This window comes from Lolium perenne, chromosome 7 (assembly GCF_019359855.2).
Source record: "Lolium perenne isolate Kyuss_39 chromosome 7, Kyuss_2.0, whole genome shotgun sequence".
Lineage (NCBI taxonomy): Eukaryota > Viridiplantae > Streptophyta > Magnoliopsida > Poales > Poaceae > Lolium > Lolium perenne.
In genome coordinates, this window is record NC_067250.2 from 171,653,389 (window position 1) to 171,725,477 (window position 72,089).

Consider the following 72,089-nt stretch of genomic DNA (forward strand, 5'->3'; position numbering starts at 1 on the left):
AAGTGAAAACAGAAACGAATGCTAAAAAAGCCAAAGAAAAATAATATGAACTCTTCACTAATTCTAGAAAATCAATTCATAAATCTTAAACTATCAAGACAGAAATATTAACAAAACATAATCTTCTTATTTCTATTTTTCATATCAAGAAAGTAGTAAAAATTATTTTGTATTAAAATTTCGTATAATACAACAATTGTTTCTTTATGGTTATATTTAATCATAGGAAAACCCTAATTAGTCCTTACTTCTACTATTAATTAAAAAACACTAAAACCCTAACTTCATAATTTTGTGTGAAACTCTAAAACCCTGGGAATTGTGAAATGTGATCATATGAACTTGACATTCACTCATAGATCTATAATTAGCAACTAAATAAATATTCCTGTTCTCAGAAAATAGTAGAAGCAATATTACTAATAAATTGGTATTTCACCTATTCATAATATTAAAACCTAGATGATCTAGTAGAACCACCTAAATACAAACCCTAGTTCCTATCCTTCAAGTCATCATCCTTGACCATCCCTATTTAGTATCAAACCATTGTGATGAACTCTAATAGCAACCATGTCCAACATTGTGCATCATATGCTCATCCCCACTAAGCCCTACTAGAATTAGATGTTTATGTGTTGGGGGGATGACCCCCGGTATGCCAAGGGCATGCCAAACCGGATGGTTTAGGCCATCAAAGTACCGGTTTAAAGTTTGTTCCGGATAGCACAAGTTGGTTCAGAGAATCATACCGGTATCCCAAGGAGGGGGTACCGGAACTTGCTGAGAGCGTACCGGAATAACCGGAACAGGCTACACTATAGCACGTCGGCAGAGACCAGTCAAAGATGCTCTCCAGAGCTAGAAGACAAAGATGAGCGAAGCCCTTCAGCTTTAATCGAAGCCATGACGCCAGAGGCAGAGGATGATGTAAGAGGTGCCGAAGGATGTCACGGCTTCTGATTAAAGGCAAACCGGCATCACCGGTAGCCAAAGTAGCTTTGTAAAGTAGTTTGTCTAGTCAAAGATCCCATTAGGGTTTCTGGGGTTTCCTTCCCTTGTAAGCCACCCTCTCCCCTATATAAGGAGAGGGGGCACAGCCCTTCGTGGGCACGACCAGAGACATTAGCAATCTTGTACTGAGAAACTTGTAAGCACTTGCGAAGAAGAAATAGAGAGATCTAGTGCTGTTCTTGTTCTTGTGTTCATCATCTTCTTCCTTCGGCCAAGGTCAAGTTCTTGAGGAATCCATCCGGAAACCTCTCCATCCATAACACAAACCCTCCCCCGAACCCTCTAGCGTCCATTCGGCCCCAAGTTAAGCCATCCCATGGCATCTGTCCGTTCACCACGACGACAGTTGGCGCCCACCGTGGGGCCAGCAGTGGCGCTTGCTGGAGTTCATATTCGGGCGGGCCTCCTCACCGTCGACGGCGAGCGCGTCATCACCGCACTCGTCAACCGCATCCGCGACATGCGCTTCATCAACGACAACACGGGCTGCTTCTCCAATGGAGGTAAGTTCCCCAAGAACGGCCGCGTCATCGAGTTCGGGAGCATCCCCGTCTACTACGGCACCGTCCCCGAGCGCCAGTGCCTCTCGCTGGTGCTGGTGGCTCCGGACCCGCCAAGATCTGCGCTTCGCAGCGACCGCGCCTCTGGCAGCGTCGAGGTGCTGGTCGTTGGCGCGGGCGATGCTGACAAGGGAGTTGCGGTGGAAGGCGTTGGTCGGACGAAGTCCACGCGCACGGCGAAACCGCCAACCGAGCGCGACCAGGAAGTTGCGGGAGCTTCCGCACCACCACCGGAGACTCGACTCCAAGCGGCCATGAGCGTCCTCGCTACGCCCATCGCGCAGAACATCGACCCAGCGGCGGCTCAGGCGGAGCTGGAGGCGCAGCGCCAGACGCTGCTCGCGAACGGAGCCAACATCGTCCGGGCGCAGCGCGAGCTGAACCTAACCCTACGTGAGTATAATGCTGCACATGGCTTTGCTTCTGTTAGCGCTCAGGCTGCAAGGATACCGGAAAACCGGCTTAGAGCTCGCAACCTAGATCAGGATTTGCGTAAGGAGATTCTTACCGGAAAGAGCATTTCTGCATCGTTGAGTATGGTAGAGAAACCTAAATATAGCAGTCCAGATAAAACTATAAAAGCTGCTAAGGCTGCAGTAGAGCTGTGTGAATCGCTTTCCGGGGATGCTTTGGCAAAACAGCAAGAGCGTGTCAGGGAGCTGCTTGATACCATCGAGCAGCAAAATGTTGAGCAGCTAGCCAAGTTGAACAAGGCTGCGGCTTCAAGATCTGTGCATTCAACAAAGAATGCCGCAAGCAAGTCCCATGGGCAGGCATCGTCCCCCCATCTGGACAAGAGAAAAGAAAAAGAGGTGAACGCGCAACAGATGACTGTGTATGATCCGGTTCTTGCCGGAAAACAACAAGCCGGGCGACATGAGGCCGGTAGAAAAAGCCAAGGGGCAGATCGTGGCTACGCCAGATACGGCAACGCCAGAGATGAGTGTACATGGCCGCCACAAAGCTCAAGCACTACTTTGAAGAGAATCCCATGAAAGTAGTGAGCGAGGCACCAATTTTTGATATCATGGGAAACAAAGATGCTAGCGGCAGGATTGCCAAGTGGGCAATTCAGGTATCACCATATGTACCGGACTACGAAAGAAGGGACGCCATAAAGTCACAAGCTTTAGATGATTTCTTGGTTGATTGGGCGGAAATGCAATACAAACCGCCAGAACACAAGGTAGAGTACTGGAAGATGTACTTTGATGGATCCAAGCTCAAGGAGGGTCTGGGCGCTGGTGTGGTGCTCACTTCACCTAAGGGAGATCACCTCCGGTATCTTTTACAAGTGCACTTTCGAGCATCGAACAATGTTGCTGAGTACGAAGCTTTAATCCATGGGCTCAAGGTCGCAAAAGAAATCGGTGCGCACCGGATCATTTGCTATGGTGATTCAGATCTTGTGGTGCAGCAGTGTTCCGGAGATTGGGACGCAAAAGATGCCAACATGGCCTCATACCGGTTTCACGTGCAAAAGATTGCCGGATTCTTCGAAGGTTGTGAGTTTCACCATGTGCCGCGCGCAGAAAATGAAGCTGCGGATACTCTCTCGAAGCTAGGCTCCTCCCGGCAGGAAATTCCTCCCGGGGTAGCTTTGGCTCACCTAAGGATTCCATCAATCAAACCAAGTCCAGAGTCAGAGTCCATTTTTGTACCGGAGTCACATGTTGTGCCAATGGATATTGACGAAGGAAACCCGGGGACTGTCCCGGTAAATTCGGGGACTGTTCCGGTAGACCCGGGGACTGCGATGTCTAAGCCAGAAGAAGCTATGCTGGTGGACAATATGGAGATAGACGTACCGGTTTTCCTAGTCCGGGAAACGCCAGCTTGGGTTGAACCTATTAAGGAATTCCTGATCAACGGCACCTTTCCGGTTGACGAAAATGAGTCGAGAAGGATCCAGAGAAGGTCCAAGGCATACACTATCATCAACGGTGAGGTGTACAAAAGGAGTGTTACTGGTGTCCTCCAGAGATGTGTGGAACCGGAAGAGGGAAAAGAAATGTTGGTGGAGATTCACCAAGGAGAATGTGGGCATCATGCCTCTTCAAGGGCCTTAGTGGCAAAAGTGTTCCGGCATGGGTTCTATTGGCCCACCGCTTTGGAAAACGTTGAGGACTTGGTACGAAAATGCAACGGCTGCCAGCGGTACGCCAAGCAAAATCATACCCCAGCGTCTGGCCTCAAAACTATACCATTGACATGGCCATTTGCTGTGTGGTGCCTTGACATGGTAGGTCCATTTAAAACCGCAAGGGGCAACATGACACATGTGCTGATAATGGTGGATAAGTTCACCAAATGGTTGGAAGTGAAACCTATCGCAAAGTGTGATGGGCATACGGCTGTGAAATTCTTAAAAGATGTGATCTTGCGGTATGGATACCCGCATAGCATCATCACTGACAATGGCACAAACTTTGCTCAAGGTGAGTTCAAAAGGTTTTGTGAGGATAACAATATCCGGTTGGACTTGTGCTCCGTCGCACATCCGCAGGGCAATGGCCAGGTTGAAAGGACAAACGCTCTGGTGCTTTCCGGTATCAAGCCAAGGCTGATTGAACCGCTTGAAAAGTCACCAGGATGTTGGCTAGATGAGCTACCATCTGCGCTGTGGAGCATCCGGACGCCACCGAATCGGTCTACCGGATACACTCCATTTTTCATGATTTATGGGGCAGAAGCTGTAATCCCAACCGATATCATTCATGATTCACCAAGGGTTCAACTCTATACCGAAGAAGAGGTAAAAGAGGCCCAAGAAAATGATGTGAACTTGCTAGAGGAAGCAAGAGAGCTGGCTTTGGCAAGAACAACCATATACCAGCAAAACCTCAGACGCTATCATAGCCGGAAGGTTAACCCGAGGGTGTTCCGGGAGGGAGATCTGGTGTTACGCCTAGTGCAGCGCACTGAGGGACCCCACAAGCTCTCACCCCCATGGGAAGGACCTTTCATTGTGAGCAAGGCTCTGCACAATGACGCCTACTACTTAATCGACGCATAGGAATCGAAGAAAGGCAAGGCGGTCAGGTCTGGAGAAGAAACCAAGCGCCCATGGAACATAGCACTACTGCGTCCTTTCTATTCCTGAAGTTGTGATGTAAGAAGTTCCTTTTTGTACCTTAATGCTCTGAATAAAGATGCTGGCACCTCGAATGAATCTCGGGGACTGCCTCTACCGAAAATTGCATGTAATGTGTTTATTTTTTCAGTTTACCGGTTGCTTGGTGAACATTTTTTCTTTCCGGTTTAGTAACGTGCTAAACCTACCGGAGTCTTCGACTATCTTTGTTGTCCATGAGGCCAGGCTTCATGGCAAGCAAGATAAACCGGTAAGAACTAAGCACGTGAAACACGAAGAGGATGAATGGGAACAATCAATCCGGAAAAGTTTAACTAACCCCGGTTATACCGGTTTTTTGTGAAAAATTTCAATTTTTTTCTAAGTTCAAGAAAATGCTTGCTTGGCAAAAGAACTTTGTGACTCATACGCCAAAAAACCCAGAGAGGTAGGCAGAGGCAAAGCAAAAGAACCAAGTGTGCATCAGATTGGATGCCGAAACAATTCCGGAATCTTCACAGTGCAAGATCAAAGCAAACGATATGCAAAATGCTAAGTTAGCACATGAAACTTAATTTAAATACTTACTGGTAAACAGATACCGGCATAAGCATAATTGTTGTAGCACAAGCAAAAGAAAATGCTGAGTTTTATCTTACATCATGAACCCCGGCATACCAGGGTAGAATTTAACAAGTTTGAAACTTTAAGGCAACAGGGCAAAGGACACCAGATAACAAGTTCAGGCAACAGGGAGCTGACCACCAGCCTCAGGAGCTTCCGGGGGAGCAGCGCCCTCTCCGGCTCCTTCTTCTTCCTCCTCCTCGATCTCTTCCTCGTCGTCAGAGAGCGCATCTTTGACTTCGGGAGGGGGAGGGATGAAGGTGCGAAAGGGGGCGAACTCCGCAATCCGGTAGGCACGATCCTGGCGCTTGGCGGTCAAGACCGGATCCATGTCTGTGGGTGCTTCGTCACAAACGGCATGAAAGGCATCCAGATCCAGGTCTTCATACCAGGAGCAGGCGACGCGCAGGGCCGCATCTGCTCCGGCACGAGCCGCATAGCATCTCCATTCCCGGATCCTCCGGCAGGCGTCCTTTAGACGGTTAGAGATAAGCGTTACGCTCTCCAGCACAGCCTCCTCAGGCCATAGCACCTTGCAAATCTCCTTGGCATGATCTGGCGGATCCACCAAGTGCCGGTCCACGGCGCGCATGTGCTGAACCCGGGAGGAGAGCGCGACCAGGTGGTCATATGCATCCCAGGGAAGCTCCCGGTCGTGGAAAGACAGCTCCATCCTACGCTCCTCTACCTTCCGGACGGCGTACTCCTGGGAGTCCGGAAAGATCCCTACAAGAAAATAAAAAGGATAAGGACACACTACCGGATGACATAAGCTTATAAGCAGTAAAGGGAAAGAAGAAAGGCTTACTGAGGAGCAGCGTGTCGGTTTGTACGACCAACCGGTCGTAGTCTTTCTGCTCCGTCATGAGGGCGGCAACCTGGTTTTCAGCCAGCTCCCGTGCCTTGCTCTGATCCTCCCGAGCCTTAGTTTGCTCCTCCAGCTCAGCCCGCAGCACCGCGGTGGAGTTCGTGTATTCCTCCAAGGATTCATGCAGCTTGGCCTCCGCTGCCGCCCGGACCTTCTCGAGCTCCCGGGAATACCAGGATTCGACCGCCCTGAGTTGTGCCTTCAGCTCAGAGAAGTTGTTCCTCTGAACATCCAGAGCTCGCTGATGCTCCTTGGCGAGCCGCTCCTTTTCAGCTACAGGCCGGAAGGGAAAAGCGTTAACAGAAAAATAACTCCGGTAAAATGGAAAGATGCAGGGCAACCGGAAAAGAAATGATACCTTGGAGCGCTGCGACCTGGGAAGACAGGGCCTCGATGGTGGCTTCCGGGACAGCTGGAGTGTAGAAATTTTTATAAGTATCTAAAGGAAGAAGCAACCGGTAAAACGAAGCCGGAGGACAAAAAGCTAACCTTGGCATTGGCTGTGGGCTTCCGAAAGCTCCCGCTGCTCCCATAGCAGCTCCTCAAAGAGCTGTTTCCGGGTAGTCGCCGTGCTCTACACAAGTTGAAAAGATTTTCGGTAAGAAATATGCCGGCAAGGAGAAAAGTTTTGCGCTAAGTGCTGCGCTCTCAACCCAAAACTCGGGGACTGGCTATGCTGGTTTTTCATGTTTTTAGCAAAGTTTTGCGCTGAGAGCTGCGCTCTCAACCCGAAACTCGAGGACTGGGAAGATATATAATCCGGAAAAAGTAAAAAACCGGCAAGGATGTAAAAGAAATTGAGTTTGTGAAGCTTACCACCACATTGTTGTTGGCGTCGTGCCACGCGGTGTCAAATTCTTTGACAGCGCGCCGCAACCGGCCCAAGTGCTGGACGATGCTCCGGGGGCCGGCAGCGTCCGCAACCGGCAGCTTATCCTTCCCCAGGCCGCACGTCGCAGGGGACAGATCCGCCTGATTCCACTTATGGGGGTAATCAGCGAGATGCCCCAGTTCGACCCCTCCGCGGGTTAGCTCGGTGATCCGGCCCAGCTGAGCTGAGACCGATTCTCCGGCCACGACGGAGGTGCGGCTGGTGTGCAGCACCAGCGAAGAGGGTGCGGGAGCAGGCCCACCGGTAGAAGCGGCTGGTGGAGGCGTTGGAGTCTTGGACGGCGCAGAAGCCCCAGGAGCTTCCTTTGCCGGAGATGAGCTGGCCGGCCCAGAAGAGTCCGGCACGGCCTTTGAGGGAGAGGAAGCAGTATTCTTCTTCTTTTTTGGGATAGGAGGAACGAGAGGTTCCCCCTGCCCGGCGTCTTCAGCGTCGGCGCTGATGTTGCTGGCGCCGGTATCTTGGGTCCTAGGAGGAGAAACAGGTTTCTCCTCCGCGCGGTGCTGTGGAGGTTTAGGGGCCGCATGCCCCGTACTTATGCTGCCCCCCAGGGGGGAGGCAGAAGGTTTGCCGGCACCAGATGGTACCGGACTTGGTTGAGGAGGAGGTGAGGCCATGGGCGAATCCTCAGAGCTCTCCGGCTTCATGCGAGAGGCGCTCTTAGTTATCTTGAGGGCAGGCCTGAAAAGATAAAAGAGAAAATGATGTTGAGGAAGAGCAACCGGAAAAAGAACCGCGAAGCGAAAGAGATGGAAACTTACCCAGAGGCAACTGGCATCTTCCGGTGATGCTTGGCGGTAACCTTCCTCCCACCGACAACTTCCTGCCGGGAGCGCTTGGCAGGAGGAGCATGGCTTGAGCTGGCCTCGGTAGCAGGCGCCTTGTTCTTCCGGCCCTCGGAGCCTGATGAGGGAAGGTCTACAGAAAGAAAAAATGGCAGATGAGAAAGCGAAGGAGCAAAATGCCTCAAGTATAACAACCTCGTCATTCGAACCGGAGTCCTTACCGGGATGAGGAGTGTGGGTGCGACCCATCTGCTGCCTTCCCCTCACGTAGGGATCAACGTCGAAGTCGTCCTGAAAAATTCGATCCGGCGTGTAGGAAGCCGGATGCTCCTGGCCGATCCGGCGAAAGTTCTGAAACAAAAACAACACATTAGAACGGAATACACGCGGTGCTATCCGGAGAAGCTTTCAGAAGATCTCAAGGCCTTACTCGCCGCGGAGGAGAGTTGCGGCGGCTATAGGGGGCCAGCCCATATCTCCTGCTAGAACTTAGCGGGTTCTGGCAGATCTGCTTGGCCTTAAGGACCAAGTCGGTAGGGCTAAGCCGATGGGTAGTGATCCTTGTCGGGTCCATTGGCCCCGACATCTCACTGATCTTGTGGGCGCGCCGCTGAAGGGGCAGCACCCGGCGCGCGAGGAAGACGCGGACCAGATCCTCCGCGCAGAGGTTGGTCTCTTCCCGGTTGATATCGATGAAGCCGGCGATCCGGATGGACTCTTTGTCATCCCTCGGATTGTGGAGCCAGTTCTTCATGGAGGGCGGCCCAGGAACATATGCCGGAAGGTTAATGAAGTCTTCCGGACCGCCGTTCCGGACGTAGAAAAAAGTCCTCTGCAGGTCCGGACAGAGTCCAGACCGGAGAGTTTGTAGAAGTTGGTTCCGGAGCGGGGAGACAAGATGCAGCCCCAACACCGAACAAAGGGTTTAGGCGGAGGAAGTTCCCTATCTTGGATAGAGTTCTTCCGAAGATAGTAAAAGAAAGAGAAGTTATCTACCGAAGGAGTGATACCGCAGTATCCCTCCATGAAGGCGGTGAAAGAAGACAGGTAGAAGGTGGCATTGCCAGGAAGATGGTGGGGCTGTAGTTCGTAAAAATCTAGAAAGCGCCGGAAGAAGTCCGACGCTGGAAGGCCTAAGCCGTGTTCAAAATGAGCGGCGAAGACCACGATTTCACCCGGCTCAGGCTCTGGCTGGCGCTCCTCACCAGGGATCCGGCACCAAACCTCTTCCGGAATCCTCCGGGAGCGGTAGAGCCAATCAATATCCACCTGGGTCACATCGGAGCCCATCCAGGCTCCCCTCGTGTAGGAGTCCAGATCTACTCCGGCGCCTTGGCTGGAGCTGTCGGCTTTCCCTTGGTTACCAGTAGCAGGAACAGAGCTACCGGTACCAGCCTCGCTCTGGGCGAGATCTACCGTAAGCCCATCGGATGCTTCGTCGTGGAGGCTGCTGCCGGTAGACTCGGAAAGATAAAGATCGGTTGACATTTCGTTAAAGGTGTCGGATGCTACTCACAAACAACTTTCCCAAGTCCTAGCCTCGTACGAAGATCTACGAAAAGGGGAAAAAGCAAGAAAAAGCGGAGATAAATATCCTAGCGCCCCAAGAACTGAAATGCCAAGACAAGTAAGAAGATATTGGGATCTAGAGACTAACCAGAGGCAGAGGAGATGTTGGCGAAAAGGATTGGCGGAGCAGCGACGGGCTTGAGGTCGTCAGAGAAGGCCGGTGGCGTAGGCGTGCGGAGGAAGCCTGCGGGAACCCAAGGCTACGGCAGGCGAAGATCTTCGAGGATCCTCACTACGGCGGAGGGTCCCCTATGCAGCAAGAGCAGCGACTGGACTTCGTCGGAGTAGTGCTTCGGCGGAGAACGGCGACGGCGGAAGCACATGGGGCAAGAAGCTAAGAGCGCAAGAAGAAAGGGGGCGAATGCGAGAAGAAGAAGAAGGAGGAACCGCTCCCCCCTTAAATAGGGAGAGCGCGTAGTGGGCCGAAAACCGCTGGGCCGCGGCGGTTCGGTTCTTGGGCTGCCACGTGGCGCGCGGATACACGCGCGAAAAATGGAAAACACAGGGAGGGCCACACGGATCCGGAACGGCCGCGCGGATCCGGTGCGGCGCCATAAATGCTGGCAGAGAAGATGAACCGAAGTGACCACTGACACTGTCGCGCGCCAGGTATAGTGCGCATGTCACTGACAGGCACGGTACTCGAGATATTCTCGACTTCGTCGAGGAGAGGATTAATGACAAGAGATGCCGGAGAAAACCGGTATAGATGCACAAGTTCGGCAAGGACGCCGAAGAGTTTGATCCGGATTCCGGAAGAGTTAAACCGGTACCTTGAGAAAGGAAAACCTGGCATGGTCCGTTGGATAGGATCCACCGGACTATACCAACTTCGGGGACTAATGTTGTGGGGATGACCCCCGGTGTGCCAAGGGCATGCCAAACCGGATGGTTTAGGCCATCAAAGTACCGGTTTAAAGTTTGTTCCGGATAGCACAAGTTGGTTCGGAGAATCATACCGGTATCCCAAGGAGGGGGTACCGGAACTTGCTGAGAGCGTACCGGAATAACCGGAACAGGCTACACTGTAGCACGTCGGCAGAGACCAGTCAAAGATGCTCTCCAGAGCTAGAATACAAAGATGAGCGAAGCCCTTCAGCTTTAATCGAAGCCATGACGCCAGAGGCAGAGGATGACGTAAAAGGTGCCGGAGGATGTCACGGCTTCTGATTCAAGGCAAACCGGCATCACCGGTAGCCAAAGTAGCTTTGTAAAGTAGTTTTTCTAGTCAAAGATCCCATTAGGGTTTCTGGGGTTTCCTTCCCTTGTAAGCCACCCTCTCCCCTATATAAGTAGAGGGGGCACAGCCCTTCGCGGGCATGACCAGAGACATTAGGAATCTTGTACTGAGAAACTTGTAAGCACTTGTGAAGAAGAAATAGAGAGATCTAGTGCTGTTCTTGTTCTTGTATTCATCATCTTCTTCCTTCGGCCAAGGCCAAGTTCTTGAGGAATCCATCCGGAAACCTCTCCATCCATAACACAAACCCTCCCCCAAATCCTCTAGCGTCCATTCGGCCCCAAGTTAAGCCATCCCATGGCATCTGTCCGTTCACCACGACGACATTATGAACCATCCTATTTATGATCTAACTATTCCTTACTTAATGGATCCAATAGCAAACCCTAGACAACCTCAACCCTAATTGAAATACTTCTTATTACTTAAGAAGTATGTTCTTCAAAAGTTATTCTTTTGAAGAAAATAAGGAATCATCATCAATCCTGCCTTATAGGACCTATAAAACCTACCTAGCTATCACCAGCAAGATAAACCCACCATGATAGCAACCATGTATAATTAATTGCTTAAGTTGCTTATGCTTAAGTAAAACCATTCAAGCCTAGTTGCTGATGAATCCAACCCTGTTGGGATCCATCTAATACTTACTCCAGAAACTATCTTGGAATCATAGTAAACCATAGAAACCCACAAACCCAATTATCATACTTGTTCTTTATCTAAGAACATGCTCTTCAAAAGTTATTCTTTTGAAGTATATGAACAATAATCATTAACCATGCCATAGTGCATTAAAACCAACAATTGTTCATTACATGTTAAGATTATACCAAATGCTATTATTTTGTGCTAAGTAGTTATTGTTGTGATGTAATGTACTACTTGTTTATGATACCAAGCAATCAACCTTAATAAGAACCTTGTTTGTGAATCACTCTAAAAGTACAACACACCCTGAACTAATCATTACCATTCACTAATCCTAAATCATCGGGGTTAGGTCACGTTTAGAGCGATTGCATCTCATACTTATGCATTATTGCATCCTTGCCAATCTTTTAAACATCGTCCTTACCGGATGATGATGCTATTTCAGAATTTGGAGTTATTGCGTATCGAAGACCTTGTCTGCATAATCTTGCAGCCAAGAAAGGCAAGTTCATCGCTTGCTCATGTCATTTGAGTATTTTTACCAAATTACTTGCAAAGTACTATACTTATCACTCTTGCATAAAAAGCAAAAGTACTATTTTCATAACTATGAATATGACTATGTGGTGGGCAATGGAACCATGGTATGTGTTGATATGGTGGAGGTTCCATTGCAAGAGTTTATATCCATCTAGGATTAACAACAAATGTCGTCCAGTGATTCTTGTGCCGTAATACCCGTGTTAACCATAAGATCTGGAGTGGGACGGAATAGTCAATTGTATTTCCACCTCTTGTACATCAACGGATGCGCATTACCGTAGACACTTGTATTCCAAGGGGGCAAGCGGTGGGCTGGGGAAGCCTTAAGTCCCCACGGTAGAGACCGTAGACACTTGTCGCCCGAGGAGCAAGCGGTGGGATGGGGAAGCCTTAAGTCCCCACGGTTATTGCGGTCTATGATGGGTTGCATCTCCCGGCGAAGGAGTTCATGGTAGAGACCTGAACTGTTGTCGTGGTCGGGGGCCGTCCTTAATTGGTATAAGAGCACCGGCGAGGACCTAGGGTCGGAGTTTGCTTCAAAGGGTGGGTGTATGAGGTAGCGGAGGAATATGATTGGCTATAACCTTATACCGGGCCTCACACCAAAGGAAGTGTGGACGGGAAAGTACGCCCGGTTGGCACCAAGGTTAAGATCTCTTATGGGTAAAGCAACACACCTCTGCAGAGTGTAATGAATCGTGACCTGTCACTCCCTGTTCCGGGATATGGAACTGCGAACGCTGCCGGAAAGGAGCTCCATGAAGTTCTAGTAAACCGGTGAAGGCTGACGGACATAGTTCTTCTGAATAAAAGCAACCTTTTGAAGAAATGGTTATGAAAACCTGCATTGGTATTAGACTTTCTGGTCTAATGCTGTAGCTAGTGCATTAAACACCTCTTTCCTATAATGAACTTGTTGAATACGCTCGTACTCATCCCACTCTTAAATCCCCTGCTTAGATATGGAGGCCACGATGGATGATCTACAGTGCAACTCGAAGACCGAGGAGTCAACAACTACTTCAAGGGACAGGAACCCGTCAGAAGAGTCAAACACCACATCCAACAAGTATAAAACTTAGCTTAGCAATAGAAAGGAACTAGTTTCCTAAACCTAGCTCCTATTTAGCTAGAATCTATTCATAGCCTCTATAGCTAGTTAAATACTCTACAAATAGAGTCCGTGATAAGACTAGACCACGAGTCGTTCTTCTGGAGTTTATTTGCAGTTTTACCTCATTGTAAAGTAGGAAGATGTGATGATCTTATGTAACATAGTCAATATTGTAATTCTATAGACATGCCTTGGACCCGCATATGTTTCTGTTGTACCACTCTGAGCGATATAATACTAGTGGAACGGTGTTTCATTGGTGTTATTTCAGACTTGCATACTACAACATGAAGTGGTATGCCGGGTCACCACATTTCGCTTCATATAGTTGATTAATCTTCATCGTTTTGATAAGTGTTGTGTGGGTGAACCTATGCTAATGCACCGCCCTTCCTAGGACTAATACATACTTGTGATTATACCCCTTGCAAGCATCCGCAAATACAAGAAAGTAATTAAGATAAATCTAACCACAGCCTTAAACTCTGAGATCCTGCTATCCCTCCTGCATCGATATACCAACGGGGGTTCAGGTTGCTGTCACTCCGGCAACCCCACAATTAGCAAACGAATACAAGATGTATTCCCCTAGGCCCATAAAGGTGAAGTATCATGTAGTCGACGTTCACATGACACCACTAGAAGAATAACACCACAACTTAAATATCAAACCATTAAATATTACTCAACATAGTTCACTACTAACATTTAGACTTCACCCATGTCCTCAAGAACTAAACGAACTACTCACAAGACATCATATGGAACATGATCAGAGGTGATATGATGATGAATAACAATCTGAACATAAACCTTGGTTCAATGGTTTCACTCAATAGCATCAATAACAAGGAGTAATCAACACCGGGAGAGTTTCCCCTATGAAATAATCAAGATTCAACCCTAGATGTTACAGTGGAGACGAGGTGCAGCGGTGGAGATGACGGTGACGGTGGTGGAGATGATGGTGATGATGATCCCAATGAAGTCCAGCTCGATGACGGTGACGATGGCAACGATTTCCCCCTCCAGGAGGGAATTTCCCCGGCGGATTTCAGCCTGCCGGAGAGCTCTTTTCTCTTTGGTGTTTTCCGCCCCGCAGAGGCGGCTGTGTCTATTCGCGATGCCTCCCAGCACCTTAGGTTTTCGGGTAGATGAAGTACGCGAATGAGAGACAGCTGAGGGGGGCTGTGGGCCCCCTCCCCACAAGGCGGCGTGGCCAGGGTGGAGCCCGTGCCGGCCTATGGGGGGCCCATGGCGGCCCTCCTCGGCCCCTCCTTTTGGCTGGCTCCCTCTTCTGGAGAAATAAGACTTTCGGTGTATTTTCCGTCAATTGTTGATCTTCAGAAATATTGCATCCTGACGGTGCTTTTTCCAGCAGAATCCTGACTCCGGTGAGTAATTCTCCAATAATCATGAAACATGCAAAATAGGTGAAATAACATAAGTATCATCTCTAAATATGAAATATGTCAATGAATAACAGTAAATTATGATATAAAATAGTGATGCAAAATGGATGTATCACGAAGGCGCGGTTCCATCTCCGTCTCCAAGTCCTCCTGCGACATGGACGCCGTCTTCTCCTTCGGCGCGACGGTGCGCGTCTTCGGCGGCGTTCGTCGGCGGCTTCGCTACCTTTCTCTTCGGTGGCATGGCGCGGCGGCGAGGGTTTTTCGGGTTGGAGGCTGGATGGGAGATTGGGCGGCTGGCGGGAGAAATGAGCGGCGGATGGGACGGGGTTTGGGGGAGAAGATATATATTTTGTTGTTGTGTGGCTGACAGGCGGCTCCCACGCTCAAAATTTTCAGCCTCGCGAGGTGTCGACGCGCCCGATTCACGCCCTTGGTGAAGGGGCCGGCACGGAGTTGCTGGCGCTACTATTGGGCTCCAAAAATCGCCGGCGCCATATGAGCGCGCCGGTGCGAGCCCATTTTCGCTCCCGGTCCCAAAAAGATATCGAAAATGCTATCGGGGCGCCGGTGGAGATGTAATTCACGCAAGACGCAAAAAGTGAAGTTCAAAAATAATAATATAATCCGGTAAAGAAGGAAAGCAACGGGCCTCAGGCAGCTGCTTCCAGAACCGCGCATTTATGTCCTATCACCGACAGGTGGGTCCCAGTACCCACTCACTCCCACTGGTATCCTCCGAGGCTCCGACACCCAGCTCAGTGAGAAGTGCTGCCTCCGGAGCCTCAGCCCCAGCAGCCGCCGCCGGACTGGTCGAGGTCGAGACCGATGGCTGGATTCGCGACCTCGCGCCCGGCCTCCCTCGCGCTCGCCGCGTTCTTAACCTTCCTCAACATCTTCGCCTTTCTCCTCGCCGTCGGCGCCGAGCGCCGACGCAGCACCGTACGCCCTCTATCACGCCACAACTCCTTCTTGGATCTCCTCCACCTTTGTATGCCACGCTGAGGTTTTCTTGCAGGGGAAAGTGGTGCCGGACGAGTACGATGACCGCTCCTACTGCCTGTACGACACCGACGCCTCCACCGTGTACGGCGTCGCCGCCTTTTTCGTGCTCCTCCTGTCGCAGGTGCTTGTCACCGGCGTCACGCGCTGCCTCTGTCTCGGCCCTGCGCTCTCCTCCCGCGGATGCGCCGTCGCCGCCTTCGTCCTCTCGTGGTTTGTGTGCTGAACCCTAGCTCCTAAACCTCCCCCATTCCCTTCGTTTCTCCGATGCGGATGTGTATAATGAGCTCATTATGGGGAAGATTGCCGATTAGTATGTTAGATTTGGTTCAATTTGCGTTCTGTTCGTTCTGGCTTTGGGTGTACGGAAATCTGGTCTATTTGTTTAGGTGTGGTGATGACATGAGACTATGAGACACACTACTAGGATCCTAATTTTTTCCTAGGGTGTAGACTCACTGTGGCTACTTTTCATAAACTTGCCACTGTCAACTTCAGTAATGTTACTTACAAGCTGAAATTTTAGAATGCGGATGTCATTTGATAATTGTTCTGAAGTGTATAAGTGTACTAGTCTTTTTCATTAGTTCGGACTTTTGGTTGCGTTGGCTAATGAAGCTTGGCAATTTTTTTTGAGAAACACAGTACAAACGCAGACGCTCACATACACGTGCATACACTCACCCCTATGAACGCACACACGCACACCCCTACCCCTATGAGCACCTCCGGAAGACTGAGCCGGCGGATTGGATCTTGAAATTGACGAAGTCACCACAGGCGCCTCGCTGTCGACGGGAACGTCGCCTCCCACTGAAAGAATATTCTGCCTTTATGAGACACACAGATGTCAAACCTGGGGTTTGAACTCTGGTGGGCTGGGGGTACAACCACCCTCCTAACCACCCAACCTCAGGTTGGTTCTCAAGCTTGGCAATTATTAGCTTGCTGGAGTAACTAGCTTCCTAGAGTGTTGCTTGCTAACTATACCCACCATCGCTCTTGATAATTGTTGTGAAGTGTATTAGTGTACTAGCCCTTTTCACCAGTTTGGACTTTTGGTTGCGTTGGCTAATGAAGCTTGGCAATAATTAGCTTTCTGGAGTAACTAGCTTCCTAGAGTGTGAATTGCTAACTATACCCACCATCACTCTTGCCCCAAAACCAAGTATTGAAGAATGAAAACCAGTATGTAATTTGTGGGTATCTACGGAAAGATTTGTACTACAGTGGCATACTGTTATTTCAATCCACATTATAGACAAACCACGCTCTTCGGTTGGATTATCTGCCGGCAAAACCTTTGGCTTTGACGAAGTAATTCAGGCTGCTCTGTTATAGCAAAAATGTTCTTCAATTTGCACTCCTGCACAATCTGGCGCTGCACCCTGCAGATTCTTCAAGTTGTACGATCTGCCCTCTAATAAAAAGGATTACTCTAACCCAATCCTCCCCATTCATAGTGAGATGGAAATAGAACTAACAGTTGTTTAGGATGTCTGTACTCAGTTTCTTTGGTGCAGCATGCTACATGCTATCGGTAGTGTGATTGCATAACTGTGGTTTCTGGTTGTGCATAACCCTTGTCGTCGTGGTGAACGAGCAGATGCCATAGGATGGCTTAGATTGGGGCCGAATGGACGCAAGAGGATTCGGGGGAGGGTTTGCGATCAGGTGGGAAGAGATTCCGGATGGTTTCCTCAAGAACTTGGCCAAGGCCAGAAGTTGAAGAAGAAAGACACAAGGAAGAACTCCCTCTAGATCACCATGTTCATAGGTTCACACAAGTTCTGTGCTCGCCTTCCTACATACACGCGTACATACTTGCCCGTGAAGATGGGCTGCCCCCTCTCCTTATATAGGGGAGAGGGTGGCTTACACCGCAAGAAACCCTAATGGCATCTTTGATCGGACAAACTACTTTACTGAGTTCTTGTACAAAGCTACTTTAATCGCTCTTGTACAAAGCTACTTTAATCATAGATGACACCGGGGCCTTCTTTTATCATAGAAGGCCGACGTCCCCGGCTTCTTTCTCCGTCACCTCTCTCTTTGGCGCCGGGGCTCGAATAAAGTTACTTGGCGTAGCTCATCCTTGTCTTCTTGCTCAAGAGAATCTTTGACCGATCTGCCGACAGCTCTTCTTTCCGGTATCTTTTATACCGGTCCCGTGATACCCCTTTGGGGATACCTGCTTAGCCTTGCTCTCCCGGATTCCTTCTAGGCTTCCGGCAAGAACATTAAACCGGTATCTCGATGGCTCAAACCATCCGGTTTGGCATGCCTTTGGCATACCGGGTTATCCCCCAACATTAGTCCCGGTCTGGTATAGCACGGAGGATTTTATCCTACGAGACCATGCCAGGTTTTCATCTTTCTAAGATACCGGTTTAGTCACTCATCTCTTGAGCTTAGTTCGGCACCTTTACCCTTGTTCCTTTTCTTCTCTTTGCAAGGCTCGTTCGGCATCTCTTTTCCGGCACCACGCGTCTCTGTTCCTTCCTCGGCGAAGTCGAGAATATATCGGGCCCTCGCGCCTGCCGTGACATGCGCATCAGTAATCGACGCGCCAAAGGTTCGCCGTCACATCGTTTCGACTCCCGCGCACGCATTTAATGCACCGCGGCGGATCCCACTACCTCTTCGGGATCCCGCGTGCGCCTCCGTGTGGCCTCCGTTTTCGCGCGTGTATCCGTTCGCCACGTGGCGGCCCAAGGTGCGAACCGTCGCGGGCCGCGAGGCGAACCGCCGCGACCCGGCGGTTCGCGCCCACTTTCTCTCTCTTATATAAGCACAACCGCCCGTTCCCCTTCATCTTCTTCGCATTCTCCTCCTTCGCGCCTGAGCTCCACGCCTCTGCGCCTCCGCCGCTCTCTCCGTCCGCCGTCGCCCGTTCAAGCTCAGGCGCCGGCGAACTTACGCCGCCCTCCGCCGAACTTCGCCGTGCGGAGTTCTTTGGCAAGACCTTCCTCGCGTCCGCCGCATTTGTGCTTCTTCGCGAGCTTTTCCGCTTCGCCATCGACGGAGCTCGCCGGCGACCGCAGAGCCGCTTCTCCACCGCCAAAGAAACACTCCCCTCGGCGTCCGCGCCGCTCAAGGTTGGTATCAATTTTGCTTTACTCGCCGTTCGCTTGCTTTCCGGATCTTGAGCCTTTGGTGTTCTTATTTGCTCCTTTTCTTTGGTTTTCTTCTTACTCGTAGATCTTCACACGGGGTTGAAGTTTGGGATTCCTGTTTCTCCGCCCATCCTTGCGATGTCCGACGAGGGATCTTCCTCTCGCATCCTCTTCTTCTCTTTCTCTCAAGCGCCGTAGACCTTCTCCCGTGAATCTACGGCCTCGGATCCAATGGAAACCGATTCCGCAACCGGCGAGAATCCGGTGACCCCAAGAGTCCGCGGCCACCTAGAATCCGGTAGCTTTAGCCAAGCTTCCGGTAGCCAAGAGGCCGGTGGCTCTGGTCAAGCCTCTAGCGACTCCGGCCAATCTTCCGCGAGGAGCCTTCCCCAACCACCCGCGGAGCCCTGGATGGGCTCCTACGTTCTTGAGTTTGAGATCGATTGGTCAGACCGGTCTCGGAGGATTCCGGAAGGAGTTGCTGCCGGATTCCGGATAACGAGATCGAACCTGATCCGGAAGACGACGAGCATGTTGTTTTTCTCGCTCACTTTGAGCGCGGCTTCGGCCTTCCGCCTCTACTTTTTCCGGGATTTCCCGGATTTCTACGATCTCCAACCTCACCACCTTCCCGGCAACGCCCTTTTCTATCTTTCTTGTTATGCCACCTTCATGGAGGCTTACATCGGCATTCGTCCCACTCGTGAGACGTTTGCCCGTTTCTTCAACCTGCGGATCAACTCCGTTCAGGGCAAGGAGATCCCCAAGCCCAAGCCGCCGTGCGGTGCGGCTCCTGCATCGTCGGCTCCCGCCAAGGGAGCACTTTTCTTAAGCTTTCCGGCCTCGAGTCTTGCCGCACACCGGCAAGGAACTTTCTTCTACGTGAAGAACACCGGCCGCGCCGATCGCATCAACCTTCCTCCATACCAAGAGGGGCCCCCCAGTAGAACCAACTGGAGCTACAACCCAAGGACGGAACACGCCGAAACCAACCGGGTAGTGCGTTTCTTGGCCTCTTCGAAGAAGGAGACCAACATCCGTTTCGACGATATCATCCGGACTTTCATATCGCGCCGGTGCTTCCTGCCAAGCGCCGCGCACATAGGATGAGCGAGATGTATGGCCCAGCGATCCTACCAAGATCACGGCCGCGCTCTCGGCAAGAAGAAAGACGTTGTTCTCAAGGCCAAGCGTATTTGTCAAAGCTGCTATGCCTTTTGCGTGGGAATGGGGCCTCCTTCCCCTCGGTTTCTCTAACCGTCCGACCCAAGAAGTAAGAGATTGCGCAATTTGGGGTTGTCTTTGCCTGTAAGTTTTCGCTTTTGCTAACCATCTTTTTACCTTGTTTCGGGCCAGGACCGCTTCCCCTCTATCCGTGCAGAGCCGCGAGGACCTCTCCTAAGCGTGCCTTTGACTCCTTCGACCCGGATCCCTACATCTTTTGGAAGGATGCGAAGATGGGAAGACTCACGCGCGCCTTGGCGGGACCCGGAGCCCACCGGAAATCCGGAGGAGCCGGTTGTGCTCGAGGTATTTTCTTTTCCGGCTTCTTATACTTTGCCATTATCGCTTTCTTGCGAATTGCTTCTTAGCCATATCCAACTCACAGATCCACGAGCGCGTGCCGCCTGCGCGCCGAGGCCGGACCGAGTTTGTGGACAAACTCATGGCCCAGGGCCGAAAGAACAAGCGGCGGCATCTATCGCCGGCCTAGCCCATGCTCCTCCCTCCAAGCGCTTCCGGACGGAGCCCGTGGGGGAGAAAGAAGTGGGCGTGCGCCGCTACGGCGCAAAGCGATGCCAACCGCTTCCGGTAATTTCATTTTCCGCTTGCCTCCTTTTTGCTAAGTTCTTTTTCCGGTTGCTTCTTCTCAACCACTTGTCTTTTTCTTTTTCTCACCCGCTCTCAAGCTTGGCCCAAGGCCATCGGGCTCGAGGGATCCGCAAGGACCTCAACCCCTCCTCCTCGTTCAAGCCCGGCACCATCCGGTGCCGCAACACCTCTGCCTCCCTTTCGGGGGCACAACAAATTCGGGCGTGCGGCCCTTCACCGTCGATCACCGCACGGAGGGATCTTTCCTTCCTCCCGGAACACCAAGACACGGCGCCGGCAACACCGGCGCCGGAGAAGAAGAAGCTGCCGGCGGCGAGCCTTTGCTCCTCCCGTCCTCGAAAAGACAACCTCCGCGCCGAATCTTCCGCGCCGGAAGGCTCCAAGACGGGTGACGCTCCTAGCGCTCCCCTTCTCCACGCACCATCCTCATGCCTCCGCCTCGAGGCTCCTCGCGCCCAGCCCTCCAAGGCCGCTCCTGCGCGCCGCCGGCTAAGACTTCCGGGCCTCTTCTACCGCGCCGCCGCCCAAGCCCTCCAAGCTCATCAAGGGGAAGGCGACGGCCTCCGCCGCCCCTTCGGCGGCCGGCGGCCCTTGGTGCTGCACGTCTCCAAGGCTGCCAAAAGCGCCAAGATGAAGGCCACCGGCCTCCTCGGCCGCATTACGGAGTTCCAGCCGCCAAGGCGGGACACAGGGCACCTCCGCCGTATGCCCAAAAGTGGAACGCCGCGGACATCACTCCGGCGACCCGCGGCATGGGCAAGGATCGGGCTGCCGCACTCGATCCCTGTCGGGGATCGGTGTTCGAGGAGCACTTCATGCGGCTCGGGCTGCCGTAAAGAGCTTGACAACGCGTGGTACGATTCCACGAACAATCCGACGGTATGTTCTATTAACTTTCAACCTTTGCCGGTTTCTTCGTTTCCGGTTACGCTTTATCTTTTCCTTAGTTTCATGCCGGTTTCTCTCTTGTCTATCTTCCCGAGTCCCGAGTTTTGTGGTGAGAGCGCGGCTCTTAACGCAAAACTTAACTTAAGTTTTTAGCGCAAAACCAGATCGCTATCCCCGAGTTTCGGGTTAAACATCTTCTTCTTAACACATAATTTACCTTAGAAATGCGCAAAACCGACCGCCAAATTCCCGAGTTTCGGGTTAAGAACTTGGTTCTTAGCACAAAATTTTACCTTATTTCTTCTTTTTCTTGAATGTGTCACCGCCGACACTCGGAAGGCCCTCTTCGAGGAGCTTTTATGGGAGCACCGGAGCTCGCCGAGGCACATGACAAGTGCCAAGGTAAGTTTTTCGTTTCACCGGCATCTTTGCTACCGGAAACCTCTTTTCCTTGTGATATTTACAATTTCTGTTCCAACGGTGATCCGGAAGCTTCCATCGATGCTCTCAAGGAGCAGCTCGCCACGGCCCAACGTACTATTTTTTCCTTTCTCCTTTGAACTTGGTTTCTTTTCGCTTTACTAGTGTAGCCTTGCTAACACTCATTTTTCCTAAGATTACGGGGAGAAGGATGAGCTCACTCACAAAGACCGGGGAGGAGCTAAACGCCCTCAAGACCGCCTACCAGAGCTCAAGTCTCGGTTGATTCAGTGGGGCTTGACCACGCCAAGGCCCTCAAGGCCGAAGTGACCGGCAGCGGCCAAGTTGGACGAGGCTCGGAGAATGCCCGCAATGCCACCGTGGTGTTGCGGGCGTAGCCGGAGGAGATGACCAAGGCCGGAAGGGTGCCGAGGAGAAGGCCGCATGGCCGGGAGGAGGGGCACAAGGAGTGCGATCACCGATCCTGCAGACCGACACACTTGCCCTCCGTAAGTTGTTTTCTTTTACACTTTGACTACCGCATACGAGCCTTTTTTCCTTCGACCCCATTTTTGTTTCCGCTATCTTTCCGTCCGGTCTCTCTTCTTCCTGATTCTTTTCTCTCCGGTCTCTTTTTCTTCCTGCCTCTTTTTCTTCCTGACTCTTTTCCTTAGGTCTCTTTTTCTTCCTGACTCTTTTCCTTAAGCTTTTTCTTTCTTTGCACGGGCCTCTTTCCGACTCGCAGAGGTATGCCGTCAAGAAGGTCGACGCGCAGCGCAAGGACAAAGGCCAAGCGGATCTTACCGTGCCATGGACGCCCAAGGACCATCCGGTCGCGCTTAACGCGCGGGTGTCCCATATGCGCTGCATAGACCGCAATCTTTCTGGACATCCCCGATGTAGCTACCCGGCTATACAGACTTTATGGCTCGGCGAGGAGGTGCCGGACACCTTCTCCTCATCAACGACCGCACGAAAGGTGCCGCGGGAGGATCCGCGAGTGGCAAGGCTCTGCGCCCGCGCCGGAGCGGACTCCGCCCTCCGCGTCGCCCCGCTCCCGGTACCCGGAGCTCAATCCGGACGCCCTTACGGCGTGCGCGAAGGCGCGAACGGATCCGGACCCGATCCTCTCCGCCAAGCGGCGAGGATCGCGCGTACCGCATCGCGGAGTATGCCGACATGCGCACCTTCATCCCTCCCTCCCCGGCGTCACGGATTATCTCGACGAGGAGGAGGGTGAAGCCGAAGAAGAGGTCCCGGGCGATGCTTTGGTGCCGGCGATGCTCCTCCGAAGCCTCGCCGCATGATGATTTCCTTTGAAGTGTTTGCTCATTATATCCGTTGGTCCCGTTGCTTTAAGACAATATCTGTTAAATTACGCCTTAATGCCGGCTTATGATGTAAAACTTAAGTTTGCCGTGGTTGTGCTACAACATTTCCTGTAGGTAAATTATACCGGTAGCTAAGTACTTATGAGTTTGCCTTACCATATTTTGCTTTTGGTTCCGCTTTTATCCCGCACCGCAAAGATTTCTCAATTGCTTCCGCATCCAATTTGATGCATACTTGGTTCTTTTGCCTTGGCTCGCCTCGCCTTCTCTCGGGCGTTCTTTGGCGTATGAGCACAAGGTTCTTTCACCAAACAAGCATCTTCTTGAACTTAGAAATAACTTTGAAATTTTGCAAAAAACCGGTTTAACCGGGGTTAATTAAATTTTTCGTATTGTTCTTTCTGCTCTCCCTTTTGAGTTCATGTGCTTATCCCCTACCGGTTTATCTTGCTTGCCATGAAGCCGGTTTGCGGACAAGCAGTAGTCGAAGACTCGGTAGGATTTAGCACACTACTAAACCTAAAGAAAAAACATTCAATAAGCAACCTAGAACCGAAAAAATAGACAAGTTACATGCAACTTAAGTTGGGGTAGCCCCGAGATTCACTCAAGGTTAGGCATCTTTTATTCATAGCATATAAGGTACAAAAAGGAACTTCTTACACCACCACTTCAAGAGTAGAAAGGACGCAACAGAGCTACGTTCCATGGACGCTTGCTCTCCTCGCCGGACCGTCCGCCTTTCCTTTCTTCCATTCCCGTGCATCTATCAAGTAGTATGCATCATTGTGAAGCACCTTGCTTACAATGAAGGGACCTTCCCACGGTGGCAAAAGCTTATGCCGGCCTTCAGCTGCGCCGCACCGTGCGAAGTACAAGATCTCCTTCCTAAAACTCTTGGGTTAACCTTCCTAGGTTATGATAGCGTCTTAGGTTTTCTTTGGTAAATGGCTGTTCTTGCCAAAGCCGCCTCTCTTGCTTCTTCTAGCAAGTCCACATCGTTTTCTCTGGCCTCTTTGACCTCTTGCTCAAGATAGAGTCAGTACCCTTGGTGAATCATGGATGATATCGGTTGGTATCACCGCTTCGCTCCATAAACCATGAAGAAGGGAGTGTATCCGTAGACCGGTTTGGAGTTGTTCTTATACTCCACAAGATCGATGGTAGCTCATCGAGCCAACATCCCTGACTTTTCCACCGCATCAATGAGTCTAGGCTTGATACCGAAAGCACCAAGGCATTCATTCTTTCTACTTGGCCATTGCCCGTGGATGTGCCATCGAGCACAAATCCAACCGGATGTTCTTTTCTTCACGTAACCTTTTGAACTCACCTTGAGCAAAGTTGGTTCCGTTATCGGTGATGATCTTTGTGCGGGTATCCATACCGCAAAATGACATCTTTCAAGAATTTCACTGTATGCCCATCACACTTTGCGATAGGTTTTACTTCCGACCACTTGGTGAACTTATCCACCATGACCAAGATGTGAGTCATGTCGCTTCTTGCGCTTTGAATGGTCCAACCATGTCAAGGCACCAAACAGCCGAATGGCCATGTTAGCGGTATTGTCTTTAAACCGGATCTTTGGGGTATGGTTTTGCTTGGCGTACCTGCGGCGGCCGTTGCATTTTCTTACCAAATCCTCGGCGTCCTCCAAAGCAATGGGCCAATAGAACCCATGCCGAATACTTTTGCTACCAAAGCCCTTGATGAAGCATGATGCCCACATTCTCCTTGGTGAATTTCCTCAAGCATTTCTTTTCCTTCCTCCTGTTCCACACATCTTTGAAGGACACCGGTAACGCTTCTCTTGTACACCTCACCATTGATGAATGTGTAAGCTTTGGACCTTCTTTGTATCCTCCTTGATTCATTTTCGTCGGTAGGCAAGGTGCCGCCGATCAGAATTCCTTAATAGGTTTAACCCATGATGGTATTTCTCGAACCAAAAACACCTGCATCTATCTCCATGCTATCTACCGGATCGTTTCTTCCGGTATGGGTACAGCGGTCCCGAGCCTACGGAGCAGTCCCCGAGCTTGCCGGAGTAGCCCCGAGTTCCCTTCATCGATATCCATGGGTACTACGTGTGACTCGGTACAAAAATTGATTCCGATTCCGGGCTCGGCTTGATCGATGGCACTCTTAGGTGAGCCAAAGCTATTCCGGAGGAATTTCTTGCCTAGATGAGCCCAACTTGGACAAAGCATCCGCGGCTTCATTTTCTCGCTCGCGGCACATGGTGAAACTCACATCCTTCGAAGAATCCGACAATCTTTTGTACGTGAAACCAGTACGAGGCCATGTTGGCGTCTTTTGCATCCCAATCTCCCGAGCACTGCCGTACCACAAGGTACGAATCGCCATAGCAAATGATCCGGTGTGCACCGATTTCTTTTGCGACCTTAAGCCCATGGATCAAAGCTTCATATTCGGCGACATTGTTCGATGCCCCGAAATGTACTTGCAAAACATACCGAGGTGGTCTCCTTTTGGTGAAGTAAGCACCACACCCGCACCTAGACCTTCCTTGAGCTTAGATCCATCAAAGTGCATCTTCCAAGTATTCTATCCTCCGATCCGGCGGTTTGTATTGCATCTCCGCCCAATCAACAAGGAAATCAGCCAAAGCCTCGTGATTTTATGGCGTCTCTTCTTTCATATACCTAAGACGTACGGTGATATCTCGGATCGCCCATTTTGCAATCCGCCGCCGGCATCTTTGTTGCACATGATGCTCGGAAATTGGTGCTTCACTCACCACCTTCATGGGGTGTTCCTCAAAGTAGTGCTTGAGTTTTGTGGCGGCCATGTACACGCCATAAGTCATTTTCTGAAGTGAGGGTAGTTTTGTTTTGAGAGGGAGAGCACCTCGCTCAAGTAGTATACCGGCCTCTGGACGGTTTTCTTCCTCTTCTCTTTCAACCACAACCACTACACTCACAACCCGGTTTGTTGTTGCTATGTATAACAAAGATAGGCTCCCTTTCTAGAGGTGAAGCCAAGACGGGTCTTGTGGCTAGCATCGTTTTTAGCTCCTTAAACGTCTGCGTCTGCTGAGGGGTCCAGACGAACGTGTCGATTTCTTCATGAGAGCATAGAGTGGCAGTAGCTTTTTCTCCCAACTCGCTTACAAACCGCTCGGCGATGCCAAGCTTCCGTAAACTTTTGCACATCTTTTAACTCTCGAGGGATAGCCATTCTTTCTATCGCCCGGATCTTTACCGGATTAACCTCTATGCCCCGGCTTGAAACCAGAAACCGAGCAAACTTGCGGCGGGGACACCAAAGGTACATTTTGCCGGATTGAGTTTCATCCTGAACCGCCTTAGGTTATCGAATGTTTGCCGGATGTCATCGATTAAAGTGTTTTTTACCTTAGTTTTTATCACGATGTCATCCACATAGACTTGCACATTTTTTCCAATTTGATCAAACAAGCATTTTTGCATACAATAGTACGTTGCACCGGCGTTGCGCAACCCAAAAGGCATAGTGACATAGCAATAAGCCCCGTGCGGGGTAATGAACGCAGCTTTTATTTGATCTTCCTTTTTAAGGGAATTTGGTGGAAACCGGAATAGGCATCCGGGAAGGACAACAACTCACACCCGGCAGTTGAATCAATCACTTGATCGATTCGTGGCAAAGGAAAAGGATCTCTTGGGCAAGCCTTGTTCGGGTTGGTGTAGTCGATGCACATGCGCCACACCTTCGGAGCTTTTGCCTCCGTGTTCTCATCTTTCTTCTTTTCAACCATTACCGGATTGGCTACCACTCGTGTGCGTGACCTCCACAATGAATCCTAACAACAAGCGGCTTGGTTACTTCTTCTCCTATGATCTTTCTTCTGGCTTCAACCGACGCAGATGGTTGCCGCACCGGCTTGGCATCTTTCCGGACGTTTAGAGAGTGCTCACCACTCCTCGGAACACCTACCAAATCATCGGTTGACCGAGGCAAAGATATTCCGATTCTCACGGAGGAAGGCGACGAGCGCGCTTTCCTATGCTTGATCAAGGCCGGCGCCGATACGAACGGTGCGCTGGGTAAGCCGGATCCAAGACAATGTTCTTTGTTTCATTGGTTGGCTTGAATGCCGGTGTGCCCATGTTTTCACTCATTCTTTGCCAAACTCATTTGTGAGGATTGAGCCGTAACACTGTACTGCATTCTTTTCTTTTCCTCCGCGATCACCAAGTGATTACGCTAGGTTTGATCCGGCGGATGCGGTTTCCGGTGAGATCTTATAGTTTCCCACCACAGTCAATGGCCCACGAGGTGCCGGCATCTTCATCTTGAGGTAAGCCGTATGAGTGGTGGCCATGAAAGCGACCAACGCCGGTCTCCCCAAAGAATGCATGGTAGGGACTGTCCGGATCCACCACCTCAAACTCCATTTTCCACCCGGCAATTGTCACGTCCTCCAAATGCCACGTCCACCCGAACTTTTCCTATCGGGGCACGGGACAAGCCGGGGACGATCCCATGGAACGTTGTGCGCGTTGGTGAAGCATGTTTTCGTTATGCCCGCCGTTTGCATGGTGTGCTTGTACATGATGTTGATGCTATCGCCATTGTCTATCGGACCTTCTTGAACTTCACTCGAGTTTGCGGCCCTTTCATGATCGGGTCCACAACAAGAGCATATCCACCCGGATTCGGCATGATCTTTGGGTGATCCTTGGATGACCAGGTAATTTCGATTGGACCACATCATGTACTTGGGAACTACCGGCATCACAAAGCATTGACCTCCATGGAGCGCCGGTGTACACTTTGCCTGCCTCTGTTGGCTCGGTGACAAAGACAACACAAGACGAGATGCGGATCTTCGTAAACATTCCGGCCTAAAGGTGCTGGTGGAGGTGGTCGGTTATCATTTTGCTCCACCCGGTTAACTTGTCGGTATCGCCGGTTTGGCTTTGCACCGGTAAGGCGTTTGCCCCGGTAAGTGGTGGTGGTGGCGGTAGGCTGTTGTTGCTGCCGCGGCATGTCTTGCGGTGGCCGCGCATCTTTCACTGTTCCTTTTTGCATCAAGTACTTGGTCCAGGTACAATCCTTCGTCGAGATGGTTTGACGGATGTGCCGGATTCGGCGTGTGCCACCGGCAAGGTTGATCCATGGCAGCTTCCATGGTGTATTTCGCGGGTTCTTGCCGCTTCTTCTTCGGACCCGTGGTTTCTTTTCCACCCATTGTTTCTTAGGACCCGCCCATGGCTGCGATCCGGTTTTTTGCCTCTCGGGCTGTCGGCAGCCTCAAAGTTTTCCTCAGACAAAGAAGAATTTGTCATGGACTGCATCTTCGATCCGGAAAATCTTCCCTTCTTTTGTTATTCCGGTTGTCCGGTGTTGTTCGTGGCGCGGGCTACATTCGGCTCCGGTTGCCTTTGCCGGTTGCGTTGGGTCTCCCAACGCATAGCTATCCGCCACACGTATCATCTCGCCAACGTTGTCGGCATGTTGCGCTCGCAACTTTTGCCACAACGGTGAACCTCTTCGCATCCTTTGCTAAACCAAGCAATGGCTTGTGCCTCGATCACCCCCTCACAGAGTTCCTTGTGGTGTTCCACCGGGCTAGATAATCCCGGTCTGTTTCGTTCGGCGCCGCACGCACAGAGCAAGTTGCCGCGGCTGTTTGGCCTCCGATAGGTGCTTCTGAAATTGCTCACAAAGGCCTCCTCAAAATCCAGCCAGCCATTTATGCTTCCTGCCGGCAAGTTGTTTAGCCGCATTCTTGCCGGTCCAACCAAAAACGATGGTATGATCCTCACGGCCCAACGCCGGTTTCCTCCTCTGCTACGGTTCCTCCACCGCCCGCAACGTATACCGCGGTCACGTAATCCGCGAGCCAATCTTCCGCTTCGTGGTGCCGTCATACGTCTTTGTGTCACGGGGCAACATAAAGTTGCGAACCGGTGGTTTTTCTTTCATGATCCTTGGGCCAAAACACTTTGGACCCGGAGGACCTTCCTCCTCGATCATTTCGACAAGTATACTCTATCCAGACGGTGCCTCGCATCCTGCTCCGGTAAGTATCTCTCTCCCGAGCGTTCTCCCAATGGGTTCCGTATGTTGCCGGTTTCGTGGAATCGGCTTCATCGTGACATTCCGGCATCGCGGCCCTTGCCTGCCGATACCTTGGGGGATCTATTTCCTCCTCCTCGTACGCTGCCCTTGCGGCTCGATAGTTTTGCCCGGTCTCATATCTACCGGCATGATTGTTTCCGCATAGCCTCGGCATAGCCTCGCTACGCCTTGGCTTTTTCTACCGGCATCGTGTTGCCGGCTTGTTGCTTTCCGGCAAGAACCGGATCGTACACGATCATCTGCTGCGCATTCACTTCTTTTTCTCTCCTTCTATCCGGATGGGGGACGAAGCCTTGCCCATGGGATTTGCTACCGCATTCTTTGTTGAACGCGCGGATTTTGAGGCCGCGCCTTGTTCAGCTTAGCTACTCGGCAAGATTTTGTCGCTCAATGGTTTCAAGCTCTCTAACACGCTCTTCTTGCTTTACCAAAGCCTCTCCGAAAGCGACTCGCACGACTCTACAGCGGCCTTAGCAGCTTTTATAGTTTTATCCGGCTGCTATACTTAGGCTTTTCCACGATGCTAACGGATGCAGAGGCGCTCTTGCCGGTAAGAATCTCTTTGCGCAAATCTTGATCTAGGTTGCGAGCTTTTAGCCGGTTTTCGGCATCCTAGCGAGATGCGCGCTAACGAAGCAAAGCCATGGGCAGCGTTATACTCACGTACGGTTAGGTTCAGCTCGCGCGCGCCCGACGATGTCCTTGCCGCTCTCTAGCATCTTCGGCGCTGCGCCTCCAGCTCCGCCCGAGCCGCTGCCGGATCGATGTTGCGCGATGGGGGTGGCGAGGACGTTCATCGCCGCCTGGAGCGGTGTCTCCGGTGGCGCGGATGATGCTCCCGCGCTGCGCCGCGCTCAGCCTCCGGTGGCTTAGCCGCACGGGTCGAAACCGCGCGACCGGCACCTTCGGCCGCAACCTCCTTTCTGCGCACCAGCCACACCGGTCATCATTACCTCGACGCTGCCGGCGGCGCGGCCAGCACGAGCCATCTTGGCGGGTCCGGTGCCACCAAGACCGGCGAGAGGCGCCGGCGCACGGGGACGGTGCCGAAGTAGACGCGATGGTCGCCGAACTCGATGATGCGGCCGTTCTTGGGAAGACGCCGCCGTTGGCGAAGCAGCCCGCGTTGTCGTTGATGAAGTCCATGGCGTAGATGCTCTGCACCAACGCGGACACCGTACGTTCACGGAGATCTCGAGAACGCCGCCGCCGAATGTGAACTCCATCAAGCGCCACTTCGGGCCCCACGGTGGGCGCCAACTGTCGTCGTGGTGAACGAGCGGATGCCATAGGATGGCTTAGATTGGGGCCGAATGGACGCAAGAGGATTCGGGGAGGGTTTGCGATCGGGTGGGAAGAGATTCCGATGGTTTCCTCAAGAACTTGGCCAAGGCCGTGAAGTTGAAGAAGAAAGACACAAGGAAGAACTCCCTCTAGATCACCATGTTCATAGGTTCACACAAGTTCTGTGCTCGCCTTCCTACATACACGCGTACATACTTGCCTCGTGAAGATGGGCTGCCCCCTCTCCTTATATAGGGGAGAGGGTGGCTTACACCGCAAGAAACCCTAATGGCATCTTTGATCGGACAAACTACTTTACAGAGTTCTTGTACAAAGCTACTTTAATCGGCTCTTGTACAAAGCTACTTTAATCATAGATGACACCGGGGCCTTCTTTTATCATAGAAGCTGACGTCCCCCGGCTTCTTTCTCCGTCACCTCTCTCTTTGGCGCCAGGGCTCTGAATAAAGTTACTTGGCGTAGCTCATCCTTGTCTTCTTGCTCTGAAGAGAATCTTTGACCAGTCCTGCCGACAGGCTCTTCTTTCCGGTATCTTTTATACCGGGTCCCGGCATACCCCTTTGGGGATACCGGCTTAGCCTTGCTCTCCCGGATTCCTTCTAGGCTTCCGGCAAGAACATTAAACCGGTATCTCGATGGCTCAAACCATCCGGTTTGGCATGCCTTTGGCATACCGGGGGTTATCCCCCCAACAACCCTTCTAATATCAAGTTCCTTTGTTAAAATGGTAATCTTGTTCTATACCAAATTATGTTGGATCATATATTTTTCCTGGAACTAGTTCGCTATTGAAAGACATCTCGTATGTTAATCCATATTCTAAAAGTTCATCCATGACGGCATGAATTTGCTGCCAGGAACTTCCCTTGTCATCATAGAGTTAGCCGGTAGTTATGTGTTTGCTTTCATCATAGTTTTGGCCATTAAGTCTTGTTTGTCTATCAGGAAACATAAGAATTAGCCAGAACATAAACTGAGTGTTTAGAAGTGAAGTCTGGTATAACAAACCACAAGCAGGTTAAGCTGTTAACTAGTTGTCATCACTCACATTATTAATAACAACTTTGTACCACATGGGATTTGTGATTAAGCTGCAGAATCATTTTGACAGTGCTTGTTCCGTGGATATGGTTACTATCCTAAGCAAAAATTAATAGATGAGAGATGGGGCACAAACAGAAAGGGTGTTCTGATTCTTGAAAGCAACGCTTTTGCTTCGGTACGCACCCTCCACAAAGTCACCAAATCGTGAAAACACATGGACGGTCAGGATGCATCGATACCGCTTCGGGTCTGGGGCAGGATCGTCATCTTCTGGGTAGTGCGGGTTTGACTGGGTTCGTATCAGCCCACGTACAAGCCCTTATGACCCATAACTTTCTGTATTATACGCCTACGTGTCCACGCGCGGCCACAACCGAACCGCCGTCGTATATATTTCTTTCTCCCCAGTCCTCTTCAGCACATCCATCCAAAGCAATCCCCAAATCGGGAAAAAACCCTAGCTAGGTCACGAACAGCAGAGCACGCTTTCGCTCTCGCTCTTGCTCGTGCTCGTCCATGGAGAGGGGGAAGGGGAAGGAGGGGAAGGGCAAGGAGGCGGCGGTTGAGGACACCAAGTGGGCCGCACCATCGGCGGCCGGAGCTGCCCCAGATCTGAGCTCCGTTTGGGGCCAGACGATGCGATTCGGCTCCACAGTGGCTGCCCAGGCAAAGAAGAAACGTCTGTACGAGACCGATGCGCAGATCCGGCGGCGCAAGAAGAAGAATCAGAAGAACCGGGAGAGGCAGGAGAGGAAGGCGGCGGGGCTCAAGATCAACAGCCCCGACGACGTGCCAACCTTCGACGTATCCGACTCCGACGACAGGTCCGAGGTATATTTCTCAACCTCTCAACCATTTTTTGCTTTAGATATCAAATGTCCTGTCATGGGGAGGGTTTTTTAAGATCCACAGGGGTGCCCAAATACGGTTCCATTTCGTCGTTGGTTGGTTCATCTTAGGGTTTTTTTTTTTTTGCTCTTGTGCGTTTTCCTCTATACTAAAACGCACAAGAGCAAAAAAAAAACCCTAAGATGAACCAACCAACGACGAAATGGAACCGTATTTGGGCACCCCTGTGGATCTAAAAAACCCTCCACATGACAGGACATTTGATTTCTAAAGCAAAAAAATGGTTGAGAGGTTGAGAAATATACCTCGGACCTGTCGTCGGAGTCGGATTCGTCCAAGGTTCGCACGTCGTTGGGGCTGTTGATCTTGAGCCCCGCCGCCTTCCTCTCCTGCCTCTCCCGGTTCTTTTTGCGCCGCCGGATCTGCGCCTCGGTCTCGTACGAACGTTTCTTCTTCGCCGGGGCAGCCACCGTGGAGCCGAATCGCGTCGTCTGGCCCCAAGCGGAGCTCAGATCTGGGGCAGCTCCGGCCGCCGATGGTGCGGCCCACTTGGTGTCCTCAACCGCCGCCTCCTTGCCCTTCCCCTCCTTCCTCTTTCCCCTCTCCATGGACGAGCGCGAGCGAAAGCGTGCTCTGCTGTTCGTGACCTAGGGTTTTTCCCGATTTGGGGATTGCTTTGGATGTGCTGAAGAGGACAGGGGAGAAAGAAATATATACGACGACGGTTCGATCGTGGCCGCACGTAGGCGTATAATACAGAGCGTTATGGGTCATACGAGCTTGTACGTGGGCTGATACGAACCCAGCCAAACCTGCAGTACCCAGAAGATGACGATCCTGCCCCCCGACCCGAAGCGGAATCGATGCATCCTGACCGTCCATGTGTTTTCACGATTTGGCGACTTTGTGGAGGGTGCGTACCGAAGCAAAAGCGTTCCTATATTCTACTATCTTGTACTCTTTTCTGTCCCATGTCATGTAATCTCTTAGAAAGCCGCCAGCTACCCTGGTTGTAGATAGCCCAAGCAACAGTCTCCAGACGGCTGAATCTAGAAACCATATGCGCCCATTGTGCCTCTGCCCTCCGCCCTTCGGGAGAACATAGGACCAGTAGTGGGATTACCTGTAAAAAATTAGCATTTGTAGTCTTGTTAAAAACAATATCGTCTCGATAGTTCCATATGGCCAAGTTAAAGCACAAATGTCACTTACTTCTGTTTGATACCATGTGTGTTTATGCTGTGTTTCATAATATCAGAGCCAATCTGCGGCTCCTGCGCGTAAGCGGATATCAGATGGGTTAAAACATGTAAAATTGCTAGTACCAGAATTAGCTGATCAAGGTTCTTATTGCTATAGTTGTGCTTGGTTAAATATGATCTTACAAATGATATGCTTATTATCACGCTCATAATTTCATTTTATACTTGGGTTCTCAGGTTGACATTTCTCACAGCGGAAGCTTGCCTTGTTGGAGGATCCGCGAGAAATGCATACCACACCAAGTATCTTGGATACTACATGAAACATGACTTGGTCAGTTGTGCCACGCTCCGCAAAGGAGTGTTTGCAGCAGCCGCTGCCATGATGCTCATCAACCTCGTGGCTTCCCTAGTGTACTACTGGAGTTACTCAAAGGCCGCGAATGGCGGGTTCGTCAAGCACCAAAATGAAGTTAGCATGGGCATGACTGATTACGGACTTGACAAGGGTGGCTCTGGGCCATGAGCGGCTTTATGTTGCTTTGCTTGTTCCCCTCGGCTGGGAAGTTACTATAAGTCACTACACGTTACGTGTGACCGTGTTGCTTGCCTGAAGCTTCGTGCTTGACGATCTGATCATCTGAGTGACATGAAGACGGTACTGTAACTGTTATTGTCCATCTAGTGATGAACTGATGATACTTTTAAGGTGTTGATCTTGTGTGCTCTGATAGTATGGGCTATCAGGGGTTCATGTATTTGAGATGCTACTGTTGATCCGAGAGGACATTAATGTAAAGTGTCTGTTTTAAGATCAAACGTGCAGCTCACTGCATCACCGTGATAGAACATTAACGTTAAGTGTCAAATCTGACACTGTCACAGCTCCAGACATCAGAGTACTAATTTGTTTCTCTTCAGTTAGCCACCAAACATAGATGGAAGGACGAACGACGATAGATCATTATTGACCGCTGAAAGGTACTTTTGTGGCTAACTATTCGGTCAGTACAATAGTAGACTGAGATAGTAACCGAAGCACTGAGCAACATCGATTTGCTGTTTTGCACAATAGCAAACTGAAATACCCAGCAACAACGAGATTTGCTGTTTTACATAATAGAAAACTGAAACGCTGAGCAACACGATTTGTTGTTTCACGCGGAGAACATAGGACTTCACATTGTCAGGTTAGTTACTCATAGTTTCCATTGTCAATTTTTTGATGCAACAAGTTCAGATGGAACAACCAGCATTTCAGCAAACACGCTCTCAAGTTTTTTTGTTGTTGAGAATAACACGCTCTCAAGTTAGGGAGCAACATTCAGGCCTAAGCTGTGTTGTCATCCTCTCTATGCCTCATATTCATTTCTCAGACTTCCAAAACTTCATTATGGCCAAGAAAAGATGTGATGGGATGCTCGCAACTTGCTTAGATACGATTACGAAAAATGACAAAAAATAGTATTTTTTCTACTGAAAATCTAATTCAAAATAAACCGGTTTCGAAAATATGTCACGGTTTGACCCTTTTACACAGCGCCAAGGCTTAACAGCGCTCGCCCCCTCGGCGCCATAGTTATAATGCACGACACCTTGACCCTCAGCGCTGTGCTTATTTTCCTACGTGACGAGGAGGGCCATGACATGTAAGTATGGCCCCTTATGCCATCAAATCATGGCACCGCCAGCCATGGCGTCATGGTTCTACCATGTTTAAGTGGTTGGGCCACACGTGGGACGTCCCATATTCGCGACCTCACCCACCCTTTTACCCCTCCTCCATCCCCGAGCACTTCTCTCTCTCTCTCTCTCACACACACACACACACACACACATACAGGCACGCACGTACGCATGCACACGCACGCGCACACACACATTCACACACGTACGCGCACACGCACACCACACGCACACACATATTTAGTTATCTATCGTGTTCTTAATTCCACCACACCTTTATGAGAGAGTAGACAAGTGAATCCATGAACCCGGTCCATTTTTATCATAAGAAACAACTTTTACTTGCCTTTACATTTTTATCATTAATTAATTTTGAAAATACAAAAATATATTTAGTTCTTGCAACTACAACCATAAATCAAAAAAACATCTTTATTTACTTGTTTTAGTTTACTTTCTAGTTTTCATTTTCTTTATAGTATTTTATTCATTCATCTTTTACTTTACTAATACCGAAACTTTGTGCTTGACAACCACACGGTGGAGTAGTGGGCACAAGAGAAAGACTTTGCTTTGCAGGTTGGTAGACGAGGTTGGAAGAAGCTTCGCCTTTCTTTCCTGAGAGTTCGATATAAACCCCAAGTCACCTTTGTGGGGAAAATTTCTCTTGCTGCATCACTCTGCACTTGAAGTCCCAACGAATTGACACACTTGATGTAGTGTCATCACCATGGAAGCATAGGACACCTTTGACAAGTTAAGACATACTCCGTCCATTCACTATTATAATATGTTTAAGGTTTTTTTAAAATGCATGCCTTTCGGTGAGTTGGTTCATTCATTTTGGTTTGTATATATTCCACATTGAAATATCTAAAATGTCTTATTAATAGTGATTCAGTGAACAAAGGGAGTACTTGTCAAGCCCTCCAATAATCACAAGCCCGATGTTCAGGGAGCTCCCCTCCTCGGTTAGGAGGAACCCTCTTTGTTCACATTGTCGATTGAAGAACTAAGTAGGTTAATGTCATCACCACCTCTTCTTCTAGGGGATTAATTTCCTTGGGGATATGCATCCCACTAGGGTGTGCTATGTCAATCCATGTGGGGGAAAATAGCGTACTTTAGATCTTGTAATGTTTTGTATAACGAGTGTGTGTGTGTGTGTGTGTGTGGGGTGGGGGGGGGGGGGATATAGTTGAATTTAGTTAATCTCACAATGTTGTGTTTGGTTGCAAGGCTATATATAATTTTGAGCCAATATGGAAAATGTAACAGATGTAACCAAGGGACTCACTACTTAAAGTGATTAATATTTTAATTGTGAAAGATATTAATTTTTTTTTCTTTCCTTCAGGTGACACCCCTCTTGCTAAATGATATTGAGTAAAATACATGGGAGGTCATCAAACTTGACCTCCTAGTTCGCTATGGTCACTGTACTGTGAAATACTCAAATTACGGTCACTAAATACGCACAGTGTTTCATCGGAGGTCACCGAAGCATGTACAATTTTGTATTTGCTGGTGTGGCACGGAGTTAGACCCCGCCTGTCAGCCCCCTATCATCTGCAGGGACTATTGTCCAATAAAAAAAAGGTTAAATAGCAAAGTTGAGGAATCGGATAAGGATCTAAAAAAAAAACGAAAAGGCCCATGGCCGAACAGCAATACCTCCGGCCTTCCTTATCGTCATCACGCCTCTGGCCTTCCGCCGCCACTAGGAGGGGACGCCGCTATCCGACCTTGACGTCGGGGACGGCCACGTTCAGCGCCAGGCCGGGGCGGGCCACCGCCGGCCGGGCAGGTGCAGGGGAGGGGGGCTGCGTCGTACGGGACATGGCTCTTCCCCATTTTTGCCATGGCCAGCCTCGAGCCCTTCCAGGCGGCGGCGCGGAGTGCCATGGCGGTTGAGGCCGGCGCGGGGGTGGTGCGCGGGGGGCCTCCCGGCGGTGGCGCGCGGAGTTCCATGGTGGCTGAGGCCGGCTTGCCATCCAGTCCTTGCTCGTTGCCGTTCTATCTCGCTGCGCTCGACCTTGTGCGCGCCGGTCACAGCTCAGCACCTATCATCGCAGCTGCCTGTTCCTCCATCTCATCTCCCCCATCCCTCCATGGACACGCTAAAGATGCAGATGCGCCGCTCGCTGGCTGGATGGACGCCGCTCCCTCGCCCGCTACATCGTCCCCTCTCCTCCATATGTGGCGCGAGCTCGAGCACCACCGTGACGAAGGGCACACAGGGGATCCGCGCCGGCAGGACAGGCATACTCGCCAGCAAGGACGGGCGTGCCGCCCACCGAAGCTCTCCTGGTGATGGCCTTTTTTTAATTTGACCCTTGTCAAAGTTTCAATTTAGCCTTTTTACCTTTAATTATTGCAAAACAGGCAATATTAACACCAGCTGGGCCTGGCATGTGGGGTTGACCAGTGCCACATCAACAAATACGAAGCTGTACAGGCTCGGGTGACCTCCGATGAATCACTGAACGTATTCAGTCACCGTAATTTGCGTATTCCATAGTATAGTGACCGTAGTGAATTAGGGACTCAAGTTCAGTGACCTCCTATGTATTTTACTCAATGATATTACACATAGGTAGCGCGACAACCTTCAATCAGCGGCACCCAACAACTTGCCCCTGCTACGTGAGTGGGCCAAGAAAGATCCATCCTCAATCTCTCCCCCTTCTCCATGATGATCCTCGCCCTTCTTCCTTTGAAAGGACCATCCTTATGCCCCATATTTGTTGATGTGGATATGTGATGAAGCTCTAGTCTGCCTCACTAAGCTTCGGGAGACACCAAGACTGCGAAGAATTGGTATAGGGCAGCTGAATCCAACTTTGACGAGACTCCGTCAAGCAAGAGATTCATCGTCGGCGAGCCCAATCTGACAAAGATGGTGCTAAAAATATGAAGATCGATGATTTGTTGATTTTTGATGTTTCACATGTTATCCTTACACAGTTACAAACTCGTACTCACCCAAATCTGTAATAATTGTCAGGGTTTTAGTTTAAACTAACTCAGATTTGAACTAAACACCATGCACTTATTATGGTCGGAGGTAGTACATGTTTCGTTGAAAGCACAAGGAAAATATGTTGTGAGAACTTTAGGTGTCCACTGCAAATGTTGCATTCATTTTCGATTCCTTTTTGTTTATTGCAAACGCTTGTTTTTCTGCCACATTTGCACGATGATTTATCCCAACGATTTGCAAAGACCAATAGGTATTTATTGTGCACTACATGATAAAATTGTTGTATATGTTTGTTTTAAATGATACATCATTTTTGCATTTTCTAACATATAGCATAGGAAATATTGTGAACATGACAATGACATGTTGTGTCTATGGGAGGGCCATGCTGCAAAGACCAGACGACCAATATCGCAACTTAATATGCAAAGATCAGCTAGGGTGTCAAGTGAGATCCCATCTATATCTCACCTGTAGTGCATTTTTCCTTTTTATTATAAATTTTGATTACTAAAATTTGAACTAAAAAAACAAAATACACTATAAGTAAAATCCCGGTGGGATCCCACCTTGACACCTTAGTTTCAGCGTGGTAACACCTAGCACAGGCAATAAAAATGAGCAGTTGCCCAATAAAAAGAGGGAGTGGAAAAAAGGCTGTTGCCAATTCAACTCTTTCGCTCCATCTTCCCGCTATAAACTTACCTTTCCCCTGTCCCTCACAAAGCACAAACACATCTCTCCAACACGACCCTCCGCGCAACTTCCATCGCAAATGGCGCCGCGGTGCAGCAACACCGTCTTCGCGGTCTTTAACGTGGTGACCCTCCTCCTGGGCGCGGCCGTCCTCGCGGCGGGCATCTACGCGAGCGCGCCGCACCGGGGCGGCGCGACGGACTGCGACCGCTTCCTCCGCACGCCGGCGATCGTCCTCGGCGTCGCCATCATGGTGGCCTCGCTCGCGGGTCTCGTAGGCGCCTGCTGCCGCGCGTCGGCGCTCCTCTGGATCTACCTTTTCCTCACGGGGCTCCTCATCCTCGCCGCGCTCTGCTTCGCGGGCTTCGCGTTCGCCGTCACCAACGCGAGCGCCGGGCAGGCCGTGTCCGGGAGAGGGTTCAGGGAGTACCGGCTTGGGGACTACTCCAGCTGGCTGAGGCGCACGGTGGAGGACGGCCGCAACTGGGGAAGGATCAGGAGCTGCCTCATGGAGGCCAATGTGTGCCGGAGCCTGCAGAGCAACCGGACGCTCGACGAGTTCGTCAACGCCAATCTCTCGCCGGTGCAGGTTAGTTACTCATACTCCTCTGATGAACTTGTGAAATATCAGCTGCTGTGTTGGAACATATATTTTAGACTCGAGTGGAGAGTTATTATTCACGTCATAATTCGTTTCTGTATCTGCGCTGCATAGATTCAGCTGTACACTTGCTGTCGTAAGTCACAACACGCACTGACAACGCTGCCAATTCTTACCTAAATAGCAACGTAAGAAATGTTAAGTTCATGTATACATATGGCAACCTCACCGGTTTACTCAAGCTATATATGCAGAACTTTCCATTGCATGGCATACGTTGGATGATACCCTGTCCTCTTGAGCACAAGTTCACCAGTCACACAAGCTTAAGTAATGTTTTCTAATCAATGTACCCAAAGTCAATAGGAATACTTCACCCGAATTTGGCTCAAATATATATCGATCGATGATGTGCTTTGCTGACCTCTTCAAGCCATTTCTTGGATAAGCAAACGGTTCGAATTACTCTTTTGATATATCTACATGCCGTTTAATTACATCAGGTAGAAAGCTACCTTACCACGCCAAAGACTAAACAGGAGGTACAAAGATCTTTTTTGAAAAACGGAGTAGTATTTTCATGCCACTTGATTGTACTATTGTGCAAGTGCAACGTTCCAAACCGGTCACGATCATCTCACTTCTAGTTTAAACTACTTCCGACGTCACACTATGAAGTCTGAATTTTCTCAACCCTACGCTTATCCTAATATGCTAGCCTAGGACCAACCAGATCACGCCTGAACGTCACCTCCGGTGGTGAATTTTCATCACCCTCGCAAGAGTATCGGATTTGTGACGAACAATATTGTACAAAGCAGAATATTATTCACGAAGAGTGGTATTACCCAACCACTTATCTTCCCAGAACCTTATCTGAGATCCATCCTTGGTAGAGAAAGAAACATATGGGAAGAAAAATTTCTTTGTCGCCATAAGGCCAGCCTAGAAGTGCGAGTCGCCAGGTTTCCACAAAACCTGGGACAAAGCCTTCGAGCCAACGTACTTTCTCTTAAGAATGCTTTGCCATATTCCTTCTTCAGAAAGAATTTTGAATAGCCATTTACCAAGTAGGGCTCAGTTCTTGACCTCAAGATCATGGATACCAAGTCCTCCTTGATTTTTAGGGCGACAAACAACACTCCATTTAGCGATTCGATATTTCTTCTTACTATCTTCTTGCCAAAAGAATCTAGATCGAAAATAGTTCAATCTATGTAAGACGCCTTTGGGCAATTGGAAGAAGAAAATCATGCACATTATACTTGTCCTCATTTGATAAATCCTTTGTACTAATAAACTGGCCGAGCCTATGCCTTTATATTGCATCACTCAAAGTGACATTTAGCAACTCATGACTTGATCAAAGTCGTACGTATGTGCACAAGGGCTGAAATAGGGTAGAAAAGAGCCACCAAGCTATCGGCTTCAGTCGACGTCATAGCAGTTGATCGTCACAGGCAACTCCTACATACTAATTCAGCTCCGAGTAAGAGGAAAGTGATTGTAAAAAATGTATCAACGACTTCTGCACCCCATTGATTTGGTCTTACAAGCAATCACACTTCTCAGAGGTCAGAGCATGTGTTCATATGTGCTTTTCCAGAGTTCAGATAACCATACCATAGAGATGCAACTTGCAGTTGATTATGACTTCAGAAACTGCAATCTTTTGATTAAGTATACACCACGTGCATTCTCTGAAAGAATCATCTATCCTGAACTTGAAGGGATCTGGAATCTATAAGAAGATAAATTATGAACCCTGAAAAAGAATTTCATTGTAACCTCAACAAATTTTGTGTGTGCAGTCTGGATGCTGCAAGCCCCCAACCGCGTGCAACTTCACGTACCAGAACGAGACCTACTGGACCAAGCCCCCTGGCTATGTCAGCGGCGCCGACCCTGACTGCGACGCGTGGTCGAATGAGCAGTCGGAGCTCTGCTACGGCTGCCAGTCCTGCAAGGCCGGCGTCCTAGGGAACCTCAAGAACAGCTGGAAGAAGATCGCCTTCGTCAATGCCGCCTTCGTCGTGCTCCTCGTCGTCGTCTACGGGTTCGGCTGCTGCGCTCTTAGGAACAACCGTCGGCACAAGTACTCCCTCGTTGGGAAATGAGGATGACCAGCACCAGCCAGCGGAAGGTAGCAGCAGTGACGTCTCAGAAAATTGCGTACTTGGATGATGCTAGTCTTGCAGTCCCATGGAATGAACTGTAACAGTACATATGTGATGGTTGCCTTTTTGTTTGGATGATCTCTTCTCTCGACTCTTGAGGACGCCGTGTCTGCAAATCTGCAATGATTGCTGGTTAATTTTGAACAATGGAATTGTTGTTTGTTAGGATGTGAAGTAGGAACTAGAAAGTATTCACGGTTCCTAAGCAAAAAAAAAAAAAGGTTGACATGAAAGCCATTTTTCTATTAGTTTACAGTATAATAGAACCACCAAAACCTCTTCACAGAGTTCAGACATTTTTAACTATCGGATCGGACAATAAAAGGGTCTACAGATGTGGGAAGGCCCGTTCTTCTAAGAGCATGTCTAACAGGCCCGTATAACCCGCCCACTGAAAAATTCCGGCGGGATACGGGGCAGGCGCGATTTGGGGCGTCTAGCAGGCCCCGTATTCGGGCAGGCCCGTTTCGGCGGAATACGGGGCCCAGGAAATCGGCCCCGTCGCCCCGTACTTATACTGGGCGCAGGTGCGAGTGAGGGGTTAACCCCTCACTCGCAACCCTAGCTCCGCCGTGCGCCGCCGCCTCCGTACTTAGCTCCGGCGAGCAATTCCTCACTCCCCCGCGCCGCATTCCACCCCAGATCCGGCATGGACGCCCGCCGCCGCAGTACCGCCTCGCCGGCGAGCGGATCGAAGCGATCCCGCTCGCCGGACAACGTGGAGGATGCGTGGCGGCGCCAATGCAAGAGATCCGCCGTCGGGAGCCGGCGTGCGGCCTGCAGGTACGCCGGCGCCGCGTTCGTCCCGCCGAAGCTCGTTGACTTCGCGGCGGGCGGGCGCTGGTACAACGAGGATCCGCCGATGAAGCCGATGAGCGGGCCCAAGTTCGACGAGTGGCGCGCCGACTGGGAGCGCCGCCGCTGGGCCAAGGAGGCTTGGAGCAGCGGGAGCACCAGCGCTGGAGGAGCTCCGCTCGCCGGCGAGGAGGAGGAGGCCCCCGACTTGTTGAAGGAGCTACGACAGTTCCTCAAGGACGACGCCAAGAGGAAGAGGGTGGAGGAGGAAGAGGTGGCGGCGGCCATCGCCGCCGCGAAGGAGGCGGAGTTGCGGGAGGCGGAGGCGGACTCGTACCTAGTCGACCTCCCCGAGTAGGATCGCACATTCTGGATGTAGAATCGGTGATCCGTATGTATGATCCGTAGTATGATCAATGAAGATGAACTTCCCGGGGTTTTATTTTTGAAAATACGGGGCGAAATACGGGGTCTGCTAGACGGAATGGCTCTTCCGTTAGCAATTTTTTGATACGGGGCGAAAAAGCGGCGAGATACGGGGCAGAAATATAAGGGGCCTGCTAGACATGCTCTAAGATTGTTACTCCCAATATTGTTTTAGGCGAACTGCTATAAGCCGACCCAGGGCCGGCCCTAGGGGGGGGGCGGGAGGGGCGGCCGCCCTGGGCCCGCGAAATTTAGGAGCCCCTGCCTAGGTATGTGTGAGCAGCAAAGCAGTCGCCGGACGGCCGGAGGCGCCATTAGCGTACTGCCTCCTCACGAAGAAGAAAGGCGAAACGTTTTTAGAGACAAAGCTAGGGTCGTCCCTTCACGAACTGGGCCTAGGGCCTTTCTTCTATCAGGTTCCGATGGTTAAGTAGTGGTGGGCCATATCAGGCCTGAGAAGGGAGCGACTGACCGCATAGGGGAGAATCATTTTATTTTCCAAGATGGAATTAGCAAGATCAACTTATGTAACTTCTTCCTCAAAGAAAAAACTGATGTACAATTGGTAGCATGTTTTCATCCCCTAAAAAATAGCAGCACGTTGCCGTCAAAAAGGAACTTAGTAGCTGAAAGTGCATGGAGCCCCCATGTGTGGTTTTGGTAATTAATGACAATCCCTATGGACTAATGTTTGCATTGAGTTATATTTGTAGGAGTTGTCCATAGGCAATTCTTGAACCATTTGTTGGCTTCAAGGTTGCAATAAGAAGAAATTGATGAAGGATATCAAGTGTCAAGTATGTCTTGAAGATGAAGATGAAGTGAGCCCTCAAGTTACTTCAAGACATCAATATGATGAAGAATGAAGAATGAAGTGCAAGTTCAAGATGAGCCATCTCGAAGAGATCCTTTGCTTGAGTCTTGCCATCCATATGGTGATCATGGATATGTGAAGATGCGCCGAAGAAGAAGCTCTCCCATGGTGGATTATGGGGGAGCAATCCACATGGTGGTCATGGTTATGTGAAGATGCGCCGAAGAAGAAGCTCTCCCATGGTGGATTATGGGGGAGCAATCCACAAGACTTCGTCAAGCAAGCACAAGCAAGAAAGGCGTTCCATCTTGTTGAGGTCAAGATCATCGTCATCGAGCTCAAGTGGAATGCGCAAGTATAAGGTTTGCTCTTGATAGGGTTTCTTTCTCACCGGTCTCATAGTGTAGTTGGAGACCGGTTTATAGTTTAGTTGCCGTATGATACGTCTCCGACGTATCGATAATTTCTTATGTTCCATGCCACATTATTGATGATATCTACATGTTTTATGCACATTTTATGTCATATTCGTGCATTTTCTGGAACTAACCTATTAACAAGATGCCGAAGTGCCGATTCTTTGTTTCTGCTGTTTTTGGTTTCAGAAATCCTAGTAAGGAAATATTCTCGGAATTGGACGAAATCAACGCCCAGGGTCCTATTTTGCCACGAAGCTTCCAGAAGACCGAAGAGTCAACGAAGTGGGGTCACGAGGCGGCCAGAGCACAGGGCGGCGCGGCCTAGGTCTTGGCCGCGCGGCCCTGTCATCTGGGCCCCTCGTGACGCCCCTCGACCTGCCCTTCCGCCTACAAATAGCCTTCGTCGCGAAACCCCCGCATGCGAGAGCCACGATACGGAAAACCTTCCAGAGACGCCGCCGCCGCCAATCCCATCTCGGGGGATTCAGGAGATCGCCTCCGGCACCCTGCCAGAGAGGGGAATCATCTCCTGGAGGACTCTACGCCGCCATGGTCGCCTCCGGAGTGATGTGTGAGTAGTCTACCCCTGGACTATGGGTCCATAGCAGTAGCTAGATGGTTGTCTTCTCCCCATTGTGCTTAATTGTCGGATCTTGTGAGCTGCCGAACATGATCAAGATCATCTATCTGTAATTCTATATGTTGTGTTTGTTGGGATCCGATGAATAGAGAATACTATGTTATGTTGATTATCAATTTATATCTATGTGTTGATGTGGGGTGGCCTTCGGACACCTCCACCTCAAGACCGTCAAGTGCAGCCCCGCCTATCGTCGACGCTACACCATGGCCAAGGAGTCCCCCAAGTGGACCAACAACACAAACCCCCGCCATATATGTCAAGGTGAACCCTTTCCTCTCTATGGTCGACCTCAACACCAACTTGAATGGTATGCTACCTCATGCCTATCATCATTGTGTCTATAGGTGCCGACATCGACAAGGACCAAGAGAGAAGGAACTCCCATGGTGCAAGGAAGAGAAGAAGAAGAAGGAAAGAAGAGAAGAAGGAAGAGGAAGAAGAGGCGGGAGGAAGAGGCCCAGCCTGGCCGGTCCAGGACCCGGTCAGACCGGACCCACAACCGGGCCGTCCGGTCCCAGGCCCGGTCAACCGGGCGCCCAACCGGGTGCAGCTCCCTCGTACCGGACGAAGACCGGAAACCTCGCAGATTCCCGGTTGGCGCCCGGTCGACCGGACCCAGGACCGGACCACCCGGTCATAGGCCCAGTCAGACCGGATCCAAACCGGGTCTGACGGGAATGACCCACCAAACTGCCTTAAGTTATCCATTCGCGTACCTGTTCGCCCTGGATGGCCCTGTGTGCCTATATAAGTAGCCTGGACCCCTCCTTTACCCCTTAGACTTGTTTTGAACTCAAACCTACCTTTGAGCTTAGTCTCCCTTGGGTATCATCCCTCTGTAATCAAGGCACCTTGGTTGTTGACTTTGATCTTGTTGAGTGAGATTCTAGTACTAGTTACTCTCTCTCCCTCACCAAGCTCTTCCTCTCCAACCCCAATCTCTCTCCGGGAATTCTGCCACGTGCCTCTTCCTCGGAGATTCTATTGGCGTGGTCCATCGAGCCACGGAGGTAAGCGTCGGGTGTATCGGGTTGGTGTGTGTGCGTGAGTCTCGGAGTTCCTCGTGTTCATCGTGTTCTTCGTGTTCCTCGCGTTCTCCCATCTCTCCCCCCTTGGTTTCGAAGTCAATCCACGAGATCGGGCCTCACACGGGGTCTTATACCTCATCATATGGTATCAGCAGCCTTTGGTTTCCGCGGATTTGACCCCCCACCCATCCAATTTCGTCTCTAAAAAAAATTTCCCCAAAAATCCCCAAAAATAGCCCTAATTTTCCTCTTGACCGATCTGCGATTTGGTTGCGTTTTGAGTGGTTTTGGTCCATGGATTTGGTGTTGGAGTGCTTGATCTATTATCTCCTCAACTTTTAGCCCCCAATTCCATCTTTTCCCTTCGTTTTGGTCGATTTGGCTTGATTTCGCTCAAGAACAGGAGAGAGAAAAACTGTGCCCCGCGAAATCCGGTCGACCGGGCGCCAACCGGGCCAGTGACCGGACAGCTGGCGCTGTGGCCGGTCAGCCGGCGCCAGACCGGGCGCCAACCGGGCGCCAACCGGGCTAGAACCCGGTCAACCGGGCTGTAGACCGGGCAGGCCGGTCCAGGGCCTGGTCAACCGGGCGCCAACCGGGCGCCACCTCCACCACCACCTCCGCCAACCACCGCCACCCTCTCCGCCGCCAGCAAGCACCGCCACCCTCCCCAAACCACCGGGAAACATCATCGCGGCCCCATAACCTCCGCCGCAACCACAAGAGCATCGACACCACCACCACCGGCTTACCACCACCACCACCGCCAAGCTACTTTGACCCTTTTCTTCCGCTAACTTGTGTTTGCTTGTTCCGGTTTGAGTACCTTGTTTGTACAACTAATCCGCAGCTACGAAGCAAGCGACGACGTCCTCGGCACCCCGGACTTGCAACCGTACTCTTGACACCACCACCTTCATCGCAAGTTGTGTGTTCATCACCGCCTAACATCTTAGGTATAACTTGCATTCCCCTTGTAACCCCTCTTCTTTTGCGATCTATCCTATCGAGCATTGCTTATTGAGTGTTGCGAGACATTGCACGTGGCCCCGATTGTGAGGTGTGTGTGTAGTGTGGAGTCAAGCTTCTAAGCAAAACTCGTGTGGCAAGATAGCAAAAGTGAGCTAACGCTAACATAGAGCGTGAAAAAGAAAGAAAAGCACCAAAAGAGTGCAAGTGCCATCATACATACAAAAGTGTACAAAGTGCCACCATAGATACAAAAGAGTGCAAGTGCCACCATATACAAAAGAGAAAAAGCTTTTAAGCAAAAGAGAGATATGAGAAGAGAGGCCGCGTGTAAATCTTGTTGTCTCTCCGTTGCAACCAAAGCTTTGATCTCTTCTTGTGTTAGTGTGACACCGAGCACCCTTGTTTAAGGGCTTCTTACACTTTTCCGCTCATTTCTTGGTCGCACTAACCCCGCTTATCTCGTGTGTGCGTTCCACATCTTTTCCGTGTTTATAGTGATCATCGCTTTGACATTTGAATTTTTGGATTTCACCCACTCTTGACAACATACTTGATCTTGGATTTCGTCTTTTGGCTTTCCACCATACTCACCTAACACCATATTTGCTAGCTTTTGCGTGTGGTTTTGCGTGTGTCCCGATACACTTGATCTTGCTTTTGACTTGGTGGATCGCCTCAATACTATCTTACCTTGGTAAGAGTGCGAGGTAGTCTCCTTCCACTAACATACACCATATAGATCTTGTCATGCTAACATGTATAGCGACCAAGAAGATACGGAGGAGTACACGGAGCACTTCGAGGAGGATTCCTCTTCAAGCACCGCGGATGTGGAGGAACATGTGGAGCTCGACACCGACTATGGCTCCGCGAGCATCACCGACATGACCGACACCGAGGAGCTCTACATCGACAATGGCTCCTCAAGCATGGATGACATGGTGGAGCACCACCTTGAGGACGACATCGACGAGCTCTACATCAACAATGGCTCACCACTCATGGACGACATGGTGGAGCAACGCCACGGGTACGACATCGACACCATGGCGGAGCCTCACCTACGCTCCACGATGAGCAAAGAAGATGCTCTCACGTACACCTACTTGGCCAATGGAGCAACATATGAAGATAGAGGACCTCCACGATGGCACCATCATATGGATCATCAAGAGCGTCCCCATCATGAGCGTCATCGACACACTTCTTCGAGCTCCACAAGGCGCCACCATGAGAGTGATAATGCACAAGATCATCGACATCAAGGACATCATATGGAGCTTCAAGAGCGTCCTCAACATGATCGTCATCGACACTCTTCTCCAAGCTCCACAAGGCGCCGCAAGCAACATGCCAAGTCGCATGAGCCATCATCTAGGCATGGCAAGGACCGTGATCGACATACGTCACCACATGAGCTTCGCCGCCACAAGCCACTTCATGATCTCCATCGACCAACATCTTCCACGAGTCTTCAACGACACCACTCAAGCCATGGTGATGATGCACGAAGACGAGAGCCTCCACATGAAGGCGACAAACACCATGATAGGGTGCCTACCACTCCAAGGATGGCAAGTGCACATCGCGCATACCTTCCTCATATGGACACTTCCACCTCTTGCGCCACCACCACAATGGCCCCTACCTCGTCACATGCCTATGGACTCCGATGCTACAAGTGCAAGCAACAAGGCCACCGCCCACGGGAATGTCCCAATCTCCTATGTGAGGTATGCAAGGCCACGGGTCACGAGGCATGGCAATGCACAAAGCCAAGCGCCAAGACGCTCTACTTCGACGAGCTACAAGCCCAAGCCACCAAGAAGCCTACGGCGCCCACACTTCAAGATGAAGAACTCCAAGGCCATCGCAAGGATGATGTGGATCCGAGCCTAGCTCTCCACGTCACTACGGCGCCACCGATGGAGGACGACTTGGGAGGCGATGGAGTTGAGATGGTTGAGCATGGGAATTTCCCTTCAACCAAGGAGGTGCATGGAGATGAGAAAGTCGAGCCTACTCCTACATGCTTGATCGATGAGTTGGTACCAATCCCATGTGAGCATGAGAGCCACCTAGCCCACTTGAGTGAGAGTGATAGTGAGTTGAGTGACTCCCACCCCATATGTGAGTTTGAGTGCTTCCGTTTGGAGGACATGAGTGATACACAAAGTGAGTTGAGAGAGGTAGATGATAGGTCCATGGAGGACATCGCATTTGCTAACACATTAACCTCTCCCTCGTTTGTGTCTTCTTATGTTGCACTAGGTTCCACGGAGGACGAGTTCCCGCTCATGGAGACGATGTACATAGTGCATGAAGATGATGATATCTCACCATGCTTGCTCCAAGATGGACATGTCGACCACATGGATCCTCCTACTTCCACAACACCTACTTCAAATGAGTCGGCCTACAAAGGTAACAACATAGGTGTTGATGATGCCATGATCCCACTAGTGGACATGATGACTTATGAGTGCATGCATGATTTCGATGATCCATTTGCTACTTCACATGCTACTTTCATTTTCCCATGCGATACTTTGCTTGTTAACATTGTTGATCATGTGGAAGTGAATGCTTGTGATACCATGACCATGCCATGCTATGAGAGTTTCACGTTTTCCCCGCTTGCTTGCCATGATAATGATTATGATAATACTTGTGTTGTGCCACCCTTGATGAACACTTCCTCTTTACATAGGGTTGTCGACAACAATGATAACATGTTGAACATGCTTTGCCCAAAATGTTTGCACCATTCCATGATCCTTGCATCCAAGATTGTGAACAATTGCTCTTTCTTATGCTTGGTATGCAAGAATGCTTATTTCATTGTCCACGAGATGGCCCCCATAGCCTTCTCACTTTTTGATGATCATGAGTTACCACATGCCATGAATGCACCTTCTTGCCATATGCACCATCGCCATGCATTTCATACTATCTTGCTTGACACTAATGATGATGTGCACAAGTCATGGAACATCATGATGGATGATGTGTTCCTCTACCATGCACACACGCTTTTTGTTTTCTCTTTTGTGTCTATAGGTACCCGAATGACAACTTCCACCGCTACGGAGCATGAGCTCACGAAACGCGCAATTGAGAGCTACCCCAACACGAACGAGATACATGATCCAACCCATGGGATTCACGCCAAAGGGTATGTTCTCAAACGCCTTCGCCCTTGTGTGTTTCCGGCTTGTCTTGTCGAGCTTCCGGTTTGGACCAATGCCTCGTCACCTCTTTGCCTCTTATGCAACATATCTTGACACATCTTGTTGGCACAATGGTTGTTGTATGTCTTGATGTTATCATCATACACTCTGAGAATCTCAAGGACCATGTCATACATGTGAGAGACACCTTATGCATCTTGTGCCACATGTCACTCATAAACTTGCTCTTCTTTGGATTTCTCATTTCATCTTTGGCAATTGACATGGATTCTTTGACACTTGAGGATACCCATACTTGGCTCACGCCAGCCATACTTTCCCAAGCTAGAAGTTTCCATCTCTTTGCCATGGCACATAACAATTTTGCACAAAATTTTGCCGTCGATACTTGCCTTTTGATTGTTCCATTTGTGTGGGACAATGCTACACATCACATTTTTGACACTTTACAAACCAAACTTTTACATGCACAAATTTTTGCCCTACCAAATTTTGGATACATCGACACTCTTTTGGTTCCCATTTTTGCCAAATGCCTCTTGGAGAAACGACTTGATGCTTCGTATTTGATTGAGAGGCTCTTGTTCGCCGATCACCAAATTGGCATCCACAAGCTTTCCATTCGCAAGTTGTTTTTCCCCAAGTTCTTCTTCGACCGCGACTTTGTCCATCGACTACTACATGGGAGAAACGTCATGGCCTACATCATCGTTGAGGAGGAACAAGAGTCGAGGGCGACTCTTCCCCAAGGGGGGGAGATGATGTGGGGTGGCCTTCGGACACCTCCACCTCAAGACCGTCAAGTGCAGCCCCGCCTATCGTCGACGCTACACCATGGCCAAGGAGTCCCCCAAGTGGACCAACAACACAAACCCCCGCCATATATGTCAAGGTGAACCCTTTCCTCTCTATGGTCGACCTCAACACCAACTTGAATGGTATGCTACCTCATGCCTATCATCATTGTGTCTATAGGTGCCGACATCGACAAGGACCAAGAGAGAAGGAACTCCCATGGTGCAAGGAAGAGAAGAAGAAGAAGGAAAGAAGAGAAGAAGGAAGAGGAAGAAGAGGCGGGAGGAAGAGGCCCAGCCTGGCCGGTCCAGGACCCGGTCAGACCGGACCCACAACCGGGCCGTCCGGTCCCAGGCCCGGTCAACCGGGCGCCCAACCGGGCGCAGCTCCCTCGTACCGGACGAAGACCGGAAACCTCGCAGATTCCCGGTTGGCGCCCGGTCGACCGGACCCAGGACCGGACCACCCGGTCATAGGCCCGGTCAGACCGGATCCAAACCGGGTCTGACGGGAATGACCCACCAAACTGCCTTAAGTTATCCATTCGCGTACCTGTTCGCCCTGGCTGGCCCTGTGTGCCTATATAAGTAGCCTGGACCCCTCCTTTACCCCTTAGACTTGTTTTGAACTCAAACCTACCTTTGAGCTTAGTCTCCCTTGGGTATCATCCCTCGGTAATCAAGGCACCTTGGTTGTTGACTTTGATCTTGTTGAGTGAGATTCTAGTACTAGTTACTCTCTCTCCCTCACCAAGCTCTTCCTCTCCAACCCCAATCTCTCTCCGGGAATTCTGCCACGTGCCTCTTCCTCGGAGATTCTATTGGCGTGGTCCATCGAGCCACGGAGGTAAGCGTCGGGTGTATCGGGTTGGTGTGTGTGCGTGAGTCTCGGAGTTCCTCGTGTTCATCGTGTTCTTCGTGTTCCTCGCGTTCTCCCATCTCTCCCCCCTTGGTTTCGAAGTCAATCCACGAGATCGGGCCTCACACGGGGTCTTAGACCTCATCATGTGTTGTTTATGATCTTGCATGCTCTCCGTTACTAGTAGATGCTCTGGCCAAGTAGATGCTTGTAACTCCAAGAGGGGGTATTTATGCTCGATAGTGGGTTCATGTCTCCGTGAATCTGGGGAAGTGACAAAAATCTCTAAGATTATGGATGTGCTATTGCCACTAGGGATAAAACATTGGTGCTATGTTCGAGGATGTAGTTACTGATTACATTACGCACAATACTTAATGCAATTGTCTATTGTTAGCAACTTAATACTGGAGGGGGTTCGGATGATAACCTGAAGGTGGACTTTTTAGGCATAGATGCATGCTGGATAGCGGTCTATGTACTTTGTCGTAATGCCCAATTAAATCTCACTATACTCATCATAATATGTATGTGCATGGTCATGCCCTCTTTATTTGTCAATTGCCCAACTGTAATTTGTTCACCCAACATGCTGTTTATCTTATGGGAGAGACACCTCTAGTGAACTGTGGACCCCGGTCCAATTCTCTATACTGAAATACAATCTACTGCAATCTTTGTTCTACATTTACGCAAACAATCATCATCCACACTATACATCTAATCCTTTGTTACAGCAAGCCGGTGAGATTGACAACCTCGCTGTTTCGTTGGGGCAAAGTACTTGGTTTGTGTTGTGCAGGTTCCACGTTGGCGCCGGAATCCCTGGTGTTGCGCCGCACTACATCTCGCCGCCATCAACCTTCAACGTGCTTCTTGGCTCCTACTGGTTCGATAAACCTTGGTTTCATACTGAGGGAAAACTTGCCGCTGTACGCATCACACCTTCCTCTTGGGGTTCCCAACGGACGCGTGCTGTACGCGTATCAAGCACTTTTTCTGGCGCCGTTGCCGGGGAACGAAGGAAAGCTACACCATATCCTCCCTCGTCAACTACGCGCCAAGCACTTTTTCTGGCGCCGTTGCCGGGGAGATCAAGACACGCTGCAAGGGGAGTCTCCACATCCCAATCTCTTTACTTTGTTTTTGTCTTGCTTACTTTTATTTACTACTTTGTTTGCTGCACTAAATCAAAATACAAAAAAATTAGTTGCTAGTTTTACTTTATTTGCTATCTTGTTTGCTATATCAAAAACACAAAAAAATTAGTTACTTGCATTTACTTTATCTAGTTTGCTTTATTTACTGTTGCTAAAATGGGTACTCCTGAAAATACTAAGTTGTGTGACTTCACAACCACAAATAATAATGATTTCTTATGCACACCTATTGCTCCACCTGCTACTACAGCAGAATTCTTTGAAATTAAACCTGCTTTACTAAATCTTGTTATGCGAGAGCAATTTTCTGGTGTTAGTTCTGATGATGCTGCTGCCCATCTCAATAATTTTGTTGAACTATGTGAAATGCAAAAATATAAACATGTAGATGGTGACATTATAAAATTAAAATTGTTCCCTTTCTCATTAAGAGGAAGAGCTAAAGATTGGTTGCTATTTCTGCCTAAGAATAGTATTGATTCATGGACTAAATGTAAGGATGCTTTTATTGGTAGATATTATCCCCCTGCTAAAATTATATCTTTGAGGAGTAGCATAATGAATTTTAAACAATTGGATACTGAGCATGTTGCACAAGCATGGGAAAGAATGAAATCTCTGGTTAAAAATTGCCCAACCCATGGACTGACTACTTGGATGATCATCCAAACTTTTTATGCAGGGCTAAATTTTTCTTCGCGGAACCTATTGGATTCAGTTGCTAGAGGTACCTTTATGTCCATCACTCTTGGTGAAGCAACAAAGCTTCTTGATAATATGATGATCAACTACTCTGAATGGCACACGGAAAGAGCTCCACAAGGTAAGAAGGTAAATTCTGTCGAAGAAACCTCTTCCTTGAGTGATAAGATTGATGCTATTATGTCTATGCTTGTGAATGATAGGACAAATGTTGATCCTAATAATGTTCCGTTAGCTTCATTGGTTGCACAAGAAGAACATGTTGATGTGAACTTTATTAAAAATAATAATTTCAACAACAATGCTTACCGGAACAATTCTAGTAACAACTATAGGCCATATCCTTATAATAATGGCAACGGCTATGGTAATTCTTATGGGAATCCTTACAACAATAATAGGAATTCACCCCCTGGACTTGAAGCCATGCTTAAAGAATTTATTAGTACACAAACTGCTTTTAACAAATCTGTTGAAGAAAAGCTTGGGAAAATTGATATACTTGCTTCTAAAGTTGATAGTCTTGCTGCTGATGTTGATCTTTTGAAATCGAAAGTTATGCCTAATGAAAATCATCATAATAAAATTGTTACTACAGCAAATTCCATCCAAGTTAGAATTAATGAGAATATAAGATTGATGGCCGAATTGCGTGCTAGGTGGGAAAAAGAAGAAAATGAAAAAGAAGGTAAGATAGCTAAAGTTTGGACTATTACCACGACTAGTAATGCTAATGCTACACATGTTGCTGCACCTCCTACTATTAATGGTAAAATAATTGGTGTTGGCAATGTTTCCACTTCTAATGCAAAGCGCGAGAAACTGCCTGAAACTGCTAAAACTGCTGAAACTGCCTGTGATAAAACTGCTAAATTTTTTTCCAACATTGGGGATGATGATCCCATTGCTTTAGATTATAATGGTTTGAATTTTGATGATTTCCACATCTCTGAAGTTATAAAGTTCTTACAAAAACTTGCTAAAAGTCCTAATGCTAGTGCTATAAATTTGGCTTTCACGCAACATATTACAAATGCTCTCATAAAAGCTAGAGAAGAGAAACTAGAGCGCGAAGCCTCTATTCCTAGAAAGCTAGAGGATGGTTGGGAGCCCATCATTAAGATGAAGGTTAAAGATTTTGATTGTAATGCTTTATGTGATCTTGGTGCAAGTATTTCCGTTATGCCTAAGAAAATCTATAATATGCTTGACTTGCCACCGCTGAAAAATTGTTATTTGGATGTTAATCTTGCTGATCATTCTACAAAGAAACCTTTGGGGAAAGTTGATAATGTTCGCATTACCGTTAACAATAACCTTGTCCCCGTTGATTTTGTTGTCTTGGATATTGAATGCAATGCATCTTGTCCCATTATATTGGGAAGACCTTTTCTTAAATCTTGTTGGTGCTATCATTGATATGAAGGAAGGTAATATTAAATATCAATTTCCTCTCAAGAAAGGTATGGAACACTTCCCTAGAAAGAGAATGAAGTTACCTTTTGATTCTATTATTAGAACAAATTATGATGTTGACACTTCGTCTCTTGATAATACTTGATACACACTTTCTGCGCCTAGCTGAAAGGCGTTAAAGAAAAGCGCTTATGGGAGACAACCCATGTGTTTTTACTACAGTACTTTGTTTTTATTTTGAGTCTTGGAAGTTGTTTACTACTGTAGCAACCTCTCCTTATCTTAGTTTAGTGTTTTATTGTGCCAAGTAAAGTTGTTGATAGTAAAGTTCATACTAGATTTGGATTACTGCGCAGAAACAGATTTCTTTGCTGTCACGAATCTGGGCTGTTTTCTCTGTAGGTAACTCAGAAAATTATGCCAATTTACGTGAGTGATCCACAGATATGTACGCAACTTTCATTCAATTTGAGCATTTTCATTTGAGCAAGTCTGGTGCCTCGATAAAATTCGTCAATACGAACTGTTCTGTTTTGACAGATTCTGCCTTTTATTTCGCATTGCCAGTTTTGTTATGTTCGATGGATATTTTGATTCCATTGACTTTCAGTAGCTTTGTGCAATGTCCAGAAGTGTTAAGAATGATTATGTCACCTCTGAACATGTATATTTTGATTGTGCACTAACCCTCTAATGAGTTGTTCTAAGTTTGGTGTGGAGGAAGTTTTCAAGGATCAAGAGAGGGAGATGATACAACATGATCAAGGAGAGTGAAAGCTCTAAGCTTGGGGATGCCCCGGTGGTTCACCCCTGCATATATCAAGAAGACTCAAGCGTCTAAGCTTGGGGATGCCCAAGGCATCCCCTTCTTCATCGACAACATTATCAGGTTCCTCCCCTGAAACTATATTTTTATTCCATCACAGCTTATGTGCTTTTCTTGGAGCGTCGGTTTGTTTTTGTTTTTTTTTGTTTGAATAAAATGTATCCTAGCATTCTTTGTATGGGAGAGAGACACGCTCCGCTGTAGCATATGGACAAATATGTCCTTAGGCTCTACTCATAATATTCATGGCGAAGTTTCTTCTTCGTTAAATTGTTATATGGTTGGAATTGGAAAATGATACATGTAGTAATTGCTAAAATGTCTTGGATAATGTGATACTTGGCAATTGTTGTGCTCATGTTTAAGCTCTTGCATCATATACTTTGCACCTATTAATGAAGAAATACATAGAGCATGCTAAAATCTGGTTTGCATATTTGGTCTCTCTAAAAGTCTAGATAATTTCTAGTATTGAGTTTGAACAACAAGGAAGACGGTGTAGAGTCTTATAATGTTTACAATATGTCTTTTATGTGAGTTTTGCTGCACCGCTTCATCCTTGTGTTTGTTTCAAATAACCTTGCTAGCCTAAACCTTGTATCGAGAGGGAATACCTCTCATGCATCCAAAATACTTGAGCCAATCACTATGCCATTTGTGTCCACCATACCTACCTACTACATGGTATTTCTCCGCCATTCCAAAGTAAATTGCTTGAGTGCTACCTTTAAATTTCCATTCTTCACCTTTACAATATATAGCTCATGGGACAAATAGCTTAAAAACTATTGTGGTATTGAATATGTACTTATGCACTTTATCTCTTATTAAGTTGCTCGTTGTGCGATAACCATGTTCACTGGGGACGCCATCAACTACTCTTTGTTGAATTTCATGTGAGTTGCTATGCATGTTCGTCTTGTCTGAAGTAAGAGCGATCTACCACCTTATGGTTAGAGCATGCATATTGTTAGAGAAGAACATTGGGCCGCTAACTAAAGCCATGATCCATGGTGGAAGTTTCAGTTTTGGACAACATCCTCAATCTCATATGAGAAAATTAATTGTTGATTAAATGCTTATGCATAAAAGAGGAGTCCATTATCTGTTGTCTATGTTGTCCCGGTATGGATGTCTAAGTTGAGAATAATCAATAGCGAGAAATCCGATGCGAGCTTTCTCCTTAGACCTTTGTACAGGCGGCATAGAGGTACCCCTTTGTGACACTTGGTTAAAACATGTGCATTGCGATGATCCCGGTAGTCCAAGCTAATTAGGACAAGGTGCGGGCACTATTAGTATACTATGCATGAGGCTTGCAACTTGTAATATATAATTTACATGATACATATGCTTTATTACTACCGTTGACAAAATTGTTTCTTGTTTTCAAAATCAAAGCTCTAGCACAAATATAGCAATCGATGCTTTCCTCTTTGAAGGGCCATTCTTTTACTTTTATTGTTGAGTCAGTTCACCTATCTCTCTCCACCTTAAGAAGCAAACACTTGTGTGAACTGTGCATTGATTCCTACATACTTGCATATTGCACTTGTTATATTACTCTATGTTGACAATATCCATGAGATATACATGTTATAAGTTGAAAGCAACCGCTAAAACTTCATCTTCCTTTGTGTTGCTTCAATGCCTCTACTTTGAATTATTGCTTTATGAGTTAACTCTTATGCAAGACTTATTGATGCTTGTCTTGAAGTACTATTCATGAAAAGTCTTTGCTATATGATTCACTTGTTTACTCATGTCATATACATTGTTTTGATCGCTGCATTCACTACATATACTTTACAAAAAGTATGATCAAGATTATGATGGCATGTCACTCCAGAAATTATCTTTGTTTATCATTTACCTGCTCGGGACGAGCAGGAACTAAGCTTGGGGATGCTGATACGTCTCCGACGTATCGATAATTTCTTATGTTCCATGCCACATTATTGATGATATCTACATGTTTTATGCACACTTTATGTCATATTCGTGCATTTTCTGGAACTAACCTATTAACAAGATGCCGAAGTGCCGATTCTTTGTTTTCTGCTGTTTTTGGTTTCAGAAATCCTAGTAAGGAAATATTCTCGGAATTGGACGAAATCAACGCCCGGGGTCCTATTTTGCCACGAAGCTTCCGGAAGACCGAAGAGTCAACGAAGTGGGGCCACGAGGCGGCCGAGCACGGGCGGCGCGGCCTAGGTCTTGGCCGCGCGGCCTGTCATCTGGGCCCCTCGTGACGCCCCTCGACCTGCCCTTCCGCCGACCACGAGCCTTCGTCGCGAACCCCCCCGTACCGAGAGCCACGATACGGAAAACCTTCCAGAGACGCCGCCGCCGCCAATCCCATCTCGGGGGATTCAGGAGATCGCCTCCGGCACCCTACCGGAGAGGGGAATCATCTCCCGGAGGACTCTACGCCGCCATGGTCGCCTCCGGAGTGATGTGTGAGTAGTCTACCCCTGGACTATGGGTCCATAGCAGTAGCTAGATGGTTGTCTTCTCCCCATTGTGCTTAATTGTCGGATCTTGTGAGCTGCCGAACATGATCAAGATCATCTATCTGTAATTCTATATGTTGTGTTTGTTGGGATCCGATGAATAGAGAATACTATGTTATGTTGATTATCAATTTATATCTATGTGTTGTTTATGATCTTGCATGCTCTCCGTTACTAGTAGATGCTCTGGCCAAGTAGATGCTTGTAACTCCAAGAGGGGGTATTTATGCTCGATAGTGGGTTCATGTCTCCGTGAATCTGGGGAAGTGACAGAAATCTCTAAGATTATGGATATGCTGTTGCCACCAGGGATAAAACATTGGTGCTATGTTCGAGGATGTAGTTACTGATTACATTACGCGCAATACTTAATGCAATTGTCTGTTGTTAGCAACTTAATACTGGAGGGGGTTCGGATGATAACCTGAAGGTGGACTTTTTAGGCATAGATGCATGCTGGATAGCGGTCTATGTACTTTGTCGTAATGCCCAATTAAATCTCACTATACTCATCATAATATGTATGTGCATGGTCATGCCCTCTTTATTTGTCAATTGCCCAACTGTAATTTGTTCACCCAACATGCTGTTTATCTTATGGGAGAGACACCTCTAGTGAACTGTGGACCCCGGTCCAATTCTCTATACTAAAATACAATCTCTTTGCAATCTTTGTTCTCATTTCGCAAACAATCATCATCCACACTATACATCTAATCCTTTGTTACAGCAAGCCGGTGAGATTGACAACCTCGCTGTTTCATTGGGGCAAAGTACTTGGTTTGTGTTGTGCAGGTTCCACGTTGGCGCCAGAATCCCTGGTGTTGCGCCGCACTACATCTCGCTGCCATCAACCTTCAACGTGCTTCTTGGCTCCTACTGGTTCGATAAACCTTGGTTTCATACTGAGGGAAAACTTGCCGCTGTACGCATCACACCTTCCTCTTGGGGTTCCCAACGGACGCGTGCTGTACGCGTATCACCGTACTATCAAGAGGGCTCTCGAGTGAGTAACTCGATCGTATCGTTCGGAGAGAGCTCAAACCTTTGCATCCTTGCATCATCTTTCTTGGTTGTTATTTGGACCTTATCCATGAGATGTTTTAGAGCTTGTGCTTATTCTCATGACAAGCTCTAGTTCATCGAAAACGGATTTCACATAGATCACTTGTTGCGTTTTCGAGTTTGGTTCATCATCTTACTTGGTTTTATTTGGATCTTATCCATGTGATGTTTTAGAGCTTGTGCTTATTCTCATGACAAGCTCTAGTTCATTGAGAATGTTTTTCCATGGGCAATTTGTTGCATTTTCAAGATTGGAGGTTTTACCGGTATGTCTTTTTGAGATAGGTCAAACCTTTCATCATTTGTTTCTATCCTCCTTTGCTGGACTATGATGTTTCTATGCATATTGTTGTAGAGCTCGTTGTTGTGATTTCAATGAGCCCAAGATCATCGAAATCGGAGTCCGGATGCAAAAGTTATGCCCGTTTTAGTTTTGGTGTTTCTGCAGTTTGCTTAGGCCGGATATTTCGGAAATATCCGGGCCGGATATTTCGGAAATATCCGGCCCCCTCGAAATCGGCTAAGGACCTCAGGAATTGCTGCTCAGTATAGGGGCCGGACATTTGCCCGGATATTGTCCCGGTTTTGTCCCTGTGGCCGGATTATCCGAGGGGGGCGGATTATCCGGCCCTTACTTAGGCCGGATTATCCGGCCCTGGTTTTTCCCAACGGCTCGATTTTCTTGGGGGGTATAAATACCCCCCTTCTTCCTCCTTGGGCTGAGGCTTCTCTCACTCTCTCTCTCCTCCATTGTTGAACTAGAGAAGCTTGCACTATCTCTCAATCCCTCCATGATTCTTGCCCCCATTTGAGGGAAAAGAGAGAGGAGATCTAGATCTACATTTCTACCAATCAAATCCATCTCTTTGTGAGTGGAACTCTCTAGATCTTGATCTTGGTGTTCTTTGTGAATTCCTTTGTTCTTCCTCTCTTATTCCCCCAATAGCTTTTGTAGCTTTGCTGGAATTTGAGAGAGAAGGACTTGAGCATCTTTGTGGTGTTCTTGCCATTGCATTTGGTGCATCGTTCTGAGTTCTCCACGGTGATTTGTGGTGGTGAAAGCAAGAAGGTTGTTACTCTTGGGTTCTTGGAACCCTAGATGGATTCTACGCCTTTGTGGCGATTTGTTGGGAGCCTCCAATTAAGTTATGGATGTGTGCCCCAATCTTTGTGTAAGGCCCGGTTTCCGCCTCGAAGGAAATCCCTTAGTGGAACCGTGACCTAGGCCTTTGTGGCGAGGGCCACCGGAGATTTAGGTGAGGCGCCTTCGTGGCGTTCGGTGTGTGGTGTGAGTACCGCATCTTGGGGTGAGGCCTTTGTGGCGTTGGTGTGCATCGAGCAACCACACCTCAAGGTGTGCCTCTTGTGGCGTTCGGGAGCACTAAGCAACCGCACCTCTCCACCGGAGATTAGCACTCGCAAGAGTGTGAACTTCGGGATAAATCATCGTCTCCCGCGTGCCTCGGTTATCTCTATACCCGAGCTCTTTACTTATGCACTTTACCTTGTGATAGCCATCGTGCTTGAAGTTATATATATCTTGCTATCACATACTTGCTTGTATTGCTTAGCATAAGTTGTTGGTGCACTTAGGTGAACCATTGCTTAGAATAAGTTGTTGGTGCACATAGGTGAACAATAGTATATAGGCTTTGGGCTTGACAAAGTAAACGCTAGTTTTATTCCGCATTTGTTAAGCCCATCTCGTAAAAGTTTTAAATCGCTTATTCACCCCCCCCCTCTAGGCGACATCCGTGTCCTTTCAATTGGTATCAGAGCAAGGTCTCTCATTCTTAGGCTTCACCGCCTTGAGAGTAAGGATGTCGGTTAGGGGATTAGCGCACAATAACTTGTTTATATTTGATGGCACAAAGTATGATCTATGGAAAATTTATGTGCTTAATATTTTGCGGCGTATGTCCCCGGACATGGAGCGATTTCTTGACATGGGTTTTTCTTCTCCTAAGGATCCTCAAAATTTATCTCTTGAGGAGGAGAAAAACTCTTGTCTCGATGCTCTTGCTTCTCATGTGTTTTCCATTGTTGTGAGCAATGTAGTTACTTCTTCAATCATGCCTTTTGGGAGCGCTCATGAATTATGGACAAAGCTTCAAGATAAATATGATGTGTCCACTATCATTGAGGATGATTGTTTTGCTTCCACTTCCGGCCGTGATGAGTTCTCATCTTCATCCACTTCACCAAAGTGTGGTAAGACACAAGGTAATGATATGGTGAGTGGTGATGAAAATTGCAATGTTGATATTGAGCTTACTATTGATGATTCTTCATCTCTATCTCATTGCAATGCTTCATCTTTGGACTTAAACACATCTAGCACTAGAAATGATTTACATGCTTGTGTTGATAGTCCTTGCATATCATGTGTAAGTTGCTTGAATAAATCTCATAATGATATGCTTGATTTGTCTTGTGGCCATGATAAAAATGATTCTATTTCCTCTAGTTGTTGTGTGTCTAACAATGTAGAGGAAACCAAGGATTCTATTGGTCAAGACAAGATCTTGAAAGGAGCCTCAAGTAACTCCTCATATTTATCTCACGGTCCTCATATATGCCTTATGGCCAAGGGTTCCACGGTACCTCCTACCATGGAATCTAATATTTCTCGTGGTGATAAGGATGAGGATGAATATGAAGAAGAGGATTGGGTTGTCTCTCTACGCGATAAGGGTAAGAGTGTATTCAAGGTTCTTTACAAAGATAAAATTGCTAGCTCTCACTTCTTTGAAATCTTGACTACCGCTATTGAGAGCCAAAAACTTATTTGGATGCATGAGAACACCATTGATAAAAAGGGTGCTCTTGAACGAGAGTATGCCGATGATGTAGCATCATTAAAGAATGAACTTGAAGAAGAACAAACCATCAAGGAAGCTCTTGAGGAGACCTTTGCTCTAGAATTGTCTAGAGAAAAGGAAAACCATGATAGAGCTCTTGAGATGGCAAATGAACTAAAGCTAAAAAATGATAAGCTTGTGTTTGTTAATGCTAAACTCCTTGAGGATTTTGAGCAACTCAAAAAGGGCTCAAGGGTCATTGAGAGTGCGCTCACCAAACTCACCGAGTCGCATGAGCAACTTAAAGCTTCTTATCTAAAAGTGCATGCCAACTTGCCTTATCCTATTGCTATTGATAATGATGCTTGTGCTACTAACTCTACTTCTTGTGAAGCATCTACCTTGAAGGAGAATGTTGAGCTAAGGGCTCAACTTGATTTGCTAACTAGCAATTATGGGAAATTGGAAGAAAATCATGGAAAGCTTTCTAGCTCCCATGAGGATCTTCTAGCCTCTCATGAGAGGCTAAAGTTAGCTCATGAGGTTATCATATCAAAGGAAACACCTTGTGAGCCTCATGTGGATACTAGCACTACTACTCAAAATGCTATATTGCCATGTGCTAGTCCTAGTAATTCATCCACTCACAATATTGCTAAATCTTGTGATGAATTATCTTCCTTGCCTTGTTGCTCTAACAATGAAGATTCTACTTCCTCTAGTACTTGCGTTGTTACTAACCATGTAGAGGAAATCAAAGAGCTCAAGGCCCAAGTCACTTCTTTGAAGAATGAATTGGTAAAGGGTCATGAAGGGAAATGCAAACTTGACACGATGTTGAGTATGCAACAATCCCCCAATGACAAGAGTGGACTTGGATTCAAATCCAACAACAAGAACAAGTCCAAGAACAACAACAAGAAGAAGGTCCAAGTACAAGTCAAAGACCCGGCCAAGATTGTTTGCTTCAAGTGCAATATTGAAGGGCACCATGTTAGATCTTGCCCTTTGAAGAAGAAGCAAAAAGGGAAGCGGCCTCAAGCTCAAACTCATATTCAACCTCAAGTTGAAGAAATGCCACTTCCCAAGAAGAAACAAGCCAATGCTCCCATTGTGGAGAAACCTAGTGAGAAGAAGGAGAAGAAAAGAACTTGCTACATATGCCATGAGAAGGGCCACATCTCCTCTTTTTGCACTATTGGTACCTCATCCAACTCTATCTCCATTGATGATGTTTATTCTCTTCGTAAGGATGAGGGTGGCAATGTGTTTGCCAAATATGTTGGTGCTCAACGTGGTGTCAAGAAAAGAACCATTTGGGTTGCCAAGCCTATTGTGACTAACCTCTTAGGACCCAACTTAGTTGGGGACCAACAATCCAAAACATGATCAATAGGTGCTTGTTGGAGGGCATTGGAGACTTGGCTACATCATGAAGAATTAAGGGATCTTCATCATTTATATTATCTCAAGCCAAGTCTTTTGGTTATCTTACTTCTATCATACACCCAATGTTCCTCCTTGCGGTAACATGTGCTCAACTCATTTATATTGAAAGTTACTCGCCCCTTTGCATGTGTTAGTTTTGTTCCTAACATGTGTTTGTATATGTTGTGCATCCTACTTGTTTTTTCTTGAGAAATCAAGTCTATGTATGTTAGGTTGCACACCATGTATTTGTGCTTGTGTTGGAGCCTCTTTGAATCTTGTTGTATCTTATATGGCTCTTATGAGAGATTAATGGACTATAACATTTTGGGGGAGTGATATGCCTTTAGGAATTTCACAATCCTAACAATGTGTGTACATGAGGAATATCACTTAGAATTGATATTGCAAGATTATCTAGTCTCTATGTGGTATGTCATCTTCATGAGAAATTCAAATTCTAATGTTCATTAATATCTCTAGTTGGATCTTATTTGCCTCTTGTGAAAATAAATTCCTTATCACATTATGGGGGAGTAATAAGCTTTGTGCATATTACAAGCCTAGGAAATGTGAACATTTGAGGTTGTGTCACATAGAATTGATATTGTAAATTATCTCTCATATGTGACATGTTTTCTCAAACAAGTTCCAATTTGCTTAAATGGCTTCATTGCTAATATCTTTGTGGATCTTATTTGTGAAAGTGGTTCTTAGCATGGTTTTTCACAATGTGTCCCTCAATACATTTTTGGAAAACCATATGCTTCAAGTCATACTATTAATTGCTTTGCATGTTGGTATGAATACTATTAATTGCTTTGCATGTTGGTATGAATACTATTAATTGATTTGCATGTTGGTATGAATACTATTAATTGCTTTGCATGATGGTATGACTAATTGAACCTATCAAGAAACTCTCTTTGCATGATGGTTAACTCTTATCTTTTACCATATGCTTTATTTGGTGTAGATATGATCTTACATATACTTACAAACTACCACCGGGAAATATTTCCTAATACCTTGTGTCCTAGGACAATTGGCAATCTATTATGAGGTAGAAATTTATTGATCATATTTACATTGGCTCTTGTGTTTAAATTGTCTTATTTATTGCCATGAATGTGTTGTGCTTTTACTCCCATGTGTCTTCCTTGCATCTTATAGATCTAATTTGTCTATTCAAACTTTCTTAGCATTTCACTAGATATAGGTAGCGTGATGATCCTAGTTTTGTGGATTTTGTATTCATATGAAAAATCCTAGATAATGCACCAATATTGGGGGAGCTCTTCTATATTTATTAGAATGCTTAACATCTCTTGATCATTATCAAAAATTTGGTTTTGGGAGACATAAAATTTTCTTTTTGGTACGTTGTGCCATCATAAAAAGTGTCGAGGATTTGGTTTATTTGTTGGAACCTTGCTCTCTTGGGAGTTGGTTATCTCATTCCTTTGTGTTTAGGTTTAATTAGCTTCTTATAATGAGATAAGTCCTTGAAGTCAATCTTGTGTTGATTTGATTCTTTGATATAATTTGGACAACCATTGTCTCTTGGTTTATTTGGTGTTTTTGTCCAAATTGTATCTTCCTTTGATTCTTGAAAGTATTGTGCATCCATATTTAATATATGTATATCTTATGGCATGTGTCACTTTCTTTGATCCAATATATAGGGTAAACTCCATCAAATCCTAATTTGGCTAAGATGTGCATGAAATTCAATTTCATATCTATATGCACATAGAATTGTGGAGTTTGTCCTATATGTTGTAGTGTGTCTAACTACTTTGAACCCAATTAGTTTGGGGACCTTTTTGTACTTACCTTTGTGTTAGGTACAATGGATATGCATTGGATGCTTGTCTCACTCTTGGGGAGAAGTGGTGACTCAATGGTAACTTGAGGCAAGCTAGGATGGTCAACGAACACATATCTACTACATCCTCACCAATGCTATCTCGGTAACAAGTATTTTCTCATGCATATTTTTCTAGCATCCAACCATGTGGTTGCATCTTGGCATGAATCTCTTGATTTGCAAATGTTGTGCTTCTTGCTAAAATCTTAACGAAACCTCATTATTGCGAATGTGAGTAGTTTGAGATGAGCACATATGTTGGGAAGTATATAAAATCATGATCATGATTCACCCATCTCATCTATGCCTATCTAGCAATTTTATTGCATATCAATTCCTCAAGCCTCTCACATGTGCAATATCGATGAAAGTGCAAATTGAGTTATTTCTTTTAGTATCCTCGTTTGTGATACTTGTTGCCTTTCTCAATGCATCCCAACTATCTTCTATCCCTTGTTGATATTTGTGATGTATTTTAGCTGTTTGTGGTTGAAGTTCATGAATGTACAATAAAGATAAAATTGAGCCTTTGGCCATGCTATTAAGCAAAAATTCTTATTGGTATATTGCATGACTTCGTCTTGGATATCATACTATTTTTCTTGCGTATCTACTTTATGTGTGCATGTTTCTTTGTGGATAAATATCTTTGTGATATTGCCCACTTAGAGAAACTTATGCACATAAGAGATGATACATCTCCTTTTGATATCTTATTTATTTATTGCGTGTTGATTGGTCATGCTAAGCAATATAATTCATTGAAGACTATGATGATGCTTTTTGCTCATCCTTGTAATAGTCTTATAATATGCTTTATCATGCCTTTCACATATCCTCTTGGTTGAGCCTTTTTATTATGGTGCCTCTTACTTGTTGCTCAACTATTTGTTTATTGCAAGTGTTTAGCTTACTTTTCTATTTATGATCTATTACAAATGTTTGTGTTTTAAATGAGGGAGTGAGGATTCGATGTTATGCATATTGTATTCAAATGCAACATTTTATTTTATGCATGTGCCTTGGGGAGCTTCCTCATTTGATTTAGAACACTATCTTGTGGTGATCATTAGAGTTTGATTCACTTGGTATCTTTTGTTTTTGAATGATATCATGGGAGTGATGATTCCATGTTTGTGCACTTTATACTCCAATGCAAATTGTCTAGTTTTGTGCACAAACCTTGGGGAGCTTCCTCATATTATTTAGACCAATCTTCTTGATCTTATCATAATATCTATCTTTCTTTTGGTATCTTCCTTGTGGTTCATTTGGTTGCTTGCTTCATTTGTTGAAGCTTCTTGACTTTGTTATCTTTTTGCAATCTTTGATCCTATCTATAGTGTGATTCCTTCCGAATATTCGTCATTGGATATGTGCATTTGATTCCACTCAAATTATGAGAAATGCACACGCTATGGAGGAACTCTCACTATATTGGCCTTCTAAATTTTTCACCCATTTCGGCAATTGGTGCCAATGGGGGAGAAGTTTGGAGGGTTTAAGGGAATTTGGTTATGTCTTTGCTTTGTGCTTAAGCATGTGCCTTTATTGCATTGCATCTTGTTGCTTTGCATAGTTGAATATTTAGAGGAAACTCCACTAGGCTTTGAATGCCAATATATGCAATGAAAGTCAAGATCATTCACACATGCATATATTATGGGGGAGTTTGCTCTATATATTCAACTTATTTGTTACTTAAATTCCTTATATAAACCCTCTCAAAGAGATTGTCATCAATTACCAAAATGGGGGAGATTGAAAGTGCATGGAGCCCCCATGTGTGGTTTTGGTAATTAATGACAATCCCTATGGACTAATGTTTGCATTGAGTTATATTTGTAGGAGTTGTCCATAGGCAAATTCTTGAACCATTTGTTGGCTTCAAGGTTGCAATAAGAAGAAATTGATGAAGGATATCAAGTGTCAAGTATGTCTTGAAGATGAAGATGAAGTGAGCCCTCAAGTTACTTCAAGACATCAATATGACGAAGAATGAAGAATGAAGTGCAAGTTCAAGATGAGCCATCTCGAAGAGATCCTTTGCTTGAGTCTTGCCATCCATATGGTGATCATGGATATGTGAAGATGCGCCGAAGAAGAAGCTCTCCCATGGTGGATTATGGGAGAGCAATCCACATGGTGGTCATGGTTATGTGAAGATGCGCCGAAGAAGAAGCTCTCCCATGGTGGATTATGGGGGAGCAATCCACAAGACTTCGTCAAGCAAGCACAAGCAAGAAAGGCGTTCCATCTTGTTGAGGTCAAGATCATCGTCATCGAGCTCAAGTGGAATGCGCAAGTATAAGGTTTGCTCTTGATAGGGTTTCTTTCTCACCGGTCTCATAGTGTAGTTGGAGACCGGTTTATAGTTTAGTTGCCGTACTATCAAGAGGGCTCTCGAGTGAGTAACTCGATCGTATCGTTCGGAGAGAGCTCAAACCTTTGCATCCTTGCATCATCTTTCTTGGTTGTTATTTGGACCTTATCCATGAGATGTTTTAGAGCTTGTGCTTATTCTCATGACAAGCTCTAGTTCATCGAAAACGGATTTCACATAGATCACTTGTTGCGTTTTCGAGTTTGGTTCATCATCTTACTTGGTTTTATTTGGATCTTATCCATGTGATGTTTTAGAGCTTGTGCTTATTCTCATGACAAGCTCTAGTTCATTGAGAATGGTTTTTCCATGGGCAACTTGTTGCATTTTCAAGATTGGAGGTTTTACCGGTATGTCTTTTTGAGATAGGTCAAACCTTTCATCATTTGTTTCTGTCCTCCTTTGCTGGACTATGATGTTTCTATGCATATTGTTGTAGAACTCGTTGTTGTGATTTCAACGAGCCCAAGATCATCGAAATCGGAGTCCGGATGCAAAAGTTATGCCCGTTTTAGTTTTGGTGTTTCTGCAGTTTGCTTAGGCCGGATATTTCGGAAATATCCGGCCGGATTATCCGGGCCGGATATTTCGGAAATATCCGGCCCCCTCGAAATCGGCTAAGGACCTCAGGAATTGCTGCTCAGTATAGGGGCCGGACATTTGCCCGGATATTGTCCCGGTTTTGTCCCTGTGGCCGGATTATCCGAGGGGGGCGGATTATCCGGCCCTTACTTAGGCCGGATTATCCGGCCCTGGTTTTTCCCAACGGCTCGATTTTCTTGGGGGGTATAAATACCCCCCTTCTTCCTCCTTGGGCTGAGGCTTCTCTCACTCTCTCTCTCCTCCATTGTTGAACTAGAGAAGCTTGCACTATCTCTCAATCCCTCCATGATTCTTGCCCCCATTTGAGGGAAAAGAGAGAGGAGATCTAGATCTACATTTCTACCAATCAAATCCATCTCTTTGTGAGTGGAACTCTCTAGATCTTGATCTTGGTGTTCTTTGTGAATTCCTTTGTTCTTCCTCTCTTATTCCCCCAATAGCTTTTGTAGCTTTGCTGGAATTTGAGAGAGAAGGACTTGAGCATCTTTGTGGTGTTCTTGCCATTGCATTTGGTGCATCGGTTTGAGTTCTCCACGGTGATTCGTGGTGGTGAAAGCAAGAAGGTTGTTACTCTTGGGTTCTTGGAACCCTAGACGGATTCTACGCCTTTGTGACGATTTGTTGGGAGCCTCCAATTAAGTTGTGGATGTGTGCCCCAATCTTTGTGTAAGGCCCGGTATCCGCCTCGAAGGAAATCCCTTAGTGGAATCGTGACCTAGGCCTTTGTGGCGAGGGCCACCGGAGATTTAGGTGAGGCGCCTTCGTGGTGTTCGGTGTGTGGTGTGAGTACCGCATCTTGGGGTGAGGCCTTTGTGGCGTTGGTGTGCATCGAGCAACCACACCTCAAGGTGAGCCTCTTGTGGCGTTCGGGAGCACTAAGCAACCGCACCTCTCCACCGGAGATTAGCACTCGCAAGAGTGTGAACTCCGGGATAAATCATCGTCTCCCGCGTGCCTCGGTTATCTCTATACCCGAGCTCTTTACTTATGCACTTTACCTTGTGATAGCCATCGTGCTTGAAGTTATATATATCTTGCTATCACATACTTGCTTGTATTGCTTAGCATAAGTTGTTGGTGCACTTAGGTGAACCATTGCTTAGAATAAGTTGTTGGTGCACATAGGTGAACAAGTATATAGGCTTTGGGCTTGACAAAGTAAACGCTAGTTTTATTCCGCATTTGTTAAGCCCATCTCGTAAAAGTTTTAAATCGCCTATTCACCCCCCCCCCTCTAGGCGACATCCGTGTCCTTTCAATTGGTATCAGAGCAAGGTCTCTCATTCTTAGGCTTCACCGCCTTGAGAGTAAGGATGTCGGTTAGGGGATTAGCGCACAATAACTTGTTTATATTTGATGGCACAAAGTATGATCTATGGAAAATTTATGTGCTTAATATTTTGCGGCGTATGTCCCCGGACATGGAGCGATTTCTTGACATGGGTTTTTCTTCTCCTAAGGATCCTCAAAATTTATCTCTTGAGGAGGAGAAAAACTCTTGTCTCGATGCTCTTGCTTCTCATGTGTTTTCCATTGTTGTGAGCAATGTAGTTACTTCTTCAATCATGCATTTTGGGAGCGCTCATGAATTATGGACAAAGCTTCAAGATAAATATGATGTGTCCACTATCATTGAGGATGATTGTTTTGCTTCCACTTCCGGCCGTGATGAGTTCTCATCTTCATCCACTTCACCAAAGTGTGGTAAGACACAAGGTAATGATATGGTGAGTGGTGATGAAAATTGCAATGTTGATATTGAGCTTACTATTGATGATTCTTCATCTCTATCTCATTGCAATGCTTCATCTTTGGACTTAAACACATCTAGCACTAGAAATGATTTACATGCTTGTGTTGATAGTCCTTGCATATCATGTGTAAGTTGCTTGAATAAATCTCATAATGATATGCTTGATTTGTCTTGTGGCCATGATAAAAATGATTCTATTTCCTCTAGTTGTTGTGTGTCTAACAATGTAGAGGAAACCAAGGATTCTATTGGTCAAGACAAGATCTTGAAAGGAGCCTCAAGTAACTCCTCATATTTATCTCACGGTCCTCATATATGCCTTATGGCCAAGGGTTCCACGGTACCTCCTACCATGGAACCTAATATTTCTCGTGGTGATAAGGATGAGGATGAATATGAAGAAGAGGATTGGGTTTTCTCTCTACGCGATAAGGGTAAGAGTGTATTCAAGGTTCTTTACAAAGATAAAATTGCTAGCTCTCACTTCTTTGAAATCTTGACTACCGCTATTGAGAGCCAAAAACTTATTTGGATGCATGAGAACACCATTGATAAAAAGGGTGCTCTTGAACGAGAGTATGCCGATGATGTAGCATCATTAAAGAATGAACTTGAAGAAGAACAAACCATCAAGGAAGCTCTTGAGGAGACCTTTGCTCTAGAATTGTCTAGAGAAAAGGAAAACCATGATAGAGCTCTTGAGATGGCAAATGAACTAAAGCTAAAAAATGATAAGCTTGTGTTTGTTAATGCTAAACTCCTTGAGGATTTTGAGCAACTCAAAAAGGGCTCAAGGGTCATTGAGAGTGCGCTCACCAAACTCACCGAGTCGCATGAGCAACTTAAAGCTTCTTATCTAAAAGTGCATGCCAACTTGCCTTATCCTATTGCTATTGATAATGATGCGTGAGCTACTAACTCTACTTCTTGTGAAGCATCTACCTTGAAGGAGAATGTTGAGCTAAGGGCTCAACTTGATTTGCTAACTAGCAATTATGGGAAATTGGAAGAAAATCATGGAAAGCTTTCTAGCTCCCATGAGGATCTTCTAGCCTCTCATGAGAGGCTAAAGTTAGCTCATGAGGCTATCATATCAAAGGAAACACCTTGTGAGCCTCATGTGGATACTAGCACTACTACTCAAAATGCTATATTGCCATGTGCTAGTCCTAGTAATTCATCCACTCATAATATTGCTAAATCTTGTGATGAATTATCTTCCTTGCCTTGTTGCTCTAACAATGAAGATTCTACTTCCTCTAGTACTTGTGTTGTTACTAACCATGTAGAGGAAATCAAAGAGCTCAAGGCCCAAGTCACTTCTTTGAATAATGAATTGGTAAAGGGTCATGAAGGGAAATGCAAACTTGACACGATGTTGAGTATGCAACAATCCCCCAATGACAAGAGTGGACTTGGATTCAAATCCAACAACAAGAACAATTCCAAGAACAACAACAAGAAGAAGGTCCAAGTACAAGTCAAAGACCCGGCCAAGATTATTTGCTTCAAGTGCAATATTGAAGGGCACCATGTTAGATCTTGCCCTTTGAAGAAGAAGCAAAAAGGGAAGCGGCCTCAAGCTCAAACTCATATTCAACCTCAAGTTGAAGAAATGCCACTTCCCAAGAAGAAACAAGCCAATGCTCCCATTGTGGAGAAACCTAGTGAGAAGAAGGAGAAGAAAAGAACTTGCTACATATGCCGTGAGAAGGGCCACATCTCCTCTTTTTGCACTATTGGTACCTCATCCAACTCTATCTCCATTGATGATGTTTATTCTCTTCGTAAGGATGAGGGTGGCAATGTGTTTGCCAAATATGTTGGTGCTCAACGTGGTGTCAAGAAAAGAACCATTTGGGTTGCCAAGCCTATTGTGACTAACCTCTTAGGACCCAACTTAGTTGGGGACCAACAATCCAAAACTTGATCAATAGGTGCTTGTTGGAGGGCATTGGAGACTTGGCTACATCATGAAGAATTAAGGGATCTTCATCATTTATATTATCTCAAGCCAAGTCTTTTGGTTATCTTACTTCTATCATACACCCAATGTT

The 72,089-nt window shown here is 47.5% G+C and overlaps 2 protein-coding genes across 2 annotated transcripts; both read left to right on the forward strand.

Moving 5' to 3' along the window:
- Nucleotides 1-15,060: 15,060 nt before the first annotated feature.
- Nucleotides 15,061-34,136, forward strand: LOC127301058 (uncharacterized). The gene is made up of 3 exons (XM_051331277.2): nt 15,061-15,287; nt 15,364-15,560; nt 33,666-34,136. The coding sequence occupies exons 1-3, from the start codon at nt 15,174-15,176 to the stop codon at nt 33,952-33,954; spliced, it is 600 nt and encodes a 199-aa protein (XP_051187237.1). The 5' UTR covers nt 15,061-15,173; the 3' UTR covers nt 33,955-34,136.
- Nucleotides 34,137-38,814: 4,678 nt separating this feature from the next.
- Nucleotides 38,815-41,669, forward strand: LOC127301059 (tetraspanin-7). The gene is made up of 2 exons (XM_051331278.2): nt 38,815-39,382; nt 41,206-41,669. The coding sequence occupies exons 1-2, from the start codon at nt 38,873-38,875 to the stop codon at nt 41,509-41,511; spliced, it is 816 nt and encodes a 271-aa protein (XP_051187238.1). The 5' UTR covers nt 38,815-38,872; the 3' UTR covers nt 41,512-41,669.
- Nucleotides 41,670-72,089: the final 30,420 nt, after the last annotated feature.

Excerpts from the sequence above, each read along its gene's own strand:
- LOC127301058 (XM_051331277.2), top strand. The coding sequence starts at position 15,174 with ATGGCTGGATTCGCGACCTCGCGCCCGGCCTCCCTCGCGCTCGCCGCG. Across the intron at positions 15,288-15,363 it reads CCGAGCGCCGACGCAGCACC|GGGAAAGTGGTGCCGGACGA; the intron begins GTACGCCCTCTA and ends GTTTTCTTGCAG. Across the intron at positions 15,561-33,665 it reads GCCGCCTTCGTCCTCTCGTG|GTTGACATTTCTCACAGCGG; the intron begins GTTTGTGTGCTG and ends TTGGGTTCTCAG.
- LOC127301059 (XM_051331278.2), top strand. The coding sequence starts at position 38,873 with ATGGCGCCGCGGTGCAGCAACACCGTCTTCGCGGTCTTTAACGTGGTG. Across the intron at positions 39,383-41,205 it reads CCAATCTCTCGCCGGTGCAG|TCTGGATGCTGCAAGCCCCC; the intron begins GTTAGTTACTCA and ends TTGTGTGTGCAG.